The 72,089-nt window shown below is 34.9% G+C and overlaps 1 pseudogene; it reads left to right on the top strand.

Annotated features, from left to right (window-relative positions):
* The first annotated feature begins 13,753 nt into the window (after nt 1-13,753).
* On the top strand, nt 13,754-20,702 carry LOC114187842 (annotated as a pseudogene).
* The last annotated feature ends 51,387 nt before the right edge of the window (nt 20,703-72,089 follow it).

Genomic DNA, 72,089 nt, shown 5'->3' with positions numbered 1-72,089 from the left:
GCTAAACTCAATTGGCTTCCTTAAAGGTGACCTCCTTTATACTTTTGTTGGCAAACCTTTTTATAAACATGTTTAGGGAGAATAAACATGTTTAGAAAAGGAGTTTCTTCAACTTCTTTTGATTTAATTTTATTTTGATTGTCCTAAAGTTGACTTATGTTGACTTGAATTTGGTTGACTTGTTGACCTTAGTTGACATGACTTAAGTTGACGTGTTGACTCTTTGTTTGTTTTTTTTTTGACGGAATAAACTAGACATAAATTGGAGGAGGATACCACTACTTGGAGTAAGGGAGAGGTTTGCACTTGCGACCACATATGCTAGGAGTCTCTTTTGGAGAGCTTGGAGAGCAAGTTTGACCTTTTCTTCTAGAAGGTCAAAGGTTCCACATATGAAGGCTTGGAGACCAAGCTAGGGTTATCTCCTTTTCAAGACACCTCCTTTAGATCTAGTTTCTAGAAGCTTAGTTTTGTGCTATAACATCTTTATCCTTAGCTTTGTATTTTTGCAAGGATGCCTTTTTCCAAAATTATAAAAGGGACTATCGTAGACTATTGTAAGGGTTGAATATTTTGAAGTTATACACTCTATATTTGACCATTTGTGAGAGTGTTTTCTTAGGAGTGTCATCTTCTCTTTATCTCTAATGAGTTATTATTTTCCCTTATTCCATTGCCCTTTTTGTACCCATCTTGATGCTTGTTTAGTGCTTAATTGTCTCTTGTTAGAGCATTTTCCTCAATTGGGCCATTATTCTAAATTTTGAGTAATTTGGCATTAATTGGTCTAATTTTCTTTACTAATTATTTTTAGGTATTTTGTGGAGAAAATGTTGGAGCTTGGACATTAATCTTAAGATGAAGAGAGAGTTTTCACATCATTGACACGTTTGCACCATGTCATCATCTCCTCCATCTCACACATGAAACCCTAACCCTAATTTCAGCCACCATGACCACCCTCCACGGCAGCCGCCACTCTTGCCGGAGCAACCGCAACTCCACCATCTTCAATCTTCTTGCACACCGTGAACGAATCCGCACCTTGCGCCATCATCTCCAGCCATTGATGCATATTTGCACCACCATGGAAGCACAGTTCCGCCATCTTCTCCACTACAATAGCAGTGTCCCTGCGGATTTCGAGCCTCCATTTGCACCACAGTTCCGTCACCACTAGATCCGCGTGTAAGCATGGACTAGAAGCACCACCATGGAATCACCATCTTCATCGCTGCAGCGAGACTGATTTACACCTACATCTCGAAGCAGCAGCCATGGCAGCACCTACACCACCGCATCGTCCACCATTGATGCAGCCTCATCCTTGCCAGAAAACGGAGAGCACAACACCGTTTCTACATCTTCACACTGCCACCACCACGAAATAACAGTGAACACAACTTCCAAACCACCACGCAAACGCCGTGAACCTCCCTGCACCTACAACACACACCGAGCCGAACCACAATATCTGCATTAGCAAGCGTGGCAGCATCACGTCAGCCGCAATCCATGGTGGAGGAAGGAGAAACATGGAGGCGAAAACCCTAATTCTGATATGAGAGAAGGAGAAGGCTGCGACGTGTCATCCTGTCAATGGACAGTCAAATAGTCAACTAGTCAAAAGTTCGTCAAATCTGGTCAAAAAGTCAAAGAATGGTTAAAGAAGAGGGGTTTATTTGCAAATATTGATATCTTTGGATGTCTCTGCAAAATTGGACTACAAAATTGAAAATGGGTTATTTAGAAAATTAATACAAATATTATTTGGTGATAATTTATCAGATATCTTTAACTAATTAATTTATTTAATTATATCATAAATTATTAGCCAACTATATTTGTCAAATAGTTTATATCTCTCCAAATATCTTTGAATATTTATCTTTATCTTTATTTTAAAAGATATTTGAGAGGTTTTAGCAACAGAAAAGCCCAGTCCAATTCATATATAAAGAGAATAAGGGAGAAGCAGAATGGACAAGCTCGGGACTTCGGAGTTTAGGAACCCTTAGGGGGGCCTAATTTCGCTTCCTTTATCTCTCTATTCTTCTTCTATTTTGATTTTGCATTCATGGAGTTCTAAACTTCTTGGGTTGATTCTATTATAATTTCTTAATTGGATTCTGAGGTTAGATCAATTAATTTGTTTGTTCTTTTGATTCTTATTGAGATTTATTTTCATCTGTCTTTTGGTTCTTAATTTAGTAAAAGTAATGATTTCTACATTGTAGCAAGTTAGCACGGTGTTAAATCTATATAACATAACAATCGTATGAGTTTGAGGGTTTTTAATTTTTAATTGAGAAGTTACTTTGATTAATTTTAGAAACTTTCATATGATTGAATGAGCTTTTGCTAATAATTGAGAAGTTACTTTGATTAAAGGTGAAAATTTAGATTAGAATTAATCAAGAAGTTACTTTGGTTAATTAGCTTTTTACTAGATATAAGAGGCAAAAGAATGGAGATGATTAGGATTAGTAATATTTAATTGAGAAGTTACTTTGGTTAAATTTACTAATATTAATCTACAAAGTTCTTGCTTTTGATTGAGAAGTTACTTTGATTGAAAGTAAGGATGCCAACAAATTAATTGAGAAGTTACATTGATTAATTTGAAGTCTTAAACAAGAAATCAATAACAATAATCTTTAGAAAACCAATGATGAATCCTATTTTGAAAAAGTAGTGGAATCGATCTATTTCTTTACTATTGTTTCTATCTTATTTTATCTTTTTATATTTATCTTTCATATATTTTTATTATTTTATTTGACTAACTCTTTTGTATAGTTTTATAAGAACTAATTTGTTAAAAATCAAATCTGTGTTCATTGGGAGACGACTTTGAGTTACTTTACCCTTACTATTTTGTTGACTACTTTCTTAACAATACTGAAGTTGTTATAGATAAGTAGTATTAATTTGATCGCGTCAACGACAGCGTTATCACGTTACATTGCAAGTCTTCCGCAACGAGTTTGTCGGTCTTCCACTACGAGTTCGTCAATCACTGTGAATCGTCGTCCATCAATACTAGTGATATAAACCTCACCAAGAATTCAATCATGCATTCTAGAACTAAGCATATAGAAATTAGATATCACTTCATTAGGAATCATGTAGCTAAGGGGGAGTATAAAATTGAATAAATAAATACTCAAAATCAATTAGCTGACATTTTTACCAAACCATTAACTAGAGATAGATTTTTTGTGATTAGAAATGAGCTAGTCATATTAGACATTACGTGCACATCTTAAAAATCAACATTTTATGTAATTCTGTATATATTAATTATGTTAGTTGCATAGTCAATTAATTCTATGCTTATTTGCTTTAAAACTATCCTGTAATAATTGATTATATTCTATGCCTTAATCGATTACATTATGATTCTAAAATGCCACACATGTCATGATTACATTACACACTACACTGCTTTGAAACTGACTTCACATGATTTTTGACTAGTCAAAGTAACCCTAATTGTTTTTTGGACAATGATATTTTGACTACTAAATTTTGACAACTTTCTCTTACAACATGATGTGTCATTTTATAAGTGGTTTTGAAATATTGAGAATGAGAAAATAGAAAAATAGAAAACTACTTAGAAGATGCCACATAAGGTTGTAAGAGAAAGTTGTCAAAATTTAGTAGTCCAAAAATCATTTTCGTTGTTTTTTTCTTCTAATACATTAACTATGTTTAACTAATAAAATCATATTTTTTAAATACCAAACAAAATTAAAACCTTAAAAGAGATGTGTATCCTATGTCCCCTCCTTCACCAGCTCACTCGTTTCTCCCATTCAAAGCCCTAAGTTTGTCTTCTCTCATCTTTGTGGAAGAAAAGGCTTCATGCTCAAGACTAAGGAGAATGAAATGAAAAGCTACAAAATATGTCTCTCGTTCAGCCAATTTTGAAGGGTAGATAAGTGACGAAGAACATCAAAACACTTATCTATGTTTCTGGAAAATAAGGAAACTAGTGAATCCGAACTGCATTGACATGAAGTTCTTCCAATCCATTGGATTTTTCTTCAAGGATCTTCTTCATCACTAGGGTTTGGAAAATTCTTCAGCTAAAACGTACATATTACCCAAATCTCATTAAAGTTTTCTATGCAAATGCAAGAATGGAAAATTGAGTTATTATCTTTACGGTGAAAGAGGTTGACGTGCTCTAGATGATGTTGTTTCTGTTGTCGGCTTTAGGTTAAGAGCCGGTTAGTCTTATCGAGGTGCTCCAAATATTAGCAAACAAATATATACAAGTCGCTCTTTAGGTACTTGTCGCAACCGAAATCGCGATGGGACGACGAACCAAAAAAGAAAATGAGTTTTAAAAGAGATTTGGAGTCGCCACCATAGTTATTTCTGGAAAACTATGGAAAATCATGAAAATAAAACAAGTCTGCGAAAAACCAGATTTTGGATTCGGGAGTCGATTACGCGTAGGGAAGGTGTTAACACCCTACAGCGCCCGCCGAAGGGCGGTACCTTTAATGAAAAATGCAAAGTCGATGTGATTTTTAAAATGTTAATTTTCCCCAAAAATAATAAGACAAAAATACTAAAAAGAAACAAAAATATTTTTTAATTTTTTGGGCCCGACAAGAATTGACCTTAGTCCTATGTATTCTCATTCAAAATAAGAAATCAGGGATACGTAATTCTTTAAAAAGATATTTGGAAAACAATTGACAAAATGATTTGATTTTTTAGAGGTGAACCTGATAAGGATTGGCCTTGCTCCTACGTATCTCACGGTGGAGAATCAAAGATCACGTAGTTCTTGAAAAAGACTTTTTCCTTGAAAATGTTGATACTTTTGTATTTTTTTGGGTATTTTTGAATTAGTTGAAAATATGTGTCACACGACGCAAGCGGTCGGACACCCACTAAAAGGGAAAGAAAACTATTTTTTGATATTTTTAGAAAATAAGTGTCACGATGCGAGCAACCGAACAGACACTAAAAGGGAAATAAAACTATTTTTTGGTATTTCTAGAAAATAAGTGTCACACGGTGCGAGCGACTGGATAGACACAATAAAATGAAAGAGAACATTTTTTTTATTTTTTCTATATTTGTAATTTTTATAATTTTCAAGTATATTTGTTTTTTTTAAATAAAATAAAATAAAATAAAATAAATAAATAAAAGGATGAAATTATTTAAGAAGGATAAAAGTGGAAAACAACATATGTGGGTACATGAGTGATTAGTGGGGGTGCACAAAGTAAACGCAATAACAGGCCCAAAAACAATAGACAAAGATATGGAGGTGCAGGACTATCACATGTGGGAGGTGCACGAAGTAAACAGGTGGGGTGCATGCAGTATAGGCAGGGGTGTGCGAAGAAAAAGAAAAGACAGGACACTTTCCTTTATTCTCTCAAAGAAAATAAATAGATCCCTAACTAAAGCTAAAGCTCTCCCTGCAACTTCTTCTTTTTGACGCCACCAACACAACTCCAGGCCTTGGGACGCGCGTCTACTCAACCTTAAATGCCGACGACGACGGCGGCCACCGTCGACGGAGCTGCCGGCGCTCGTGTCATTTTCTCGACCTCATTTTTTCCCTTTTCGCGAGCACTTCTTTGTTCTCATGTTCCGCGTACAAGGCTCCTTCGTCGAACCTTCGTAGCCAACCAAAATTTGCCGCCACTGTACCGAACACTGCGATTGGGACACGCGAGCACCATGGAAACTCAACCTTTGACCTTCGCGACCCAGATCGCCTCCGCTGCGCCCTAGGCCTCTCATTCTTCTTCTTGCGCGAGTCACCAAGGTTTGGAATCCACATCACCGAGCCCCACTACAACGCCCCCAACCGTGCCGGAGCTACCATCATTCAGCCCACTCAAAGTCCGACTCACCGATGACAATTTCTTTGTTTCTGATTTGTGCTTGGGTCTGAATGATGAAAGGGTGCATGATAGTGATGATGATGAATGAATGTGATTCTAGTTTTTACGCAGGTGTGAGACGAAGATGATGGTGAGCGAGTAAGCAAGTGAAGACGTGTTCTGCAAAATATAACTGTTTGTGAAGTATGTTTGGGTTATGGTTTAGATATCCTGTAGGTGAAAGGTGTAGGTGATGATAGGGGGAATGTTGCGGGATTGGAATGGGGAATGAGTTAGAGGTTGAAGTGAAGACATGAATGGAGGAGGGGATTTGTAGGTGGGTGCTTTCTTGGGTCTCTGTTTTTTGTTGTCTCTTTTTGCAAGTGGAAGACATGAGTGTGGAGTTTGTAATAGTGGGGGAACTGGTGAATGGATGATAACCGTTAGTGCAAGTGTGTTTTTTTGTTCTAGGGAGGAGAATGGAGTATTGTGTGTTTGTTGTGGTAATCGGTAATGGAGGAAAATGTGAGTTGGAAGGGTGTGACGACATTGAGAGCTTGGTGATGGAAGAGTGTCATGGTGTTTCATTTTCAACCGTTAAAGCAACAACAGTCTCTACATACAAGCATATTTTGAATCATGACCCAATAACAATGAAATATAGCCATCCCCACATGCAACTAATCATACTCACATAAATATTGAAGGTACAATGCTCACTTCTCAGAAGCTCCTGCTGGTGGTGGTCTTGGGTCTGTTCGTTCAAGTATGTTGTCCCCCTTGCCCGAGCTGTTTCCACTCTTTTTTCCTCTTCACCTTGTTCTCTTTTTTCTCTCATGGAATCTTCTCCTCCCTCCCTTTGTTGCTTGTTATTGTTTGTTATCAATTGTATTTTGAAACGTTAAAATCCTCTCATGCGAGTGAGCTCCTGTGCCATTCTCTTCTTCCTTCTCTCTCTTTATGAGATGCCCCTCTTTTGTCTTTTTTCTTTTATTTATGAGATCCCCTCTGTTTGTTCATGGTAAGGTGGGAAGTGGCAGTTGCTTTCTCCTCTTGGTCAATATCCAGTAGAGCCACTTTTTCCCCTTCAATCAATATATGCCTCTCTGATCAGTCACCATAGCATCCTTTATTCACTGATGCAATTTTCTTTTTTGTGTGATGAGTAGCAGCAGTTCAGCTACTGCACGTTAGCTAATGCATGTTTCAGGGACGTTCCAGGCTACCAAATAAGGAAAGGGCTAGCCTACCGTGTGCAGAAAATTAAATGCTTCACACCCCTTTTTTTTCTTTACGTTTTTTCAAATCTGTTTTTCTTTTCACTCTTTTTTTAATTCGTTTTTTTAAATAATAAATAATAATAATAAAATGAAATAAAATAAATATGAAGAAAATTGAAAACAAATAAAAAGATAAAATAAGATAAAAAATAAATAAATAAAAGATAAAAGGACATGATAAAATCAAAGTAAAATAAGATAAGAAAGAAAATAATAATAATAATAATAATAAATAAATATGTAAAAATAATAATAATAAAAAAATAATAAAAATATATATATTATAATCCGGACGAAATTGAGTATTGACAGCTGTTCCTCTTTACTTAGATTTTACCGATAATATGAAAATTGACTTTTCGTAATATCATAGTAAAAAATGAGTAAAGATAGAAACATTAATTTCGATCGGATTTTGATAGGGAAAAGGGTGAATAAAAAAAATGAATTAAAGGGATGTGATGACCAATTCTAAGAAGAGGGTCAAGATTTGGAAAGTGAAATGGGCTCAACTAGGTCTTATTCAGAAAGGAAGAAAGAAATCACTGACCATTCTATCAGAGAGGGTCGTGATGCCAAACAAACTTTTAAAATTTATCTTTTTGTTTTTCAATTTTTTTTGAAATTATGTTGTTTTTTTTTTTAATTTTTTTCTTTGAAAGTATGAATCTTTTTTTTTTAATTTTGCTTCATTTTGAGTTTTTTTTTATGTGCTATCATGTTTTGAAACTTTTTTTTTTGAAATTTTATGTGTGGATTCGACCATTCCTAGGGAGAGGGTTTCTATGTAAAGAAATCGATAACCACTACCTTGCAGAGGGTCTCGATGTAATCAAGACATCAATGACCATTGCTTTGCAGAGGGCCTTGATGTAAAGGAATCGATGACCAGTCCCACGGAGAGGGTCTCAATGTGACAAAGAGAATAAATGACCATTCCAAAGGAAAGGGCCTTGATGTAAGAAATCGATGACCATTGCCTTGCAGAGGGTCTCGATGCAACCAAGAAATCAATGGCCATTGCTTTGCAGAGGGCCTTGATGTAAAGGAATCAATAACCAGTCCCATGGAGAGGGTCTCGATGAAACAAAGAGAATCAATGACCATTCCAAAGGAGAGGGCCTTGATGTAAGAAATCGATGACCATTGCCTTGCAGAGGGTCTCGATGCAACCAAGAAATCAATGACCATTGCTTTGCAGAGGGCCTTGATGTAAAGGAATCGATGACGAGTCCCATGGAGAGGGTCTCGATGCAACAAAGAGAATCAATGACCATTCCAAAGGAGAGGGCCTTGATGTAAGAAATCGATAACCATTGCCTTGCAGAGGGTCTCAATGCAACCAAGAAATCAATGACCATTTCTTTACAAAGGGCCTTGATGTAAAGGAATCGATGACGAGTCCCATGGAGAGGGTCTCGATGCAACAAAGAGAATCAATGACCATTCCAAAGGAGAGGGCCTTGGTGTAAGAAATCAATGACCATTTCCTTGTAAAGGGTCTCGATGCAACCAAGAAATCAATGACCATTGCTTTGCAGAGGGCCTTGATGTAAATGAATCCATGACCAGTCTCATGGAGAGGGTCTCGATGCAATGTTGATTTGATCATTCCAAAGGAAAGGGTCTATATCCAGAAGGATTCGATGACCATTACAAAGTAGAGGGTCTTGATCCAACAAACGATTTGGCCAATCCTAAGGAGAAGGCCTAGGAATCGATGACCATTGTCACGGAGAGGGTCTCGATATGACAAATTGGATTTCACCACTCCCAAGGAAAGGGTCATTGTATGAATGTAGAACATCGACTTCACCATTCCCAAGGAGAGGGTCTTAACCTGGACTTGACCATTCCCAAGGAGAAGGTTGTTGTCTGAAAGGAGAACACAAAGACGTGACCATTCCTAAGGAGAGGGTCGTGAGCAAAGGAGGACCTGGGCTTAACCAATCCTAAGGAGAGGGTCGTTGTCCGAAAGGAGAACACAAGAGTTGACCATTCCTAAGGAGAGGGTCACAATGAAAGGAGGATCTGGACTTGACCAATCCCAAGGAGAGGGTCGTTGTCCGAAGGGAGAAACCTGAGGTTTGATTTTGATGTATCGACAAATAACACATGGATGCGTAACATTGGTGAAGGTTGTGCAAAATAATTGTACTGATTGATTTTTCGCCAATTTTTTCTTTTTGAGCGATTTTCTTTTTTAATCGACTTTCATTAATTCTTATGATGTATGATGTATGATGGATGATGTGATATGATGAAACTGTATGATAGTGGTGAAACATGATGGAATTTTTTTTTTGCATTTTTTATTTTCTCTCATTATTTACTTTTTTTATTTATTATTCATTATTTGTTTTGCTAAAAAACAAGACTTAGGAGACTAGGCGAGCTAGGATTTGTGGGCCAGATATCTTGGGCTTTGATGGTCATGCGAGATAGGCTTAACGGGCCAAGTGAGATGGGTTTTGTGGGTCGTTCGGAATTGGGCTTGTTGGACCAATACGGAATTGGGTTTGGTGGGCCAGTACAGAACTGGGCTTGTTGGGCCAATACAGAATTGGGCTTGGTGGGCCAGGCAAAGTTAGGCTTGGTGGGCCAATACAAAACTGTGCTTGGTGGGCCAATACGAAATTGGGCTTGGTGGGCCAGTATGGAACTGGGCTTAGTGGGCCTGTACAGAACTGGGCTTGTTAGACCAATGCAGAATTGGGCTTGGTGGGCCAGTACGGAACTAGGCTTGGTGGGCCAATACGGGACTAGGCTTGTTGGGCCAATACGGAATTGGGCTTGGTGGGCCAGTACAGGACTGGCTTGTTGGGCCAATACGGAATTGGTCTTGGTGGGCCAATACGAGACTGGGCTTGGTTGGCCAATACGGAATTGGGCTTGGTGGTCTAGGCAAAGCTGGGCTTGGTAGGCCAGTACGAAACTGTGCTTGGTGGATATATAGGTCATTTATATGAATGAAAAGGACCATCAATCTTAGGGATGTCAAGAAGAAGAATTTTGTTGCATTGATTCCTTTTGAGAAAACAAATTGATTGAAGAAGTATGATGCAGGAAAATGCTCACTTTTATCATGATGTCGATATTTTTGCTTTTTGAATCTATTGTCAAAACAAGTCATGATGGTAGGACATGCAAATGGTTATCCATGATATGTTTGCTTAATTCAAGAACAAGGAGTCAAAACATTATTGTACAGATCAAGATCCTGAAATGCATGAATACATGATGAAAAACTTGTTATGCTCTGCCCTTCTAAAAAAAAAATTAGAGTCATTTGTCCTCTTTGCAATCATCAAACTCATAATTATTTTTAATGCTTTCAAAATTGAGGAACGTCACAAACTTCAAGCTTTAATGTTTAAGATGATTATACATGTCACAACCGAAATTGCGATGAGACGACGAACTAAAAATAAAAATTTGCAAAAACAGAGTTTGGAGTCGCCACCATAGTTATTATAGGAAACTATGGAAAACCATAAAAAAGAGTAAGGTCTGCGAAAAATCAGATTTTGGGTCCTGGAGTCGGTTACGCGTGGGGAAGGTATTAACACCCCACAACGTCCGTCCTAAGACGGTACCTTGAATTAAATGTGCAAAAGTTATGTGATTTTTTCAAAATATTTAATTTCCCCCAAAAATATTAATAAAAGAATGTACAAAAAACAACAGAACTATTTTTTTGATTTTTTGGCCCGACGAGGATTAATCCTCGCTCCTACGTATCTCCATGTGAATGGACAATCAGGGTTACGTAGTTCTTTTTGAAAAAAATATTTGGAAAATTATTTGATAAATGATTTAATTTGTTCATAATTTTAAAAACCTTTTTATTTAAATTTTAGTATTATTTTAAAATTGGTGTCACGCGACGCGAGCGACCAAATAGACACTTAAAGAAAGGAGAAAAAATATTTTTTATGATTAAAAACAAAAGAATGAAAATTGAAAAAAAAAGTACTAAATCCAAAGATGAAAGAATTGAGAGTGACATACCTTAAAAAATTTTCAATATCTCCTCACCTTTTCTCTTTTCTTTTTTTTTTTTTGCTTCCTTTTCTAATATTTCTGTGTTTATTTTGCCAATAGAGATAAAGACGAGAGGTGTCTATGTGGGTGGTAATGAGAGTAAGAGAGTGTGTAGAGAATGTTTTTTTTCTACCTCCTTCAGTATGTTTTTTTTTTAAAGAGAGGTAAAAAAGGAGGTGTGTATGTGGGAGTGGTGATGGGAGAGAAGTAGAGAAGTGTAGAGAATCTTTTTCTTTTTCGGTTATGATAGAGTGCGTATTTATACTCGCACCTTGCAATATCAATGCAATCTCAGCTTTAATTGTAATGAACAATATAAGAAAGGAATTGGTTATGATAGCAACACATTATGGGAATCAAATCATAGTAAATCAGAGCACAAAATCAATCCCAAATTAGTAATACTGATTCTAACCATTAACAAATCAGAGCACAAAATCAATCTCAATTAGTAATATTGATTATAACCATTTGAAGAAATATTTCTTCTCATTATTAGAATCATATCACTAATTTCTCTTCCAGGAACAGGGGTACAAAGCAGGTTGAGTTGTTGGGCTCATGAGAAGGAGTGCGATAATTAATAACAAATTGGGCATTTCCCTCTTTTTTCCTTTTTTTTCTTTTTTTTTCATCTCTCCTTTTTTCTTTTTTTTCCTAAAATTAAAGTTTGAAAATCTTTGAAGAAAATAATGTTTCACATTTTTTTTTAATTTTTTTTGAAAATAAATTTATTTACCCGGACGAAATTGGGTGTTGACAGCTGCCCCTCTTTATTTAGATTTTACTAGATAATTGAAAATTTCCATTTTTCATATTATCGTAATAAAAGATAAGTAAAGATAAAAACACTAATTTCGTTCGGGTTTCAAAAGAAGACAAATTTGAAGATAGACTTGACCATTCAAAAGGAGATAGTCTGCATCTAAAAGGAACTAGGTGACCATTACCAACTAGAGGGTCCCAATCCGAAAAACCAAATTCTTTTTGTATTTTGACTTTTTGAAAAAAAGATTAGACCAATCTTGAGGAAAGGGTCTATATCTAAAGGATTCAACGACCATTACCATGTAGAGGGTCCCAATCCGAAAAACCAAATTCTTTTTGTATTTTTACTTTTTGAAAAAAAAAAGATTAGACCAATCTTGAGGAGAGGATCTATATCCAAAAGATTCGGTGACCATTACCATGTAAAGGGCCTCGATTTGAAAATTTTCTTTTTTTTATATTTTTTTGAGAAAAGATTAGACCAATCCCGAGGAGAGGGTCTATATCCAAAAGATTTGGTGACCATTACCTTGTAGAGGGTCACTATTTGACAAACCATATTCTTTTTGTACTTTGACTTTTTGAAAAAGATATTAGACCAATCTCGAGGAGAGGGTCTATATCTGAAGGATTCAATGACCATTACCATGTAGAGGGTCCCGATCCGGAAAAAATTAATGACCATTGCCTCGCAAATGGCCTCGATGTGACATAAGAAATCAATGACCATTGCCTTGCAGAGGGTCTTGATGTAAAGAGATCGATGACCATTGCTCGCAGAGGGCCTCGATGTGACATAAGAAATCAATGACCATTGCCTTGCAAAGGGTCTTAATGTATAAAAAGAGAACCTGAATTTTGCTTTTGAAGTGTCGACAAACATTGCGTGAATGTCTTGAATTTTTTTTAAATGATTTTTAATGATTTTGTGGAGTATGATGGATGATTTGATGATGCATGACATGTTATGGTTTTCTTTTTGAACATATATGATGATGCGTACATGGATGTGTGGATGCATGGGTGGAATTTACTTTTTTCATTTTCTTTTATTTTAATTTGCGAGCAAAGAAAACTAGGCTTACAGGCTAGAAAAAAAAAACTGTGAGGCCAGACAAAACTGGATTTAGGGGCCAATGTGGAAACTGGACTTAGAAACTAGTGTGGGAATTGGACTTGGGGGCCAGTGGAAATTGGGCTTGGGGGCCAGTGTGGAAACTGGGCTTGAGGGCCAGTGTGGAAACTGGACTTGAGGTTAGTGTGAAATCTGGGCTTAGAAACTAATGTGGGAATTGGACTTAGGGGCCAATGGAAATTGGGCTTAGGGTATATTGGTCATTCATATAAATGAAAAAGGACCAAATTGTGTATTTTTTTTTGGAGTCGCCACCATAGTTATTATAGGAAACTATGGGAATTGAATGCTCCACACCCCTTTTCTTTCTTTACTTTTTTTCAAATCTGTTTTTCTTTTCACTCTTTTTTTAATTCGTTTTTTTAAATAATAAAATGAAATAAAATAAATATGAAGAAAATTGAAAACAAAGAAAAAGATAAAATAAGATAAAAATAAATAAATAAAAGATAAAAGGACATAATAAAATCAAAGTAAAATAAGATAAGAATGAAAATAATAATAATAATAATAAATAAATAAATAAGTGAAAATAATAATAATAAAAAAGCAATAAAAATATATATATTATAATCCGGATGAAATTGGATGTTGACAGTACCCAAATGAAATTATGAAGTATTCTTTGTTTAAGACTAGGAATGAAAAGGGATGACTGAGTCATGGCTTTTAATATTGGATGGATTTTAGGTCCTAGGGGGAGTAATCATGCCCAATTAACAATAAAAGATGTCTATCTCATGTTCACCCTTAAGGCTAAAATCCAAACTGATTGGGCTGAGCTTGTTTGTGATACAATTCTGAAAGCCATCGGGCTTCCTATGTATCCACTCCCATATGAGATATTTCTTCCAAAGGTTCTTGAATATTATAATGTTGATCTTACAAATGAAGTGTACATGGATCTAACTTTCTTAAACAAAATTGAAGACAATGGCTTACATCACATGGATATCTTTCTATTGGATAAGGAATGGATGTTCAAGGATAACCTCTTGAGATTGCAGAAGATGTTGATCCCATAAATGTGGATGCTTTGCAGGCTCAACCAATGTCTGGAGTTAAACCTAGAACTGATTTTGAGAGGTGCGTGTTGAAGCACTTAAGTCTTCTTACCATAAATCATCAAACTTACATGGCCAAATTTGACAAGTTGGATAAGCAAATGGCAAGATTGATGAAGAAAAATCAAAATGGTAAAGAAAATGAGTCTAATTTTGACAATATTTAATAAGCTAATATTGTTGACTTTGATGATGTGGTAGAAGATGAAGAAAATGAAGATGCATCTCATGAAGGTTATGATGAGGATGATAATGTTGTGGAAGAGGATGACATGTCTGATGACCTAAACTGATTTGCTTTTATGATTGCTTATGAGAACTTTTGGTATGTACTGCTTAAAATCTTGTCGAATTATCTTTGTTGTTTATGTCTGTATACCTTTGGCATGAAATTTTAGTTTGTTCATTATGTTGCCTATGCTTAAGACCTTTTAACTCTCATTATATCTCATGCTTACCTTATGCTACTACATTATAATTCTCTATGAACATATTTTGTTTCCCTCATTTGCTAATGTCCAAAGGGGGGAAAAGGTCGTAGGTATTATATTGTCATGCTCATTGTAGGTTGGTTTTGGCCATCATTAAAATAAAGGGAGACTATTACTCTTGGCACTCAAATAGGTTGAAGATTCAAGAGCACATTGTATTTTGATTATGTCCAAGCAAACAAAGGTACAATATTGTATGATCACATTAGGCTAGAAGTTGTGTCTAGAAAAGTTGTAAAAAGCAAAGTTAAAAAGCTCTTGAAATCAATATAATCACAATTGATCTATTAAGCACTATAATGGCACAAAATGAGTGTATTTTCAAAATGTACCCACTAAACCAACAAAATAATCAATTAAGTGCATAATATAATGGAATAATATAGTGATAGAGAAAATAATTTCATTTTGTATATATTAATCGATAAATATAATAATATAATCGATTAATCTACTATTGGGAATCAAAAATGAATATATGTAATCGATTACATCACTAATGCAATCAATTAATTCATTCAAAAAAAGCTTTCCACTTTAAAAACTACCTTTTCATTTCAAAACAAACACTACGTGTGTGTGTTCATTTTGTATTAATCGATAAATATAATAATATAATTGATTAATCTACTATTGGGAATCAGAAACGAATATATGTAATCGATTACATCACTAATGCAATTGGTTAATTCTTTCAACCACTTTAAAAACTACCTTTCCATTTCAAAACAAACATTATGTGTGTGTGTATAATATCTATAATATCTACACAAAACAGGTGTATTCCATCTAACTTCTCTATGTATAATCTTGTTTCTTTTATGTTCATATCACCAAGTAGGTGATAGGATTAGTCAATTATGTGCAACATTGTCTTATTTGTAAAATCTTGAAGTGTATTCAAGTGTTCTTGTGTATCTTGAGTGTAGGTATTACATAGGAGAATCTTGTAATATAACTCTTGACGTCTTAGTGAAATTCTAGGTAAGGTTGCGAGAAATTGGATGTAGATTCTTAAAGAATTGAACCGATATAAAATTTGATGTGTTTTGTTTCTTCTTTCATCATCTTGGCATATCTTGTTTTGTGTAAATGCTCTAATCTTTAAGCATTCTACAAACACTTCATAATTCGTCAAAATTGTTTCTGAAAATGGTTTTAAGACAACCATCTCACCCCCTCTTGTTTGTGAAATATTTGCTGCAAGTGTATTAACACAAGTGAGGTAAAAGATATTCACTGGACATAAAAGGGTTTACAACGATTATCTCTTTTCAAGCTTATATATAGACTCTTTTAGAAAAGGATAAGAACTAGAGTGGTCATTGTGCAAGTGCTAAAACACTGTTGAAACCTTTTATGCCCCACAACTTTGTAAGAACATTGTTTGTGTTCATTAAGGGTGATCATTATTGGAGTAAATGAGTCCCTTAAGATAATAGAGTTTTGATGATAACAAAACATTGACTCTACTAGACTAGGAAGTCTATAGTTTGGTGTGAAAAAACATTAGACGGGTAAACGTTTGTAGGTGTGTGTGTGTATGTATATATATATATATATATATATATATATATATATATATATAGAGAGAGAGAGAGAGAGAGAGAGAGATAGAGAGAGAGGGAGGGAGAGAGAGAGAAAGATAGAATTGGTGTGCCTAATGTATGTGTTTCGCAGATAAAAAACATATTCCATAAATGTGTTTTCATATGTTTAATTATGGCTATTAAGTTTTATAAGTATTGATATAAGTTGTAAGTCTTGCATATGCAATAGACCAAGCCATTAGATGAGTCTAAGAAATTGACGAGTTAGAGTAGACAAGTACAACCAAAGAAGATCACTAGGTGAGTGCATTAGATGAAGTCATTAGATGACCTAAGGCATTAAGCGGCCTAAGGCACTAGACGACTTAAGGCATTAGATGAACCAAGACAACTCAAGCCATTAGACGATCAAGGCATTAGACAACTCAAACAATATAGTAAAATTCAGCAGACTTGTGCATTGACCAAACAAGTAAAAGAAATAAGCATCAGTTTCCTACACATATTAGATGAGTCAGAATATGCTATGTTAATTGGCTAAGTGTTTTATTTTCTCTAATCTCTGATTGAGAATTTGAATTAAGATATAAATATGATAATTTAAAATGGATAATTAACTAAATGAGCCACAATGTTCATAGAATTATCTTCTGATAATTATACATTAAAGGAATAATTTTTTCAAAAATAAATGCTCAAGTCATATGAACTTTTGGAAATAATCCATTTGACATAAGATTGAACTACTGATTGATTAAAAAGTATTATTGCTCTAATGATTAAATTGTAGAATTAGATTGGACAGAGTTTCCTAAACAATATAAATGTGAACGTTGAAGAAAGAGAAAACTTCAAACCAAACTCACGCTTAATCAAAAAAGGAAAGATATCACAAAGAGCATCAACAAGTAACAATTGAAGTCTTGAAGAATCAAATTAAAGAATTGATCAAGTCATTCCTTATCAAGAGAAATCATGAAGATTATGATGAAGCAACGACTATCAATGCTACAACTATATAAAGGATGCAAAGTTGTACGTGAAAACCACAATGAAGAATTTCTAAAATAGGAAAGTGTGAAAGCTGTAAAGTTTTTATATCAATAGTGTATATTGAGACATTGGGTTGAACACATATTTGTAAATCCTTAACAAAGTGAAATTGTAACCTCCAGGGGCGGAAGTATTAAGGGACAGGGGGAGCCACGGCTCCCCCAACCGTTTTTGTTTTCACTTTTTTTTCTATATATTTAAAAAATAATATTTAAAAATTATTACTCTATTTATATGAATTATTTTTATTTTATTTTATTTTCTATGTATTTAAAAAAATATATTTATATATTACTACTTTATTTATATATTATTACTTTATTTATATATTATTACTTTATTTATATATTATTACCTTATTTATATTAATTTAGTTTGAAAATTCTGTTTTAAAATTTAAAAATCACGTTTTGTTCTCTATTGTAATTTCTTATACTTTTCTATTTGGTTTCTCTCTTCCGTGCCTCCATCTCTTTCTCCCCTTTTATTTCCATCTTAATTTTCACCATCAATTCCTTATTATTTTCAAAATCAAATTGCACTACGGCAAAATTGAAAAGTTAAGGAACATTTTGGACCGAACAATTTCTTCTTTTGAGTAAGTTCATCTTTTCCTTTTTATTTTTTAAGCAATATGTTTCCCTCTTGTATGTGGCTTTTCTACGCTCTAGGCATATATCTATCTGTTAGAGATCATAAAATCATGCTTTAATTGTTGATCAAACTCTTCTTTGTGTAGATAGAGCTATTTTAAGCTTTGAAGTTGTGTAAGGGAAGAACAAGATTAGGAATCTACTCTAAGGTAAGGGAAGCTAATCATTTAGAAATTATTAGTTTTCTTAAAATATTGAGTCTTGCTTTTAAGATTTAATTTTGGGTATTCATAATTTTATCTTTTTGTAAATAGGTGAGAGGTGAAAAATTTATATTAGAAAAATTATGATAAAGAGTAAAAGAATGGATTCTTTTTTCAAGAGGAAGGCTTGTGATGAAGATGAAAAAAATGCATCTACGTCATCTAAAATTGAGAAACTTCATGAGAATCCAAATATTGAAGAAAATGAAAAACAACTCTCTAAGGTTCCTAAAGTTACACTTAATGAATTTGAAAATACTTTAGAATGTGATCCGGGAAAGCTCTTCAAATTTGGCAATACCCACCAAATCAAATTGATGAAGTATGAAGGGCTTATCTAAAATGGGGTCCATATCAAATGCGTCTAGAAAATTATCCATTTTCTGGTAAAGATGATCATCCAAGAAGATTTCAGTACACATGGTTTAGCTTATTTCCTTCATGGTTAGAGTATTCGTCATTAAAAGATGTTGCATATTGCTTACCGTGCTATCTTTTTAGTAAAAAACCAAGCGGACGACCTGGCTCAGATGTTTTCATTGTTACAGGTAATTGAGTTTATTTTCATTGAATTCTAATTGGCAATAAGTTTATTGTTATCAACATGTTTTAACTTTTTGAATGTTATTTTATAGGTTTTAAAAATTGGAGGAAAGTTAATAATGGAAAAATTTGTGCTTTCCTTAAACACATTGGGAAGGATCCTTGTTCACCACACAATATTGTAGTGTCTGCTTGTCAAGACTTGTTAAATCAAAATTGTCACATTAGGAATGTTTTGGAAGTGCAAAGCTCAGAACAAATTAATCGGTTAAGTCTCAAGACTTCAATCGACACGGTTCGTTTTTTATCACTTCAAGCTTGTGCTTTTAGAGGTCATGGTGAAAGTACTGAATCGAGGAACCAAGGTAATTTTCTTGAGATGATGAAACTCATAGCATCATACAATGATGAAGTTGCAAAAGTTGTGTTGGAAAATGCTCCATTCAATTCCAAATATACTTCATCCAAAATTCAAAAGGAGTTATTGAATATTCTTTCTAGTAAAGTGAAAAATCATATTCGTGAGGAAATTGGGGATTCCAAGTTTTGTATAGTTGTCGATGAAGCTCGTGATGAATCAAAAAAAGAGCAAATGTCTTTTGTTTTGAGATTTGTTGATAAAAATGGTTTTATTCAAGAGCGATTTTTTGATATTGTGCATGTTAAAGACACTGCAGCAATAACTTTGAAGAATGAATTGTGTGTTGTACTATCTCGACATAATCTTAATGTTTCTAATATCCGTGGTCAAGGGTATGATGGTGCTAGCAATATGAGAGGAGAATGGAATGGATTACAAGCATTATTTTTGAATGGTTGTCCTTATGCATATTATGTTCACTGTTTTGCTCATCGGTTACAACTTGCCTTGGTTGCTGCATCAAGAGAAGTTATTCTAATTCACCAATTCTTTTCAAAATTGACTTTCATTGTCAATATTGTTTGCTCTTCTAGTAAATGTCATGATGAGTTACAGGCTGCCAAGTTAGATGAAATTGCATATTTGTTAGAAATTGATGAGCTTGAAAAGGGTAAAGGGGCAAATCAAATTGGTACTTTAAAACGAGCTGGGGATACCCGTTGGAGCTCCCATTTCTCTTCTATTTGTAGCTTGATCAATATGTATGATGCAACTTGTTTAGTTCTAGAAAAAATTACTCTTGATGGATCTACTTATTCACAACGTGGTGATGCTAATAATGCTTACAAAAGCTTGACCTCATTTGAGTTTATACTGATCTTGTATTTGGTGAGAGAAATTATGGGGATAACAGATGTTCTTTGTCAAGCATTACAACAACAATCTCAGGATATAGTTAATGTTATGCGTCTAGTTTGTTCTACAAGAGAACTTATTCAAAACTTGAGAGAAAATGGTTCGGATAAGTTATTAAAAAATGTGACTTCTTTTTGTGAAAAACATGATATTGAGGTGCCTAATTTTGGGGCTTCTTATGTAGCAAGGCAAGGACGCTCTCGTCACCAAAAGGATCATATTACAGTGGAGCATTATTTCAAAGTTGAAATATTCTTTGTTACCATTGATAAGCAATTACAAGAGTTAAATAGTAGATTTAATGACCAAGCAATGGAGTTATTAATTCTAAGCTCTGCTTTGAATCCTAAGGATGCTTATAAAGCTTTTAATATTGATAAAATTTGCACTCTTGTGGAAAAATATTATTCCATGGATTTCAATGAGCAAGAGAAGATTAATTTGAATTTTCAACTTCAACATTTCATTATTGATGCTCGTCAAGATTCAAATTTGAAGAATTTATCAACAATGCAAGAGTTATGTACATGTTTTGCAACAACAAAAAAGTCTGAAAGATCTTCGTCTTATCATGACTCTTCCAGTTTCTACAGCTACAACTGAAAGATCTTTTTCTGCAATGAAAATAATCAAGAACAAGTTGAGAAATAAGATGGAGGCTGAATTTTTAGCAAGCACTATGATAATCTATATTGAAAGGGATATTGCAACTAACTTCAGCTCTAATTCAATTATTGAAGATTTTAAGTCATTGAAAGAGTGTAAAGGAGCACTCTGAATAAAGGTAACTTTTGTTTTATATTATTGTTGATGATAAACTTTATGTTACTCTTTCATATATATTATTATTATATTGTTTAGATTCTATTGTCATGAATGCTTATTTTGAATAAAAAAAATGATGTTAAAAAATTATTTTTTTTTAATTAAAAGAAATTATTATTTTTTAATTAAAAAAAATTATATATAACAAATATAATTTGGCACCCCTACCATTTTTGGTCAAGTTATATATTGTACTCTGAGCTATATTGTACTCTCATGTTATATATGAGACTAATTCTTGTAAATATTCATTGTACTCTCATGTAGTCTCATCGTAGCTACTAAGTTGAAAGTGCTTTAATGAAGAAATACAAAGGATGCTGCTACAAAAGCCTTTCACGTGGGCATTGATTTTTAGAGTGAAGTGGGGGCTGCTTTTAGCCAGCTAACTTTGCTACCTTTGCAACAGGTCAGAAATTAAAGGAGGACATGGCAGAAGGAAGAGATTAACTGTTCCAACCTGTGGCAGCTACTAGAAGACTTTTTACTTAGGTTAAAGGTCAAAATTAGAGTAGTTAGTCTAGATAGTTAGTTTTAGTTTATTAGTTAGGAGTTTAGTGACCTGTAATAGGTTGTGGAAGTTCTGTAAATAGTTATATTCTGTAAGGCTACGACAAGCCAGGATGATCATTCATTCATACACTACACATTCCATTCCAATCCAGAAACATCACACACACAGAACACAATTCTCTCTCACTTTTCTGCATTTTCCTTCTCACCTTTGGAGTGTTCTTGGAGCCATTGATCGCACAGTAGGCTTAGCATTAAGAATTCTTCCTTCTTTGTGTACTTTCATCCATTTCCACCGAACATAATCGTTGTAAGTATGTGTACATTAAATCAAATTGCATTCTCTATTCACTTTCACCGATTGTTCTTCTTATTTTTCTTTTTTCTCTACTAAACCAAGTTTATGATGAAGGATTGATATAGTGAACTTGGTTGATTCACTATATTACTAAATTCAGTTTGGAAACACATTGAATTTCAGAGGATGCACAATCATCTAACTTCTATCAAAGGTTTTTTTATTAGAATCAACAAGATTCAAGCAATTGGATCCTAATTCACGAAATTCGATTTAACTGATCCATTCATGCACTCTTCCGTTCATTCTCATTTTTTATTTTTGTTTTCACATGTTATAAAGTTTTTTGTTTCTTGATTCTAATGTGTTTGTGATGATATGCGTTGCTTGTTTTACATGTTTCCATGTTAATTTCGTGGTCAATTTAGATTAGGAAGTCGAATTCATGTTTAGGTAGTTAAGTTCGTTAATTAGGGTTCTAGATTTTTGAATTTGGGGTTTTACTCAATTGTTTTGATCTGTTTCAGTTTCTATAGCAAATTGAGGTCAATTCAAATTGCATTGCATCATCATTTCATCCAATCATTTACTATATCTTATAATTTTCGAATTTGTCCTACACTTTCACCATGAACACCAATATGCATTGTCCTAATTTTCTGGTTCTTAGGTAAAATAGATAAAATCCAGTTCCAGTAGTTTGAGTCAAGTTTGAATAGCGTAATTGTGTTAGTTTGAGCATAAAGATTAGGTTAACATGCATTGTGAAAGTCTCCATTTTAGTGCATTTAGAATCACGAGTCTTGGAGTAACATTGTTCATAAGTTCAATTAGTTTTCTGATTAGGTTCATTTTAAATTGATTTTAGTTTCTTTAGTTTTATATAGTTAGATTTCCTCCGTTTTCGACATTCACACTCTCAACATCTTCAAAAGCAATTTTGTCGTTCCTAGGATTAATCTTTGGTTTTCAAGCTATACTATATATAAGACGTGGGGAAATCAATGTTGATTAAACTTTTAGAGACAAAAGAGTTTATCAAATGGCGTGGTTGTTGGGGAAATGGCAAAAAAAAAAAAAAATAGCGATTTTTGAGTTAGTAAGTTTGTGCAAGAATGTTAAGGAATTTCATAGATGAAGATTTTTTTTACTGTTGTTATGAATAATTAATGTGAGCTAACAATTCTATTTTGAGATTAAAAGAGTGCATGACAAGTTTGAGTTCAAGTCCATTATTCAGAGTTGATCCTGAGGTTAATAGAACTTTGAAATTGTTGAAGAAGGCTAAGCTAAATCAGATATATCCTGAGTTCACTGCATCCATGGAAGAAACAAAAATTTCATTGTATGCTCAACCATGAAACAAACTAACATTCCTGAAGAAATGGTGCAAATGAAAGCATTTCCTTTCTCTCTATGTGATGCAGTTAAAACCTGGTTGTTCTCTCAACCAAAACCGATAGCAAGATGGGAAGAAATGAAGGGAAAATTTCTGCAGAAGGTTTTTCCAACATCTAAGGCAACATCAATTAGGAAGGAAACTAGCGGAATTAGTATCACAAGGAGAAAACCTCTTAGAGTATTGGGAACGATTTAATGAGTTGTGTGCAACCTGTCCCCATGAGCAAATTAGTGAGCAGCTCTTGATAGAATATTTGCTTGATATTTCTAGTGGAGGGGTGTTTATGGATGAAACACCAATTGCAAGGCGTTATTTGATTTCCAGCATAGCTTAAAATGGCCAATAGTTCAGCATTAGGGGAAGTGCTAACAAGGGAGTTCATGAGGTTGTAGTAAATGTTGTTCAAAGACAGAACCTTCTGACAGAAAATAACCTGAAAGTAGGCAATAAAATTCTGGAATTAATTACAATGATGAGGTAGATGGCCTTAAATCAGCAGGTTGATGGTGTGATCAAACATTATGGATTATGTGTTACAAGTGACCATTGTACAGATCAATGCTCACAACTGCAAGATGTAGCCAGTTTTGATGCACAACTGGTGGCTGGAGTTTTCTAGAACCAGTAAGGGAATCAGTGTGAGCATTAGTTTGACATATTAGAATTGATTAATTGTTGTAGGATATTGAAAATATATAGTTCTGTTTTGCATGATTTAATAATGTATAGAGTAGCATATAGGATACCCAATCAAATAAAACAATTAAATGTAGTCTATTTGTTTATAGTTCAATTTTTTTAATATACGGTTACTACTAATTCGAGTCTTTAGTGTTTTCTTGTTTTGCAAGAGAAGTATATAATGTTTTAGATTACTCAAAATTTTCTCAACGTTAGAGCAAGAAGAAGTAGATATGGCTAGAGAAGGTCACAAATAACGTAATGTGGGAGAATATTCCACATTTGTAGGACCATTTAATTTCAACAGTATAGCTAGACCTATCGTCATTGCAGACAACATGGAAATAAAGCCTGCTCTTATTCATCTGATGCACAATAACCAATTCCATGTGTTATCTCATGATAACCCAAACACTCACTTGACCACATTTTTGGAAATTTGCAACACAGTCAAGATTCACCAAGTACCTGATGAAGCTATTTGTTTAAGTTTGGTTTCTTTTTTATTAGTAGGTAACACAAAGGTGTGGTTGTATTATTTCCTTAAGAATAGCTTGACTGTTTGGGATGACGTTGTTACAAAGTTTCTTCACAAATTTTTCCCTCAATTAAAGGTTAATAAAGAGAAACAAGAGATCTTTTCCTTCTACCAAGATTATGATGAAACATTAAGTCAAGCATGGTACATATTCAAAGGATTGCTTAGAAAGACTCCTATCCATGGATTTGATGAATCAATATCTTCTTAGGAGGACTGAGAGCACAAAAAAATTCTATGTTAGATACCTAAGCTGGAGGCATGATCAAGTCAAAGACACTTGAGGCCGCGAAGACATTAATAGAGAATATGCCATCCAATGAATTTGAAGTGCAAAATGAGAGAATTCAAGTGCAGAAAAGGGATGTATTGGAGCTGCAAACTCAAGATGTGTTATTGGCTCGAAACAAGCAGAAAATGTGTTTTTTATATAGGCTTATATGATTAAGGTGCTTAAAATGTTCTAAATAGACAAGATACGTCCATTATGCACTCCAATAGTTGTGCGGTCGTTAGATGTTGATAAGGGCTCTTCTTAAACCTGAAGAAAATGATGAAGATCTTCTTGGTCCAGAAGTACCATATCTTAGTGTTATAAGAACACTAATGTATCTTGCTAATTATACTTGATGTGATATTGCATTTGCTGTAAATTTGTTAACCAAGATATAGTTCTTCACCTACAAGAAGATAATGGATTGGAGTAAAAAATATACTCTATTACCTTAAAGGTACTACAAATATGAAATTATTTTATCCAAATGATTCAAAATTGGATCTAATGGATTATGCAGACACATGTTATTTATTATATTCTCACAATGTCACAATGGTTGATCACAAACAAGATATTTGTTCACATGTTGTAGCATAATGATTTCATGATAGTATATGAAACAAACCATAACAGCAACATCATCTAATCATACAATTATGATGAGAAAAGTTGTGAATATGTTTGGTTAAGGACTATAATTCAACATGTGTAAGAAACTTGTGGCTATCCCCGACAAAGATGGAATCAACAACCATATATGAAGACAATAGTGTATTGAAAGGATGATATAGATATCCAAAAGATTCAATCATGTGAAAATTTGGCAGGTCTATTTACAAAGTCTTTGCCAAGGAGAACTTTTGAGCAATTGGTTCAAAAGATTGGACTTCGTTATCTTAATGATGTAAGTTTACATGAGGGGGAGAAATAGAAGATGTAAAGAACAATATTATATAGAATGATGTACTATTTTTCCTTCACTAGGTTTTTATCCCAAAGGGTTTTTCTTAGTAAAGTTTTAACAGACACATTCTTTTATCAATGGACACCTAAGGGGGAGTGTTATGAATTAATGGTCATCCATTGATTTGATACAATTACTCATATAATTGATATGATTGATACTATTACTCTTAATGTAATATTTTGTATTAACTATTTGATTTATATCCTTTCTGGGTTATCATGTTGTATGTATAAATAGGACTCTTCCTATCAGTAATAAGACACATAAGTTGCTTCATATTCTCTCATTCTCTATTCTTCCTTTTATTCTTCTATTTGTTATTAGCTTTATTTTATAACAATATATAATAAAAAAACATATACGAATAATGAAAATGTTACCAATAGAAATGTTACCTACGGAAATCATAAGACATGGATATGGAATTAACCAAGCGAAGAGACACTATATTTTGGTTGCTAAACAATCGATGCATTGTTGTAGTAGTTACATTTAATTTTTCTTATAAATAGACTACGTACCATTATTTGTAAATATCAACTTTATTATTTTAGTATACATAAATAAAATCATTCTTTTAATGTTTCATCCCAGTGAGGTTTACATTTACATTTTTGTTGACACGACATCAATTAGAGCCGTCAAAATGGGTTATAACCCACGAGTCAACCCGGCTCATCACGGGTTTGGATCGGATCGAGTTGAAAAAAAATTACAAATTTCAGTACGAGTTAAAAATGAACTCGACTCACTAAAAACCCGGTTCATTCGGATTGAACCCGTGATGAGCCGAATTGGTGGCTCACCAACCCACCAGTAAATTTTAAATATTGAATTAATATATATACATATAATATATAATATATAATATATATACATATAATATATATATATATATATATATATATTATATTATATATTTATATATATATATATAGATATAAATATATAATATAATATATATATATATATATATGTATGCATTATTTATATATATATATATATATATATATATATATATATATTATATGTATATATATTATATATATTATATACGTATATATTCTATATTATATATATATATATATTATATTATATATAACATATATATATATATATTATATATCTATATTATATATATAATATGTATATTATATATATATATATATATATATTTACTTATTTATTTATTGTAGATGGAATAAAGAAGATGCTTCAATAGATGAAAATATTGTGAATTTATCCATTCAAGATTCTAATACTATAGTTTGATAAGTGATAATAGTGATTTGATGTTAGATAGTAATTTATATATTTGTGATTTTGGTTTATATTTGTAGTTTAATATAATTTGGGATTTTATTTGGATTGTATTGAAGTTTATTTAGATTTTAATTGGAATTATAATTTAGTTTCTTTGAGATTGAAGACAAAATATTGTGTTTTTTTTAATTAAGTGAGTCAGTGAGCTAACCTGTTTAACCCGCCAACCCGTGGTGGGTCGGGTCAGGTTCTAATTTTGTTGGCTCGCTAATAAGTGAGCCGGGTTGGGTTTACCTACTAAGTGGCCAACCCGTCGCGAGCCGAGCCGGGTTGGGTTAAATGACCCGTTTTAACAGCTCTAACATTAATACCAGTGTTAACAACAGAGTACAAATTAAAAAAAATTAAAAAATTATGAAAATAAAAAATTAGGAAAAAAATAAAATATTAATAAAAGTAATAATATAAAAATAATAATAAATTATTATAATAATATTGCCATTGATCCATAATTTTAATATTTAAAATAAGAAGAATACAATATACGGAAAGAAATTGTTTGCATTAAATTAATAAAAAATAATGAATATTTTTCATTAACTGTTTTCCTTAAATAATGAACATTTTTTGTTAACTGTTTTCCTTAAATAATAAGAAATAATTAATATTTTTCATTAGGTGTAATTAAATTTTAACTTCATGATTTGGATGTTTTGAATTATTTTTTATTAAATGAAAATGCATATTTAGAATTTAAAATTAAAAATTTTTTAATTAAGTATGTGTAGTTTAATTTTTTTTCATTAGTGTGATGTGTTTTCTTGTTTAAACTATTTGTTTATTTATCTTCGCATATTAAAAATATGAGGTCGCATTATTAATATAAATTAATAATACAGCTAAAAAATACAAGTGACTTTGTTTTAATATTTTATATATATATATATATATATATATATATATATATATATATTATACATTTAGTCATAATTTTTAATTTTTATATTTAATTAAGTAAAAAAAATACCATAGATAAAGTAATACAAGAAGATATCATTTATTTTATATGATATAGTAATATTAAACATTTTTAAAGTGAAAAAGTGAAAGATTCAATTCTCACAAAGTTAACATTAAATAGAATTATTAATACAATGGAATGAAAAATTGAAAATCAATGTTGGGATGAATTGGGCTATGTGTGGTGTGGTGTTTAAATAGGGTGTTTAAATAGTGGTGGTTAGTAATCCATTAATTTTTTGCTTTGAGAGGTAGAGAAGAAAAGAAGAGAAGATGATGAATGTGAAGATTAATAACATAGTTTTGTTGGGAATGATTTGTATTGGTTTAGTTATGTGTTCAAGTAGGGACTTTGAGAGCAAAGGGAAAAGCGATGGAGATGAGGGGTTGCTTTGCTTCATTGACTTGAGGCATTGTGAATAGGGATGGCAACGGGGCGGGGCGGGTACGGGTATCATGATCCCATCCCCATCCCCATAATAAAAATTCATCCCCATCCCCATCCCCAAACCCAACGGGTATACAACTTTTGACCCATCCCCATCCCCACCGGGTAACGGGTATTTTCTTATACCCATACCCATACCCATTTTTTTATTGTTCCATATATCAATTAAATATTTTTTATAAAAAAAATTTAAAAATCACACCAACGGAATCATGATACTATCAAAATATTCAATATTAAAATAACATACTCTTTTTGATTTTCATGATGTCAAATATTAAGAAAAATATTATAATAGTATAAATCTCAAATTAAAGTATCAAATAACAACTAAATAAAATTCAAATAATTATATAAAAGCTAAAAAATTACACATTACTAAAATTTTATAATAACCAAAATATTTATTAATTTTACAAATGATCAGTGGTTTCATTTGCATTCGATCCACCTACACATAGAAAAAAAATGAAAAATTAGATATGATATAATAATTGAAATTGAAAATTTTAATTACTAGAATATAATGTACCTTCTTCATCAGATTCATTATCATAAAGGAGTAAAGATAATTAAATGTGTGACCCAAATTTGAGAATATCCATTTGAACATAACATAACGGAAAAAAAAATGTATAATTAAGATTATGATAAAAGGAAAAGTACCTTGAAGATCTGCTTAAACCTTAAAGAACAAGCCAAACAATTAAAAGAGAGTAAAAAAGTGTATAACCAAAGTAACAAAAAGAAGAGCTACAAAATAAGAGTCAAACATTTTCATGAAAATAAATAAATAAATAAAGATAATCAAATGTGTAACCTAAAAATTATTTCATAGAATGAAATTGAGGAACACCTATTTGAACATAACCATGTACAGAGAGTAAAAATTATGTAATAAGAAGAAGAAAAATTACCTTCAAAATTTAGATCTTGAAAAACAAACCAGACAATTGAGAGAGTAAACAAAGTGTATAACAAAAAACAAAGAGAATGAGAAATATGTTATATATATATATATATATATATATATTATATTATATTATATATTATATATTATATTACTATGTATATATATATTATATGTGTGGATATCTTATGTTTATATATATATAATTATTTATATATATTATATTATATTATATATTATATTATTATTATTATGTATATATATTATATGTGTGGATATCTTATGTTTATATATATATATATATATATATATATATATATATATATTTATAGATATATATTTATTTTAAGTATATATTATATTATATTATATAATAATATAAATATAATAATATATATTATATTATTATGTATATATATTATATGTATATGCGTAGATATTTTATGCTTTTATATATATATATATATATATATATATATATATATATTTCTTTTAAATTTTTATAAATTTGTAATGTTATAAATTTGTTTATAAAAGATCTCACTAGTTAAATGATTAATTTGTTTTATACGTATATATTATATATATTATATTATATTATTATGTATATATATTATATGTATATTATATTATATTATATTATATTATATTATATTATATTATATTACATGTATATGTGTAAATATATATATATATATATATATATATATATATATAAGTATATTTTATTTATATGTATATATACTATATTATATTATATTATATTATATTTTATGTGTAAATATATTATTTATTTATATATATTTTTTAGATTATTTAATAAATTATAAATAGTTTAGTAATTTAAGCGGGGACGGGTATTTGGGCGGGTATATATATATCCCCATCCCCATCCCCAGTTGAAAATTTCGGGTATTACCCATACCCATACCCATACCCAGTCAAAGCGGGGATTCCCCGTCAAAACGGGGACGGGTTCGGGTGATACCCACGGGCACGGGTTTATTTTCCATCTCTAATTGTGAAGAAAACCGTCTTTGTTGTAAGGCCCTTTTATTTCAGCCTCAATATTTAAGGGCTGCCCCAAAATCTAATGGGTCTAAGGGCTGGCCCATAAGGTGTCCAAGGACCCTAAGGCAGCCAAACCCCTCTCACTTCTGCCATTCTTGCAAAAATAGTACCTTACTCTCTACTTTTTCCCGCCAACAAAAGCTCTGCTATGGTTTGGATCTCCTCCATCTTCAAGTTAGCTCAACTCCGTCCTACGTCACGTAAGTCTGTCTCCAACCCGTATCCGCTTCCCTCTAGCTATATTTTCGTGTTTTCAGTTAAAGTTTACCGTAGAGAGCTTGTCCAAAATATGTTCCTCTATTTTTCCAGCTTCTTAGTTCGTTCCTAGAGTTGTTGTGCTCACTGCTTAGCGTCAAAGTATTTTTCTAACTATTTACAGGTAAGGGAAGCTAGGGTTTCGTGCTTTAATATGTAATATTCCTTGATTTAAGTTTTGTTTAGTGCTCTTGGTGATTGTGTAATGTTTAAAATGATATGAACATATACTATGCGTTATTTTGGGTGAATTTTTATGCTGGCCTGTGTGAACAGTGGAGGAGATATGATAATCTCGCCCAAGCGAGTGGGTTTCGCCTGAGCGAGAGTATTAGAAAACCCTCCCAGGTGTTGCGCGAGCTATCGCTCAGGCGACGAGCTTTAGTCTTGAGCGAGAAGCCATCTCGCTCAGGCAAGGAGGTCCTGCTTAAGGGAGAGAACGCGACGACACCAATGTTCCTTTTTCGAGCTCTCGCCTAGGCACAGTTAGTGCCTATAGATTGTACTAACTCAAGTGGTGAGAGTAGCAGAAGGCCTGGAACACTTTAAGGGCTAACCTTGTGTGGGGGGGGATGAAACATTGGAACAACTAGCTTGGTAAAGCAGTAAAGGCCACCACAAGTGCAAGCATCCGCTGAATCCGACTAATTATATGTATCTGGATGAGTCGTGTCTTGAGTCTTAGTGTATTGTTTGCAAATCATAACATGATTGGTTGACATATGCATCTTGGACTATGAAATTGTATGTAACTGTGTGATAAATCATTTTTTGCTCTAGCTTACCCTTTCTGCTTATTGTATGTTCTGTGTGTGTGGTTTTCTCTTTTTGCGATGATCATCAATTTATTGATGCGAGCAGATGCGAGAACTCTTCGTGGTCAACAGGGTAATGGAGATTTCGCTGCGTAGCCTATCTGGGCCGGACCCCGCACATTCGAGTTTTCCTTTTTAGGGCCAAGGCCCATGTATTGTCTTTCCTTTGGGATTTATTTTGAATACAGTAGACCTCTTCCGCTATTCTGTTGTTGGCATCGTGATGTGCCTTAGTTTCCTTAGGGTACTTTTGGATAACTGTATGGAGTGACATTAATACTCTGAAACTTTGTTCTTTATATTATATTTGTGTGATGTTTCATTTAATTAAGTTTATTTATTAAATGGGACGTTACATTTATGGTATCAGAGCAGTCGTTCCTTGAGTCTACGGACTTTGGCGTCCGCTTAGCTTTCTCTGTGTCTTTCTAAGTGTCTTTAGTTAAGTTCATGTCTTCTCAAGTCTAACTAATGGTTTTCTTGTGTGCTAGTGATTATGGCACCTCTGCGTAGAAATCCTCAATCTTCTCAGGACGACGCACCGAATATAGCGTGGGCAATAGAAGCAATGGTGGCAGCCATGACTCAACAGAGTACTGCCATGATGCAACCAGATCGATGCAGCGACAAGCAGCAACGTTGGAACAACAGCAACTGGTGATGCAGCAGATGAAGGCTGCTAGGGTAGTTGCTGAGGATGCCTACAAGCAGCATATGGAGGCCCTCCGCCAAATAGAGGAGAGCATGATAGTTGCCCTGTCTTTAGTCCCAAGCCACGACCTCTAGTCAGGGAGTGGAGTTTGAAGGACTTTTTGAAACATCATTCGATGAAGTTCAATGGCAAAACTAGTTCGGACGCCGCAGATCAATGGCTAAAGCACATGAAGAGAATATTTGATGCGAAGATGTGCCTTATTGAGAGCAACTGGCGTTCACGGTGTACATGCTCACCGGTGAGGCAGAATATTGATGGATTAACATGAAGTCCATCATGGAAGAAAGAGGGGAGCTAGTTACTTGGGAGACCTTCAGGGGAAAGTTCCTCTCTGAATACTTTCCCCATAGCATCAGGTACGCCAAGGAGGTGGAATTCCTCCAACTAACACAGGGAAGCAAGATCGTGGTCGAATATGTTGAGAAGTTCATACTTCTCAGCTGCTTCTATACATTGCCACTTGATGAAGAGTGGAGATGTCAGAAATTTAAAAATGGTCTCCGTGGAGACATTTGCTTGATGGTAGCCCCACTGTCCATCAAATACTTTGCTGCACTAGTGGAGAAGACCAGAGTGATGGAGAAGAAGAAGAATGAGGAAAAGACTCAGCGTCTACAGCAGTAGAGGATTGGCGGACCATCTAGGTCCAAACCGAGGCATGAGGAGTGGAGAAAACCGTATGATAGACCTCATCATCAATCCTAGGGGTCTAGAAACTTCCCCTCGCAGCAGGGCAGGGTCTAGTGCTTCAAGTGTGGAGGCCCTCGTCTAAGGAGTGTTTACCCACATATGGAAGGTTACCGTAGATGTAACCACTATGACAAGGAAGACCACTTTGGCAAGGACTGCCCCTCTCTTGCTAGGGTAGTGGCACGACCTCCAGTATAGACTCCTGCACAGAATCAACAAAGGAGAGGAGGCAACAGGCCTTCGGCGGTAGACAAAGTTTATGTGATGACCAGAGTAGAGGCAGCAGGCTTAGGTAACCTTGTTATGGGATGAAATGTTGTGTGTTATATGATTCTGGAGCGACACACTCCTTTGTGTTAGATGCTTGCGTGAAATGGTTAGGTCTGTTGGTGTGTGAGTTGCAGTGTGAACTTGTGGTATTTACTCCGGCGTTGGGTTTGGTCAGGACATCGTCTTTGTGTGCTAGATGTCCAGTGGAGGTAGAAGGGCGCATATACAAGGTCAATCTGATATGCCTACCTCTAGAAGAGTTGGAGGTGATCTTGGGAATGGATTGGCTCTCTGCCAATCGCATTCTTATAGACCGCCAAGAGAAAAAGTATTTGTTCCCCAACTCAGAGGAGCCTGAGTTGTTATCGTCTCAAGGAGTTATGAAGGAGATTCAAGGTGGTGCACAGTGTTTCATAATCTTCACACATCTATAGGTGGAGAAAGAAGAGGCGACGTCTATTATACCGGTGGTGCATGAATTTGAGGATGTATTCCCGAAGGAAATGCCAAGGTTGCCTCCAAGTAGAGAGGTGAAGTACTCTATTGACTTGGCACCTGAAACTAGTCCAGTGTTGATGGCTCCATATCGAATGGCTCCTGCAGAATTGGTGGAACTCAATAGTTAGATAGAGGAGCTACTGGGGAAGCAATTCATCCACCCAGTACTTCGCCTTGGGGAGCACCAGTGTTGTTGGTGAAAAAGAAGGATGGGAGTTCATGTCTGTGTGTTGACTACAAACAGTTAAACAAGATGATGATAAAAAATAAGTACCCTCTACCGAGAATAGATGATCTAATGGATCAGTTACATGGAGCATCAGTATTCTCGAAGATTGATTTACAGTCGGGATACCATCAGATACTGGTGAAGGCAGATGATATGCAGAAGACAGCCTTCAGGTCTCGATATGGCCACTACGAGTACGTGGTTATGCCTGAGGTTGGTGCTTGGTATTCTGAGAGAGAAGCAATTGTATTCTAAGTTGTCCAAGTGTGAATTTTGGATGGATGAGGTGCAGTTTTTGGGGCATGTGATATCCGCCTAGGGGATAGTAGTGGATCCAACAAAAGTGGGTGCGATGATAAAGTGGGAAAGTCCCAAGTCAGCAACAGAGATTAGAAGCTTTGTGGGTTTAACTGGCTACTATAGGAGGTGTAAGACCCGTGAAATTTAATTAATTAAATAAATAATTAATTAATAAATGTGGGTCGTGGAAGCCTTAAGGAATTTAATAGTGGTTGATGTGACATGGAAAAGTACTAGCTCAAGTGGTTGAGAGTACTCAAATGTGTGAGAGGACTTGAGTTCAAGTCCTATGTATGCCAATTATGTGTTATTTCATTATTATTGTTTTAATAACATGATTGTGCGTGTTAATCAAGAATATAATTTTTGAATTATATTAGTTGGTATGAAATATGAATTGACATGATGGTTTGGTATTGACTTAGTAATTGCATGGTTGTGGGTTCAAGCCTTGGGGAACCTAAGTTAAACTTTATTTTTTGCTAATGTTAGATTTGGATGGAATGGGAAGGGTTAAAGGAAAACCCTAACTGAACTAGCAGCCAAGGGTGGTTGTAAAACAACCATAATGGAACAATGAAGGGTAATTAACCACCAATTAAGTTTCATTTTCGTTTTGCATTATTGACCTAATTTTAAAGCACCATTTAAAAGGTAAAATGGGAGTATTAGAAAAGGTTTTGGCAAGGCTGAAATTATACCCAGAAACCAAGCACGAATTATGAGTGTGGTGAGGTTTGAGTGAGCTTTGGGGGCTAAATTGAGAAGAGGCTAAGGAGGCACTTAGTGTAGGGAGAACTTCTAAATTGGCAAAGCTTTAAGTGAAGCAAAAACCAGATTAGGGGAGTTCCTTATGCATGTTTTCTTTTGAATCGTATGAAAATTGTGTTCTGGGCATGCTTGAACTGTGAAATATCTCAATTCTGATTTGGATCGCGTTTTCTGGATTTTTCTAGAAACCAGCTAGCAGCATATGAACTGCCGCCAGGCGGCACATGCGATTTCACTTGTTTCTGGGTTTTCTCCATGAATCGCCTGGCGGCAGAGGATGAACCACTAGGCGGCACAAGCACTGTGATGATGTTTTTGGTTGTTTTGGACCTGTTTGGGATACCTATGATGTCGTCGTAATGTTTATATGTTGAAAGTGAAATTTTACGAATATAATTGACTGTGTATATTGTGGTTGCATTGGAATGCATGAACTTTATCTGAAATTGGGGGTTAGGATTACGATGGCCTAAGTGATAAACAACATAAATCATGTAAATGCTTGGTGGGGTTGGCTTTGCAGAATTGAGATTAATATATTTGATGTATGAATTTGGGATGATGCTTGGATATAAAATTATGTTTGTATGAAGGGGAAAATTGGATAGGCAGGTTTGGGTGTGGTTCAGTGCGGGAAAAATCTGGAGAGTTTCCAGATGTGTATGCACCGCCAGGCGGTGCATGAACTGCCGCCAGGCGGCCTGCCAACGTAGTGGATTTTATGTAGTTTTGTTTGGGCTTTGTGTCCTTGGGTACTTAATGGGCAAACTAAATGTATATGATTCAGAAATTGAACAGGTAAGGAGAATTTGACTTAAATGAGACTAAGGGAGATTTAATTAAATGAAAGTGGGTGGTGTGAAATAGATAGTAGTGATCTTTGGATATTTGGGTGTATGTGGTAAGTTAGATTCAGAAAGTATGTTAATAGGGTAGAAAGAGTGAGATAGATTTATATGAAATGGTATGCTAATAAATGAGAAGAGTGCCAAGTGCAATGTGTGAAGTGCAATTCAGTTTTATTAACATGAAGGGATATATGAAGATTATGTTTATGGGATGTTGTAGTTAATATGATATATTGTTTGTGTTATTTTGAGAAGTGTGCGACATTGGTAATTACAATTTACGTGATTAAAAAGGCGTGTATGATATTCTAGTGATAGAACTATGCTTGGTGTGTCATAATTGTTCTATAAGTTCGTGTATGGTATGATTTAAGGTCCATCGGGATCTGTTTTAAGTGCCAAAAACCAGTAGCATTGCGCTACTAGTGTGGCGCCTGGCGGCGTGAGGGAGCCGCCAGGCGGATGGAACACAAATCAGTGGCAGTGGCTACTGTTGACGCGTGGCGCCTGGCGGTAGGGAGGGTTCCGCCAGGCGGAAAGGAATAGTAGAGGGGCTGGAAGGAGACTGCCGCCAGGCGGTGCGAGACGGGTGCGCCAGGCGGTGGCGACGAATGGCGCCTGGCGACAGGGCGGAGTTTGCCAGGCGGTGACGGTGCAATGATGATTCTGTAGGCGCGTGGCGCCTGGCAGTACGTGTCCCCCGCCAGGCGGTGACGGTGCAGTGATGATTCTGCGGGCGCGTGGCGCCTGGCGGTGTGTGATGCCCGCCAGGCGGTCTAGACCCAGTGTTTGCCTGGCGACGTGAGATGCGCGCCAAGCGGTTTTGGTTAAGTGATGGTGCGCGAGGAAAGGTTTCTACACAGCTTTAGGTGATGTTCATGATGCGAGGCTTTGGTTGGGGGTCCAGTTACGAGTGTAACCTGTATTGGAGTAACACGTGACCACTCTAGGTTGTAGCCTGGTGGTTTAGGAAGTCCAGTGGAGTGTGCCAGTTGTGGCTCGTACGACGAGGTTCGGATGATTGCCCTCTTCAGAGTATTCTGATAGAGTTTTGGTAGTCTGGAACAGCTACAAACTTTATGTTTGTTTCGGGGAGCTCCACTTGGTGTCACAGTGAGATTTTGTGGCAAGGTTATTCCCACGTGTGGACTATCAAGTGGTGGCCTGTAGTCAGAGGGGCGAGAAGACACTCGTGCATCAAAGATCGATCATTGTTCTCACCTAAAGGGTATAGAAATGATAGACGTCTAATGAAAGTATTGGAGTGGAGGAGTAAGGAAAAAGAGAGAAGAATATTAACCCGGGGTTTAATCGTTTTGTTGTTGTATTTAATATTTTATTGGTTGGTTTATTTAAATGAGCTCACCCTATCTGTGTGTGTCTGGCGATGATTATGTAACTTGTTACATGGGAATAGCTGTTGATGCAGGTGAGCGGACGGATGCATAGAGACAGAGTGGGGAACTCTTGGGGATTTTCTCACTAGTTTATTTTATTGGACTATGGTGTTATTGTAATATTTTTATAGACCATTTTATTTGTATTACAGTACTAATGCAAATTATTGTATCTGTTTTGGCGCGTGGAGGAGATATGATAATCTCGCCCAAGCGAGTGGGTCTCGCCTGAGCGAGAGTATTAGAAAACCCTCCCAGGTGTTGCGCGAGCTATCGCTCAGGCGACGAGCTTTAGTCTTGAGCGAGAAGCCATCTCGCTCAGGCAAGGAGGTCCTGCTTAAGGGAGAGAACGCGACGACACCAATGTTCCTTTTTCGAGCTCTCGCCTAGGCATAGTTAGTGCCTATAGATTGTACTGACTCAAGTGGTGAGAGTAGCAGAAGGCCTGGAACACTTTAAGGGCTAACCTTGTGTGGGGGGGATGAAACATTGGAACAACTAGCTTGGTAGAGCAGTAAAGGCCACCATAAGTGCAAGCATTCGCTGAATTCGACTAATTATATGTATCCGGATGAGTCGTGTCTTGAGTCTTAGTGTATTGTTTGCAAGTCATAACATGACTGGTTGACATATGCATCTTGGACTATGAAACTGTATGTAACTATGTGATAAATCATTTTCTGCTCTAGCTTACCCTTTCTACTTGTTGTATGTTTTATGTGTGTGGTTTTCTCTTTTTGCGATGATCATCAATTTATTGATATGAGCAGATGCGAGAACTCCTCGTGGTCAACAGGGTAATGGAGATTCCGCTGCGTAGCCTATCTTGGCCGGACCCCACACATTCGAGTTTTCCTTTTTGGGGCCAAGGCTCATGTATTGTCTTTCCTTTGGGCTTTATTTTGAATACAGTAGCCCTCTTCCGCTATTCTGTTGTTGGCATCATGGTGTGCCTTAGTTTCCTCTGGGTGCTTGATGAGTACGTATTTTTGCCCTCATTTAATGTTTAATTCTGGGTATTTAATTGAATTTATGTGCCTAAAGAGTGATTTAATTGATAATTTTGATAATTAGGTTGTTTGAGCTTGTGTGATAAAAATGTCTTAAAAAGTGATTTTTAGCTGCATAAATTATTTTTGGATATTTTAACGTTTGTTGATGCAGCTGAAGTTAAGTTTTAAGCTCATTTAGAGGTGTGGAAATAAATTGATTAAAGCTTCATGACACCTTAAAGATAAATCAAAGAATAAGAAATTATCAAAAGCACAAAAATTCAGGCCAAGCATTACATGAAGACGGCAAGAAAAGCTTGAAAAAGTGAAGAAGTTTGGCTAAACCAAGAAGAGAGGAAAGAAAAATTGGACCTTGCGGTTTTCTTTATCTTTATGATAGAAGATAATTTGGGAAAATATATCTTTAGATATTTTATTTGATATTTTTAAATAATTATCTTATTTAATTATATCATAAAATATTAAAAGATAATAACTACCAAATCTTTTTAAATATGACAAGATCTTCTTGAAAATTTTTAGTTCCACAACAAACAAATATATCTTGAAGATATTGGATTATTTAGAAGATAATTTAAGGAGATTGCAAAGGGTTGATTTGGAAAATTAATACAAATATTAATTGGTGATAATTTATCATATATCTTTAAGTAATTAATTAATTTAATTATATTAGATATTGATATTATCAACCAATTATATTTGTCAAATAGTCTATATCTCTCCAAGTATTTTTAAATATTTATATTTATCTTTATTTCAAAAGATATTTGAGAGATTTTAGCAACAGAAAAGCCCAGTCCAATTCCTATATAAAGAGACCAAGGGAGAAGTAGAAAACAAGCTGGGGACTTCGGAGTTTTGGAACCCTTAGGGGTGCCTAATTTCGTTTCCCTTCTCTCTCTTTTCTTCTCTCTATTCTTCTTTTGTATTCCATGGATTGCTAAACTTCTTGGGTTGATTCCATTGTAATTTCATTATGGATTTTGAGGTTAGAATGAATTAATTTCTTTGTTCTTTTTATTATTGTTGAGGTTTTAATTCATCTATGTCTTTTATCTTTTAATCTCGTAAAAAGTAATGATTTTAAATCTATATGCATGTTGATCATATGAGTTCAAGGTTTTTTTAAATTTAATTGAGACTTTACTTTGATTTTATTTAGAAATTTTCATGTGATTAAATGAGTTTTTACCAATAATTGAGACTTTACTTTGGTTAAAGGTATTTACTCTAATGAAAATTAATCGAGACTTTACTTTGATTAATTAAGCTTTTTATTTGGTGAGGAGATAAAAGAATAGACATGATTAGGCATAGTAAAATTTGATTGAGACTGTACTTTGATTGAATTTACTATGGATAATCTAAAAGTTCTCACTTTTAATTGAGACTGTACTTTGGTTAAAAGTGAGAACGCCAACAAATTAATTGAGACTTTACATTGATTAATTTGCAAATCTACAACAATAATTAATTGAGCAATAATCTTTAGATAACCGATGATGAATCTATTTTGAAAAAGTAATGGAATCAATCTATTTTCTTTATTATTGTTTTTATTTCTTTTTATCTTTTAAATTTTATTTCTATCTTTGTTTATCTTAATCTCCTATATTTTTTATTTTATTTGACTAACTCATTTGTATAGTTTTATAAGAACTAATTTGTTAAAAATCAATTCCGTGTTCGTTGGGAGACGACTTAGGGTTACTTTACCCTTTCTAGTTCTTGACTATTATCTTAGCAATACTGAAGTTGCTATAGTTTAGTAGTATTAATTTGATCGCGTCAACGACAGCGTTATCAAATTTGGCTCCGTTGCCGGGGAACACGGTTAGAATTTTTATCATTTTAGTTCTTATTTTTATTTTATTCTTTTGATTTTATTTTTTTTATTTTTATTTTTATTCTTTTGATTTTATTTTTTTTATTTTTATTTTTATTTTTTGTTTATCACTAACATTTTCTTTTCTCAATTTTTGTTATAACATTTTTTTTTATTTTCTTTACTTATTTTATTTTATTTTATTTAGTTATTTTTTTTAAGCATAGTTTTTGTTTGAGGAATTTTGTTGGGAAATTTGTGAAACTAGTTGGGAAAAACTTTGGCTAAGGAAAGACAAGGTACTTAAGTTGTCCATTGAGACGCACCTCTCTTTCCTGGAAGTCTACTCAACAAGCTTTCAACGTATTTCTTTTCAGAAAACCTCTTTCAAAAATGCAAAATAGTTTTTCATATGAAAATAATCAAGAGTGTGATTTTCAAGTGAATTATGATTACTATCCACAGCAACCATGTGATTCATATGATTATCAGCAACAAATTGTCACACCTACTTCTGCACCTGATATAAGTGGGTTAACTTTACGACAATTTAATGATCTATATCCTAGATCATCTTTTTTGGGATATGAGCAACAACCATATTCTGAGTGTCCACCTCAGCAACCATATATTCCCAATAGTTTTCAGCAACAATATGTACCACCACAACAAGTTGAAGCAACCAATGGACCATCCTACAAAGAAGTTATGATACTAATGGGCGAAGTTATAGAGAAATTAGAGTCCATGGATGAAAGGTTGCGAGTTGATCAAAGATGCAGAAATATTGAGCAAGAGTGGTACGAAAATAAGCAAATATTGTTTGATATGTTGAGGGATGCAAGTAAGAACAACTTCATAGAATTACTTGTAACTGTTAATACCACCCCTCAACCCCATCAGAGATTTCCTGAAAATCCAGATTTTAATGCACTTCGTCATGAAATCAAAGATGTGCTTCTGAAGTTGGCCATCAGAGCTGAACAAATGTCTGAAGATTTGAGTCTGCTAATGAATGATACAGTTAGAAAGGTCACTTTGGAAGATATGATGAATATGATGACTGAAATGATGAAGATGAATCACACAGATCAGAAAGAGATGATGAATGCCGCCACACAAAGCTTACACAATCAGTCTGAAAAACCAATAGCGGAATCACATCACATTGATATATCTACTGATGGATATAATGATTTTCATAGTAATATGTCTACTGATGGACATATCAATTTTTCTAAAGATGTTGCTGATGAAGAAATTAAAGATTCTCACAAAAACATATCTACTGATGGATATGTTGACGATGCTCAATGTGAATATAAAGTTGTACCCGTTGATGAGGATATTAGTACAAATGATCATTTTCAAGAGCAAAGTTGTGAGAACAATACAATGGAGGAACCAAGTGCAGTTGAAGAGCCTACACTATTCGAAGATGCAGCTGAAGCATCTACTATTGCAACTGACTTGGTTAATGATGAAGCAGTAGAGTCAACAACACCAAGTGAAAAATTTTGCTCAGAAGATGAAATTATGAGGATTACTGATGATCCGTTTAACCATCCGAATGCACCTGATGATGCTCAAGTTGAGTTGAAGCCACACACTCCACACATCAAGTTTGTTGATGTGAAATATGCAAATAAGTTTTCAGTGGTTATCTTTGTTGACATGGCTATAGAAAAAGAAGAAAGGTTGCTGCAAAAGGTAAAAATCTTAGATTCATATTCTTTTGAAATCATTGTTGATAGAAAAGTTAATTTGCATGCATGTTTATTTTTTGTTTCTATTTTTAATTTTAAAAATATTAAAAAAAATTCAAAAATATGTGTTTTTGTTTTCTTTAATAAAATTGTACAAGCTGACTTATACTTTATAAAATTAAAGAAAATAAATTTTGACATATGGCCAGATTGAACCAATTGTCACAAGATTTTTCGTTTCCTCCCCAAAATAAGTCCATCAAGGACATTTTTTTTTGAAATAAGTGTGGGGGAGACAAACTGTAGGTAGGATTTTTTTTTTTTTTTGTTTTCATTTAAAAAGAAAAAAATTGTGATTTCTTTTTGAGAAAATTGTGAAAGTTAACTGTTTACTAAGTAAAACTTTTAAACAATATGTCTCATAAGAAATCCACCAAAAATATTTCCCTACTTTCAATAAAACATATTGACATTGGATTTTTAGGATTTGATTCAATAATTGGGATGATCATAATTCTGGAAAAATAAAAGTCATGTTGATATGAGTCGTTTGTTTCTATGATTTGCTAATTGAGTTGATTTGAGAATTTCTTGATTAAATCTTTTGTGAAAGAATTTGACCTTGTGAGTCTTGAGCCTTAATGCAAAGGATGGTCTGCCATGTGCCACTCCTATTGTTTTTCTTGAGTGACTTGCTCATGTTTGTTTATATTCAAATATTTAGCTTGATTCTTTTGTTTTGCAACTTAGGTGAATATGCATGATTTGATATGATTGAGACATTTCTTGTTTTTAGCTACTTGGTCAAATAAGCCCACCTTGATATTAATCCATTGGTAACCCCTTTGTGCTTTTAAACCTCTTTTTCTTGTTTTAAGCCTATTGCATAACCTTGAAAAGAAAAAGACCATATTCTACCTTAGGAAGAAAGAAGGAGCTAATGGATTATGTTCAGGAATGGTTGAGGAATAAAGTGTGTGGGTGAGTACCTCACCCACAAATTAATAAAAATGGCAAAAGGAAAAATTGTTGATGAAAAAGTGTTGAAATAATTGCTTTCTAAAAAAAAGAGAGAGCAACAAAGCAATAAACGAAAAAGAGTTGTTTTTGAAATTATGCTCCATTATTCTTTCTATATTTTAATTTCAAAAACCCAAAAATCTTAAAATTTTTCCTACCTTTGCCTTAGCCCCATTATAACCTGTGAAAAGTCCTCATGATCTTTGAATGCATATTTTCTGAAAGTTTGTGAATATTAGAGTCTTGTTAAGTATTATGAGAGTTTACTTACATGAGTATTTTGAGTGAAAACACAAGCCAAAACACTTGAGGGAATTTTGGTGAGAAAATACACATTTAACTTGAGTGCTTTCTTTCATAATTGATTGTCTTGTGAATTCAAAAGATTAACTTATGTGTGAAAAATAGAACATTTCTGTTTGTATATACATGATAATTTGATCTCTAGAGTATTGATTTGTCTCCAGTGATGTTCATTCCTTTGATCCAATGTTGATGTGAAATAAAATACCTCAGATTAAGTTTTGAAATTGTTTGATTTTGCCCAGGAGTGCAAAAGGATAAGTGTGTGGGTATGATGAGTACGTATTTTTGCCCTCATTTAATGTTTAATTCTGGGTATTTAATTGAATTTATGTGCCTAAAGAGTGATTTAATTGATAATTTTGATAATTAGGTTGTTTGAGCTTGTGTGATAAAAATGTCTTAAAAAGTGATTTTTAGCTGCATAAATTATTTTTGGATATTTTAACGTTTGTTGATGCAGCTGAAGTTAAGTTTTAAGCTCATTTAGAGGTGTGGAAATAAATTGATTAAAGCTTCATGACACCTTAAAGATAAATCAAAGAATAAGAAATTATCAAAAGCACAAAAATTCAGGCCAAGCATTACATGAAGACGGCAAGAAAAGCTTGAAAAAGTGAAGAAGTTTGGCTAAACCAAGAAGAGAGGAAAGAAAAATTGGACCTTGCGGTTTTCTTTATCTTTATGATAGAAGATAATTTGGGAAAATATATCTTTAGATATTTTATTTGATATTTTTAAATAATTATCTTATTTAATTATATCATAAAATATTAAAAGATAATAACTACCAAATCTTTTTAAATATGACAAGATCTTCTTGAAAATTTTTAGTTCCACAACAAACAAATATATCTTGAAGATATTGGATTATTTAGAAGATAATTTAAGGAGATTGCAAAGGGTTGATTTGGAAAATTAATACAAATATTAATTGGTGATAATTTATCATATATCTTTAAGTAATTAATTAATTTAATTATATTAGATATTGATATTATCAACCAATTATATTTGTCAAATAGTCTATATCTCTCCAAGTATTTTTAAATATTTATATTTATCTTTATTTCAAAAGATATTTGAGAGATTTTAGCAACAGAAAAGCCCAGTCCAATTCCTATATAAAGAGACCAAGGGAGAAGTAGAAAACAAGCTGGGGACTTCGGAGTTTTGGAACCCTTAGGGGTGCCTAATTTCGTTTCCTTTCTCTCTCTTTTCTTCTCTCTATTCTTCTTTTGTATTCCATGGATTGCTAAACTTCTTGGGTTGATTCCATTGTAATTTCATTATGGATTTTGAGGTTAGAATGAATTAATTTCTTTGTTCTTTTTATTATTGTTGAGGTTTTAATTCATCTATGTCTTTTATCTTTTAATCTCGTAAAAAGTAATGATTTTAAATCTATATGCATGTTGATCATATGAGTTCAAGGTTTTTTTAAATTTAATTGAGACTTTACTTTGATTTTATTTAGAAATTTTCATGTGATTAAATGAGTTTTTACCAATAATTGAGACTTTACTTTGGTTAAAGGTATTTACTCTAATGAAAATTAATCGAGACTTTACTTTGATTAATTAAGCTTTTTATTTGGTGAGGAGATAAAAGAATAGACATGATTAGGCATAGTAAAATTTGATTGAGACTGTACTTTGATTGAATTTACTATGGATAATCTAAAAGTTCTCACTTTTAATTGAGACTGTACTTTGGTTAAAAGTGAGAACGCCAACAAATTAATTGAGACTTTACATTGATTAATTTGCAAATCTACAACAATAATTAATTGAGCAATAATCTTTAGATAACCGATGATGAATCTATTTTGAAAAAGTAATGGAATCAATCTATTTTCTTTATTATTGTTTTTATTTCTTTTTATCTTTTAAATTTTATTTCTATCTTTGTTTATCTTAATCTCCTATATTTTTTATTTTATTTGACTAACTCATTTGTATAGTTTTATAAGAACTAATTTGTTAAAAATCAATTCCGTGTTCGTTGGGAGACGACTTAGGGTTACTTTACCCTTTCTAGTTCTTGACTATTATCTTAGCAATACTGAAGTTGCTATAGTTTAGTAGTATTAATTTGATCGCGTCAACGACAGCGTTATCAAATTTGGCTCCGTTGCCGGGGAACACGGTTAGAATTTTTATCATTTTAGTTCTTATTTTTATTTTATTCTTTTGATTTTATTTTTTTTATTTTTATTTTTATTCTTTTGATTTTATTTTTTTTATTTTTATTTTTATTTTTTGTTTATCACTAACATTTTCTTTTCTCAATTTTTGTTATAACATTTTTTTTTATTTTCTTTACTTATTTTATTTTATTTTATTTAGTTATTTTTTTAAGCATAGTTTTTGTTTGAGGAATTTTGTTGGGAAATTTGTGAAACTAGTTGGGAAAAACTTTGGCTAAGGAAAGACAAGGTACTTAAGTTGTCCATTGAGACGCACCTCTCTTTCCTGGAAGTCTACTCAACAAGCTTTCAACGTATTTCTTTTCAGAAAACCTCTTTCAAAAATGCAAAATAGTTTTTCATATGAAAATAATCAAGAGTGTGATTTTCAAGTGAATTATGATTACTATCCACAGCAACCATGTGATTCATATGATTATCAGCAACAAATTGTCACACCTACTTCTGCACCTGATATAAGTGGGTTAACTTTACGACAATTTAATGATCTATATCCTAGATCATCTTTTTTGGGATATGAGCAACAACCATATTCTGAGTGTCCACCTCAGCAACCATATATTCCCAATAGTTTTCAGCAACAATATGTACCACCACAACAAGTTGAAGCAACCAATGGACCATCCTACAAAGAAGTTATGATACTAATGGGCGAAGTTATAGAGAAATTAGAGTCCATGGATGAAAGGTTGCGAGTTGATCAAAGATGCAGAAATATTGAGCAAGAGTGGTACGAAAATAAGCAAATATTGTTTGATATGTTGAGGGATGCAAGTAAGAACAACTTCATAGAATTACTTGTAACTGTTAATACCACCCCTCAACCCCATCAGAGATTTCCTGAAAATCCAGATTTTAATGCACTTCGTCATGAAATCAAAGATGTGCTTCTGAAGTTGGCCATCAGAGCTGAACAAATGTCTGAAGATTTGAGTCTGCTAATGAATGATACAGTTAGAAAGGTCACTTTGGAAGATATGATGAATATGATGACTGAAATGATGAAGATGAATCACACAGATCAGAAAGAGATGATGAATGCCGCCACACAAAGCTTACACAATCAGTCTGAAAAACCAATAGCGGAATCACATCACATTGATATATCTACTGATGGATATAATGATTTTCATAGTAATATGTCTACTGATGGACATATCAATTTTTCTAAAGATGTTGCTGATGAAGAAATTAAAGATTCTCACAAAAACATATCTACTGATGGATATGTTGACGATGCTCAATGTGAATATAAAGTTGTACCCGTTGATGAGGATATTAGTACAAATGATCATTTTCAAGAGCAAAGTTGTGAGAACAATACAATGGAGGAACCAAGTGCAGTTGAAGAGCCTACACTATTCGAAGATGCAGCTGAAGCATCTACTATTGCAACTGACTTGGTTAATGATGAAGCAGTAGAGTCAACAACACCAAGTGAAAAATTTTGCTCAGAAGATGAAATTATGAGGATTACTGATGATCCGTTTAACCATCCGAATGCACCTGATGATGCTCAAGTTGAGTTGAAGCCACACACTCCACACATCAAGTTTGTTGATGTGAAATATGCAAATAAGTTTTCAGTGGTTATCTTTGTTGACATGGCTATAGAAAAAGAAGAAAGGTTGCTGCAAAAGGTAAAAATCTTAGATTCATATTCTTTTGAAATCATTGTTGATAGAAAAGTTAATTTGCATGCATGTTTATTTTTTGTTTCTATTTTTAATTTTAAAAATATTAAAAAAAATTCAAAAATATGTGTTTTTGTTTTCTTTAATAAAATTGTACAAGCTGACTTATACTTTATAAAATTAAAGAAAATAAATTTTGACATATGGCCAGATTGAACCAATTGTCACAAGATTTTTCGTTTCCTCCCCAAAATAAGTCCATCAAGGACATTTTTTTTGAAATAAGTGTGGGGGAGACAAACTGTAGGTAGGATTTTTTTTTTTTTTGTTTTCATTTAAAAAGAAAAAAATTGTGATTTCTTTTTGAGAAAATTGTGAAAGTTAACTGTTTACTAAGTAAAACTTTTAAACAATATGTCTCATAAGAAATCCACCAAAATATTTCCCTACTTTCAATAAAACATATTGACATTGGATTTTTAGGATTTGATTCAATAATTGGGATGATCATAATTCTGGAAAAATAAAAGTCATGTTGATATGAGTCGTTTGTTTCTATGATTTGCTAATTGAGTTGATTTGAGAATTTCTTGATTAAATCTTTTGTGAAAGAATTTGACCTTGTGAGTCTTGAGCCTTAATGCAAAGGATGGTCTGCCATGTGCCACTCCTATTGTTTTTCTTGAGTGACTTGCTCATGTTTGTTTATATTCAAATATTTAGCTTGATTCTTTTGTTTTGCAACTTAGGTGAATATGCATGATTTGATATGATTGAGACATTTCTTGTTTTTAGCTACTTGGTCAAATAAGCCCACCTTGATATTAATCCATTGGTAACCCCTTTGTGCTTTTAAACCTCTTTTTCTTGTTTTAAGCCTATTGCATAACCTTGAAAAGAAAAAGACCATATTCTACCTTAGGAAGAAAGAAGGAGCTAATGGATTATGTTCAGGAATGGTTGAGGAATAAAGTGTGTGGGTGAGTACCTCACCCACAAATTAATAAAAATGGCAAAAGGAAAAATTGTTGATGAAAAAGTGTTGAAATAATTGCTTTCTAAAAAAAAGAGAGAGCAACAAAGCAATAAACGAAAAAGAGTTGTTTTTGAAATTATGCTCCATTATTCTTTCTATATTTTAATTTCAAAAACCCAAAAATCTTAAAATTTTTCCTACCTTTGCCTTAGCCCCATTATAACCTGTGAAAAGTCCTCATGATCTTTGAATGCATATTTTCTGAAAGTTTGTGAATATTAGAGTCTTGTTAAGTATTATGAGAGTTTACTTACATGAGTATTTTGAGTGAAAACACAAGCCAAAACACTTGAGGGAATTTTGGTGAGAAAATACACATTTAACTTGAGTGCTTTCTTTCATAATTGATTGTCTTGTGAATTCAAAAGATTAACTTATGTGTGAAAAATAGAACATTTCTGTTTGTATATACATGATAATTTGATCTCTAGAGTATTGATTTGTCTCCAGTGATGTTCATTCCTTTGATCCAATGTTGATGTGAAATAAAATACCTCAGATTAAGTTTTGAAATTGTTTGATTTTGCCCAGGAGTGCAAAAGGATAAGTGTGTGGGTATGATGAGTACGTATTTTTGCCCTCATTTAATGTTTAATTCTGGGTATTTAATTGAATTTATGTGCCTAAAGAGTGATTTAATTGATAATTTTGATAATTAGGTTGTTTGAGCTTGTGTGATAAAAATGTCTTAAAAAGTGATTTTTAGCTGCATAAATTATTTTTGGATATTTTAACGTTTGTTGATGCAGCTGAAGTTAAGTTTTAAGCTCATTTAGAGGTGTGGAAATAAATTGATTAAAGCTTCATGACACCTTAAAGATAAATCAAAGAATAAGAAATTATCAAAAGCACAAAAATTCAGGCCAAGCATTACATGAAGACGGCAAGAAAAGCTTGAAAAAGTGAAGAAGTTTGGCTAAACCAAGAAGAGAGGAAAGAAAAATTGGACCTTGCGGTTTTCTTTATCTTTATGATAGAAGATAATTTGGGAAAATATATCTTTAGATATTTTATTTGATATTTTTAAATAATTATCTTATTTAATTATATCATAAAATATTAAAAGATAATAACTACCAAATCTTTTTAAATATGACAAGATCTTCTTGAAAATTTTTAGTTCCACAACAAACAAATATATCTTGAAGATATTGGATTATTTAGAAGATAATTTAAGGAGATTGCAAAGGGTTGATTTGGAAAATTAATACAAATATTAATTGGTGATAATTTATCATATATCTTTAAGTAATTAATTAATTTAATTATATTAGATATTGATATTATCAACCAATTATATTTGTCAAATAGTCTATATCTCTCCAAGTATTTTTAAATATTTATATTTATCTTTATTTCAAAAGATATTTGAGAGATTTTAGCAACAGAAAAGCCCAGTCCAATTCCTATATAAAGAGACCAAGGGAGAAGTAGAAAACAAGCTGGGGACTTCGGAGTTTTGGAACCCTTAGGGGTGCCTAATTTCGTTTCCCTTCTCTCTCTTTTCTTCTCTCTATTCTTCTTTTGTATTCCATGGATTGCTAAACTTCTTGGGTTGATTCCATTGTAATTTCATTATGGATTTTGAGGTTAGAATGAATTAATTTCTTTGTTCTTTTTATTATTGTTGAGGTTTTAATTCATCTATGTCTTTTATCTTTTAATCTCGTAAAAAGTAATGATTTTAAATCTATATGCATGTTGATCATATGAGTTCAAGGTTTTTTTAAATTTAATTGAGACTTTACTTTGATTTTATTTAGAAATTTTCATGTGATTAAATGAGTTTTTACCAATAATTGAGACTTTACTTTGGTTAAAGGTATTTACTCTAATGAAAATTAATCGAGACTTTACTTTGATTAATTAAGCTTTTTATTTGGTGAGGAGATAAAAGAATAGACATGATTAGGCATAGTAAAATTTGATTGAGACTGTACTTTGATTGAATTTACTATGGATAATCTAAAAGTTCTCACTTTTAATTGAGACTGTACTTTGGTTAAAAGTGAGAACGCCAACAAATTAATTGAGACTTTACATTGATTAATTTGCAAATCTACAACAATAATTAATTGAGCAATAATCTTTAGATAACCGATGATGAATCTATTTTGAAAAAGTAATGGAATCAATCTATTTTCTTTATTATTGTTTTTATTTCTTTTTATCTTTTAAATTTTATTTCTATCTTTGTTTATCTTAATCTCCTATATTTTTTATTTTATTTGACTAACTCATTTGTATAGTTTTATAAGAACTAATTTGTTAAAAATCAATTCCGTGTTCGTTGGGAGACGACTTAGGGTTACTTTACCCTTTCTAGTTCTTGACTATTATCTTAGCAATACTGAAGTTGCTATAGTTTAGTAGTATTAATTTGATCGCGTCAACGACAGCGTTATCAGTGCTTTTGGATAACTGTATGGAGTGACATTAATACTCCGAAACTTTGCTCTTTATATTATATTTGTGTGATGTTTCATTTAATTAAGTTTATTTATTATATGGGACGTTACATTTGTGACCAAAAGTGCAAGAGTGCTAACTATCTTCGTGGTGGCAGATGCAAGTATAAGACTTGTTATGATAGGAAACATCTTTCTTTTTCTTCTCCATTTATAATACATAAATACATAAACATCTCTTATTATTTCATTGTGTTATTTCTTTTCTCTCGCATTCCCTTTATTTTATTTTATCAAAAACTAAACACAATATTTCATGTGATTTATGTGAATTCTAACAAATCCCTATGTTATTCTTCAATATTTTTTGTGGGAAATAAACTCTTACAAGTTTAAAATTTAAGTTTATTGTTTGAGTTATAAACGTTTTCACGAATTTACATAAAATTTAGAATAATGAAAAAAGTGATTGAGGACCTAATTGATTTTCTTCACCATTAACGGACAGTGCCCATATTTCTAACAAATTCTACTTGAGTGTTCCCTATTCTAGTTGTGACTCTTGTGTTATTCATGATTATTGTTACAAAGCATAAAACATCTCTTTTTGTTTATTTTTCATTAATAACACAAACATTTCTCATTGTCTCATTCTTTTTTTCTTTTTTTCTTTTTTTCTTTTTTTCTTTTTCTTTTTTTCTTTTTCTTTATTTTATTTTATAAAAAGCCTATATTTAAGTTTAAGTCAATCTCATCAAACGAGTTTGTATGGTAAGGTTTGCACTTGTAGATGCTAATGGGGATAAAATAGCACTCTCTATCAAATTGTTTTTATCACACACATTTAATAATTTTTTTAATATTTTTATTTGTTGATATTTTTTCATGTAAAATATTGTTTTGATATTTGAAATCTTTTGTTTCTAAGTGTAATTTTATCACTATAATTGTATAAATAAATTTTATTACTATGATATAATAATTTAAAGTACTTTTCGTGAATCTTTTTTATCACCATCTAACATATATTGAAGTTCAAAAGATGAGAAATCTATGTTAAATTTTAGTTATTATTAGTCTAATTTTTGTTCTATTTCTAGTTGTGAATTATTATTTTTATTAGTGTCTAAAAAAAGAGATTTCATTAGAATTTAAAAAATTGTATTAAAGAGACATTTAAAATACTTTTTAATTTGAATATTTGTTTATTTGTTTATCTTTCATATTTTTAAAAAATATTTTTTGTTCCTGTAGAGAACAAACAAGATAAGTTAGGCACAAGCGTCACCTTACCCATGTAGTCCGCTATCTCCTCAGTTGGCCTCTTCCCGATTGGTACATGTCGGTTTGGACCCAGGAGGGGTTACCTACAGAAGGGACTCCGAAGCTCAAGTGAGTCAAAACTCTCAAAAAGGTCAAATCTGTGATTAATGAATGTGTACCTTTAATTATTGGGGTCCACGTGTATTTATAGAGCATTAATTATGTCTGGTTATCCCATGGGTCGGGCCTTGGCTTGGGCTCTAACTTGGGCTGTAAGTGGGCTTGGGCCCTAACCCAAGCCCTTAGGACCTATTGAACACAGGGGCTTCCATTTTGCTAAGTATATTGAAGTTGTCGGCCTAAACTAACTACTTTCCTTGGCGGTTTGTGTTGCTCATGTGCCGTCTTAGGCAGGTCGTTCCTCTAGACGCCTAGGTTACCGGTTTTGGCCGGTTAGGCCAGCCTAGGTCGGTTACTCGAATGCTTTGGTATGGTGATCGTTTTATCATTATTTTGTTAAGTTGGCTTGGTGTGGCACACCAGTCCCCAGCCTTTAAGTGTGATGAACAGTGTTAAGGCTAAAAAGTGGTAACCGTTTGAAGGTAGGTGAAGGGGTGTCAGGGGTCAAATCAGGAAGTTATGGCGCCGTCGTTTTTAAGAGTCACGTCTCTTGTAATGATGGTGTCGATTGGTATAAGTTGTTGTTTTGGCGGGAAGGGGTTTTCGCCGTTTGGGATTCTGGGCTATAAATATGGATTTCAAAACGAGTGAGGGGTTACTTGGTTCATTTGCGAGAGTTTTGTATTCAGAGGTTTTGTGTGCATTTTACTGTCCGACTAGTTCCTAATTTCAGCCGACATCTTTCCGTAAACACGAAAAAAGGTATGTCTAGTAGCGATAGTATGTCGTTGTCCACATCTAGTAGTGAGAGTATGGGGTCGGAGAGTAGTAGAGGTAGGCAAGTTGATGAAGAGGGTACCAGTTCTGAAGGTATGGTAAGTGGGATCCCCATGGAAACGGTTAGGGAGGTCCGAGAAGATCCCCTTGAGAAGTTGGCCGAGAGTGACTGGCCGGCCAAAGGCGGTTATGGGTGGGTGGCTGCCGATGTCCGCAATCAATCATCTTTGTTCTGGTGGTCTCGCTTATTGAACTCCTGGCTGAACTGTACGCTTGTCATCTCAAACGGAGGGGGCTACGGAGAAGTTCTTCTACATGTACATGTGTCATTTTTCTCAGCTACATGTACGGTTACCGTTAGATGATTTCACTATGGGTGTGTTGCGTACGGTGAACATGGCACCTACACAGTTGTACCCGAATTGTTGGGCTTACTTGCAAGCCTTTCGCATCTTGTGCCAATCTCTATACCTGGAGCCTTCTCCTTACGCTTTCCTGTACTTCTATGACACCAGACCCCGTCGGCCGACTACTTGGCTGTCTCTGATAAGTCGTCCTAGTATCAGCAGACTGGACGCATTTTCCCAGTCTTTCAAGCACTTTAAGGACGGGTACTTCAAAGTTGTTGTGAAGGAAGAAGGCAAGCCTTATTTCTTGAACGTTGATGGGAGTACAAAATTCCCATTTAGCTGGACGGGTACCCCTTCTCGGTACAAGAATATGGGGACGGATGAGTTGTCGGCGGGGCATAAGGAGGTGGTGAAGATCTTAATGAAGTTTGTTGATAAGTTGCCCGCTAAGGGCTTAGTTAGAGTTTATAATTCGGTGCATCCGATTATAGATATTGAAGGTATTTGTTTGTTACTTAAACTGTGTTAATGATTCTAAGTTATTTTAATCTGGGGTTTACTGTGTTATTGTAGGGCACATGGCGTAATCAGGGAAGAAGAATTTGGCGCTCTTCCAGTCGCTGAGGAAGGAGATGGCCGTTAAGGCTAAAGCAGCTGGGAAAGTTGACGTTCCCAATTTGCAAGAGTCCGTGGTGGAAGTTCATGTACATGGTGGAACGAAGAGGAAAGCCGAGTTGCCACCTTGCGCCTGCAAGGGGAAGGATGTGAAGAAAGTGAGGGCGGTCTTGCTTGGGGCGGGGTCGGCCAGTGGGGCGGGGTCGGCTAGTTGCGAGAAAGGACTGGAATCTAGCTTAATTGAGTTGCCGAAAATATCTGTGAGAAAGGATATCGCGATCAACCTCCCGGATACCATTATAAACTCAATCGACGGTATGGAGGCGGATCATATCGTAAGGACAATGGTGGAATTTGGGAGCAAGGCCCTTATATTAAGTCACCGTGTAGGGTCTTTATATCGGCGGGAGGTGAAAGAGGGAGGTCGGGAGAAGGTGGAAGAGCTGCAGGGGAAAGTCGACAAGTTTGAGGAAGAAAGAGCTGCGTGGAAGAAGGAGAAGGAGGGTTGGGAGGCAGAGAGAAAGAGGTTAGCAACGTGGAGGGTTCGTTGTTTGAATTCTGAGGAAAATTTGAACAAGAGAATAGGGGAGTTGGAGGAGGACTATGACGAACTGCAGGACAAGTATGACGGTGTTGTCGGTAAGCTTGATGACCAGAAGAACTGTATCATACAACACATCAACGACTTTGAGAAAGGACTATGTCAAGTAGCCTTTTTCCATGAAGAGGTTGATATTACGGACACAAAGTTTGATGTTAACAAGGATGTTATTGATGAGAGGCTTGTGAAGGAAGATAACAGCAGTACGGGTAAGGAGGCGGAGGAGAAAGCGGCTGAAGAGGTGAAGGAAGCGGGTGATGCCGAGGAGGTGGCCCTGATGCAGCAGAATAGGACCTCGACTTTTATTGATTTGAAAATATTATTTGAGCCTATGTCTGTAATAGGTTGTACATTGCGTTACATTGATACACTCTTGCACTTTTGTTCAATGCGATTATGGTTATGTATATTATTGTGTATGATGGGTTTTGATGATTTGTGGTGCATGTATGGCGCGTTCTGTTGCATGTTAAGGGTGTTCGACCCAGGCCGCTTACTTGTGGTAAGGGTGGGGAACTTAAACGAATTAAGCACAAGTTAAGGGTGTTCGACCCAGGCCGCTTACTTGTGGTAAGGGTGGGGAACTTAAACGAATTTAGCACAAGTTAAGGGTGATCGACCCAGGCCGCTTACTTGTGGTAAGGGTGAGGAACTTAAACGAATTTAGCACAAGTTAAGGGTGATCGACCCAGGCTGCTTACTTGTGGTAAGGGTGGGGAACTTAAACGAATTAAGCACAAGTTAAGGGTGTTCGACCCAGGCCGCTTACTTGTGGTAAGGGTGGGGAACTTAAACGAATTAAGCACAAGTTAAGGGTGTTCGACCCAGACCGCTTACTTGTGGTAAGGGTGAGGAACTTAAACGAATTAAGCACAAGTTAAGGGTGTTCGACCCAGGCCGCTTACTTGTGGTAAGGGTGGGGAACTTAAATGAATTAAGCACAAGTTAAGGGTGTTCGACCCAGACCGCTTACTTGTGGTAAGGGTGAGGAACTTAAACGAATTAAGCACATGTTAAGGGTGTTCGACCCAGGCCGCTTACTTGTGGTAAGGGTGGGGAACTTAAACGAATTAAGCACAAGTTAAGGGTGTTCGACCCAGACCGCTTACTTGTGGTAAGGGTGAGGAACTTAAACGAATTAAGCACAAGTTAAGGGTGTTCGACCCAGGCCGCTTACTTGTGGTAAGGGTGGGGAACTTAAACGAATTAAGCACAAGTTAAGGGTGTTCGACCCAGACCGCTTACTTGTGGTAAGGGTGAGGAACTTAAACGAATTAAGCACAAGTTAAGGGTGTTCGACCCAGGCCACTTACTTATGGTAAGGGTGTAGAACTTAAACGAATTAAGCACAAGTTAAGGGTGTTTGACCCAGGCCGCTTACTTGTGCTAAGGGTGGGGAACTTAAATGAATTAAGCACAAGTTAAGGGAGTTCGACCCAAACCGCTTACTTGTGGTAAGGGTGGGGAACTTAAACGAATTAAGCACAAGGGTGTTCGACCCAGGCCGCTTACTTGTGGTAAGGGTGGGGAACTTAAACGAATTAAGCACAAGTTAAGGGTGTTCGACCCAGGCCGCTTACTTGTGGTAAAGGTGGGGAACTTAAACGAATTAAGCACAAGTTAAGGGTGTTCGACCCAGGCCGCCTATTTGTGGTAAGGGTGGGGAATTTAAACGAATTAAGCATAAGTTAAGGGTGTTCGACCCAGACCGCTTACTTATGGTAAGAGTGGGGAACTTAAACGAATTAAGCACAAGTTAAGGGTGTTCGACCCAGGCCGCTTACTTGTGGTAAGGGTGGGGAACTTAAACGAATATTAGAGTAAAAACGTGGGAAAGTTGTATAGTAGAGAACCCTTCGTTTTATTTATTGAATATGGGGTGCCTCGTTAAAACCTCCCTGGCCAAAAACCCACCTTAGGGAAAAAAGACCAGGTGAGGAAAAAGAGTACACCCGGGGTTACAAGTGTTCGGCTTATTGCAGCGTACATTTAACTGAAATAAAGTTTGAGGTGGGATACATTCCAAGTGTTAGGTATTTCTTCCCCGGATAAATGTTCAAGGCGATAAGCTCCTCCTCCAGTATCTTCACGTATGCGGTATGGGCCGTCCCAATTGGCGGAGAATTTGCCATCCTTCTTTCTTACACTGTTGGCCATTCTCCATACTAAGTCCCCGATTGCGAACGATAGTTGACATAAGTTTGTGTTATACTTTCTGGCAGCTCTTTGTTTGGCAGCTAAATTGCGTATCTGGGCTTTTTCTCTGAGTTCGGGTAGGAGGTCGAGATACATAGCCATGTTTTGGTGGTTGTGGGTTGGGTTGTATAGTTCTTGGCGCAGGGATGGTTCGCCAATCTCAATCGGTATCATGGCGTCTGCACCGTAAACTAGGCTGAATGGGGATTCGTTTGTTGATGATTGAGGGGTGCACCTGTAAGCCCATAGCACTTCTACTAACTCTTCGGGCCATCGGCCTTTGGCGGTATCTAATCTCTTGCGTAGCTCTACTAGGATAACTTTATTTGCCGCCTCTGCTTGTCCATTGGTTTGTGGATGTTCTACAAAACTTGTGATGTGTTTGATGCCCAGGCCAGTGTAGAACTTAGCTAGCTCCTTCTCTATAAATTGTCGGTCATTGTCTGTGATGATGGTATGTGGGACGCCATATTTGCATATAATATCTTTCCAAACAAATTGTTGAACTTGTTGGGCCGTGATGGTGGTTAGCGGCTTGGCTTCTATCCATTTGGTGAAGTAGTCGACGGCTACAATTAAGAATTTCACCTGCCCTTTGCCGGGTGAGAAAGGGCCGAGGATATCCATTCCCCACTTAGCGAATGGCCATGGGGATAGTATGTGTAGTTGTTCTTATTTTTGGTGGATAAGGTTGCCATGTTTTTTGCATGGTTTGCACTTTCGGACATAATCCTGGCAGTCTGCTTCTATGGTCGGCCAGAAGTACCCGGCTCTAAGAACTCTGCTAGCCATAGTACGCGCGTCGGAATGGTAGCCACAAATGCCTTCGTGTAGTTCTTTAATAATATAATGTGCTTGCTCTGTTGTGACACATTTAAGGAAGTTGGCCGTACCCACGTTTGTACAGATCATCGCCTATCATGGTATACCTAGTGACCTTAGCCAGCCAAGTTTTGTCCGCATCTTGAGAGGGGTTACCGGTTTTTAGGTAATGGATATAGGGGGTGGTCCAATTATGGCTTTGGGATGGGGTGATGTTGTCAGCTGGGGCGTTGGCTAGGTTTTGACATGTATGTGTGATGGAGGGCGTAGATAACTTTTGTTGTAACTGGGATCGGTGGCGGCTCTTTAACTTGGTGCTGGCCAATTTAGAGAGGATGTCAGCTCTAATGTTGTCGGTCCTTAGGATGTGTTCGATGCGGACTCGTTCGTAGGCGGACTGCACGAACCAGATGGTAATACTGTAGAAGGATGGGGTCTTTAATCTCGAACTCGTCATTTAGGTGCCCTACAGTGAGCTTGGAGTAGGTTTTGCACGTTAGCGTCTTGACACCTACCTCACGGGCAAGGGAAAGGCCGGCGAGGATAGCTTCGTATTCGGCTTGGTTATTTGATGTTTTGAAGGCAAAATGAAGGGATTTTTCGATGAGGATGTCGTTAGGGCCTTCTAACACGATGCCAGCGCTAGCACCTTTGGGATTTGAGGAACCATCTACATGAAGCGTCCACTGGTCCTCCGTGGGCGTGTGCTGGAGGTCGTTGACGAAGTCTAAGAGACACTAGGCTTTAATGGGGCCATGGGGTTCATAGCGAATGTTGAATTCTGACAGCTCGATGGCCCATGATGACATTCGTCCGGCTAGATCTGGTTTTTGCAATATTTTTTGGATTGGGTAGTCAGTTTTGACGATGATGTTGTGGTTTTGGAAGTACGGACGTAGGCGGCGGGCTGTGTGGACCAAGGATAGGGCCAACTTCTCCACCATTTGATATCTGGTTTCAGGATTCTGCAGCATTCTGCTAACAAAATAGACAGGATGCTGCGTGCCTTCTATTTCTTGGACGAGCGCGGTGCTAACGGCGTTGTCAATGGCTGTAATGTATACGAGGAGGGATTGACGGGTGTCCGGCTTGTGGAGGATAGGTGGCGAGGTTAGGGTTGTTTTCAGTTTTTGGAAGATTTGTTCACAATCATCAGTCCACGTGAACCGGTGGATTTCTTTAGGAGTTGGACTATGGATTGGGTTTGTTCGGCCAGTTTGGGTAGGAAGCGGGAAATGGCTGTGAGGCGGCCTATGAGACGTTGGACCTCTTTGATGGTAGTGGGACTGCGCATCTCGATAATTGCCTTGCATTTTTTAGGATTGGCTTCTATGTCGCGCTGGGTTAACATAAAACCAAGGAATTTACCTCGGTCGACACCGAATACACACTTGTCTGGATTGAGGCGGAGGTTGTACTGGCGTACCGTAGAGAAGACTGTCGAGAGATCCTTGGCATGTTGGTGATGGCTTGGAGACTTGACAACCATGTCGTCAACATATACTTCGACACATTGTCCCATTAGATGACTGAAAACATGTCCATTAGCCATTGGTAGATCGCTCCGGCGTTCTTGAGACCAAAAGGCATAACCTTATAGAAGTAGTTGGCATCGTCCGTGATGAAGGCGGTTTTGTTCATGTCAGATACGGCCATGGGGATTTGGTTTTACCTGGAATATACATCCAAAAAACTAAGCACCTTATTCCCTGCCACGCCGTCAACAAGTCGATCGATATTGGGTAAGGGGTAGGCATCGCGAGGGCAGACTTTGTTCAGATCTATGTAGTCTACACACATTCGCCATTTGCCATTGGCTTTCTTCACCAAGACTACATTAGAAAACCAAGTGGTGTACTGAGCTTCTTCTATGAATCCTGCGTTCAGTAACTTGTCGGCTTCAACCTTAGCTGCTAGTCGGTGCTCTTCGCCAAGTTTACATTTTTTCTAGGATACGTAGCGGGCTTCTTTGTAGATGGATAGCTTGTGGGATGCCACTAGAGGGTCCACCCCAGGTAGATCAGCGGCTGACCAAGCGAAAAGGTCTGTGTTGCTCGTGAGGATGGGTGTGATGATGGCACGCTCGTCAGAGTTCAAACCGGTGCCTAGGTTGATAGAGTGACCGTTGGGAAGCTCTAGAGGGGAGGTCTCCTCAACTGGTTCGAGACGAACATCTCGGCCTACTCTGGGATCTAGATCTTCGCCTGACAGGGCGATGCCGGAGCCAGAAGGTCGCTCAATGTGGTTGGTTTGTTGAATTGGGAGTTGTGGGCGTAGGCTGGCCATGTAGCATTCGCGTGCCAAGCACTGGTCGCAATGGATAGTGAGGATGTCACCGAAAGGGGAAGGGAACTTCATGGCCAAGTGGGGGGTGGAGACGACAGCGCCAAGGGTGTTGAGGGAAGGACGGCCCAGGAGGACATTGTAGGATGTTGGCGCATGATCACGCTGTCGTTGACGCGATCAAATTAATACTACTTATCTTATAACAACTTCAGTATTGTTAAGAAAGTAGTCAACAAAATAGTAAGGGTAAAGTAACCCAAAGTCGTCTCCCAACGAACACGGAATTGATTTTTAACAAATTAGTTCTTATAAAACTATACAAATGAGTTAGTCAAATAAAATAAAAAAATATAGGGGATTAAGATAAACAAAGATAGAAATAAAATTTAAATGATAAAAAGAAATAAAAACAATGGTAAAGAAAATAGATTGATTCCATTGCTTTTTCAAAATAGATTCATCATCGGTTATCTAAAGATTATTGCTCAATTAATTATTGTTATAGATTTGCAAATTAATCAATGTAAAGTCTCAATTAATTTGTTGGCGTTCTCACTTTTAACCAAAGTACAGTCTTAATTAAAAGTGAGAACTTTTAGATTATCCATAGTAAATTCAATCAAAGTACAGTCTCAATCAAATTTACTATGCCTAATCATGTCTAGTCTTTTATCTCCTCACCAAATAAAAAGCTTAATTAATCAAAGTAAAGTCTCGATTAATTTTCATTAGAGTAAATACCTTTAACCAAAGTAAAGTCTCAATTATTGGTAAAAACTCATTTAATCACATGAAAATTTCTAAATAAAATCAAAGTAAAGTCTCAATTAAATTTAAAAAAACCTTGAACTCATATGATCAACATGCATATAGATTTAAAATCATTACTTTTTACGAGATTAAAAGATAAAAGACATAGATGAATTAAAACCTCAACAATAATAAAAAGAACAAAGAAATTAATTCATTCTAACCTCAAAATCCATAATGAAATTACAATGGAATCAACCCAAGAAGTTTAGAACTCCATGAATGCAAAATAAAGATAAAAGAAGAATAGAGAGAAGAAAAGAGAGAGAAAGAAATTAGGCCCCCCTAAGGGTTCCTAAATTCCGACGTGCCGAGCTTGTCTTTTTTACTTCTCCCTTGGTCTCTTTATATAGGAATTGGACTGGGCTTTTCTGTTGCTAAAATCTCTCAAATATCTTTTAAAATAAAGATAAATATAAATATTTAAAAATATTTGGAGAGATTTAGAGTATTTGACAAATATAGTTGGTTGATAATATCAATATCTAATATAATTAAATAAATTAATTACTTAAAGATATATGATAAATTATCACCAATTAATATTTGTATTAATTTTCCAAATCAACACTTTGCAATCTCCTCAAATTATCTTCTAAATAATCCAATATCTTCAAGATATATTTGTTTGTTGTGGATCTAAAAAGATTCCAGAAGATCTTGTCATATTTAAAAAGATTTGGTAGTTTTTATCTTTTAATATTTTATGATATAATTAAATAAGATAATTATTTAAAAATATCAAATAAAATATCTAAGATATATTTTCCCCAAATTATCTTCTATCATAAAGATAAAGAAAATCGCAAGGTCCAATTTTTTGTTGCTCTCTTCTTAGCTTAACCAAACTTCTTCACATTTTCAAGCTTCTCTTGCCGTCTTCATGGAATGCTTGGCTTGGATTTTTGTGATTTCCTATTCTTGGATTTATCTTTAAGGTGTCATGAAGCTTTGAGCAATTTATTTCCACACCTCCATGAGCTCAACTTAGCTGTAGCTGCACTAACACACCTCAAAATATCCAAAGAAAATTTATGCAACTAAAAAGCTATTTTTAACATGCTTTTGTACCTCATGCTCAATAAACCCAATTATAGGAAATTCCAATTAAATCAATCTTTAAACACACAAATTCAATTAAATACCCATAATTAAACACTGAATGAGGGCAAAAATACGCACTCATCATACCCACATTCTTATTCTTTTGCACTCCTGGGCAAAATTGAGAAATTCTAAAACTTCTTCTGAGGTATTTTATTTCACATCAACACTGGATCAAAGGAATGAATCTTACTTGAGACAAATCAATCTTCTAGAGATCAAATTATCATGTATATCCAAACGGAAAGGTTCTATTTTTCACACATGACTTAATCTTTTGAATTCACAAGACAATCAATTATGAAAGAAAGTACTCAAGTTAAATGTGTATTTTCTCACAAAAATTCTCTCAAGTGTTTTGGCTTGTGTTTTCACTCAAAATACCCATGCAAGTAAAGACTCCTAATACTTAACAAGACTCTCATATTCACAAACTTTTAGAAAACATGCTTTCAAAGATCATGAGGACTTTTCACAGGTTATAACAGGGCCAAGGCAAAGGTAGGAAAATTTTTAAGACTCTTGGGTTTTTGAAATAGTAATGTAGGAAGAATAATGGAGCATAATTTCAAAAACAAGTCTTTTTCGTTTATTGCTTTGTTGCTCTCTTTTTTTTATAGAAAGCAATTATTTCAACACTTTTTCATCAACAATTTTTCCTTTTTCCATTTTTATTAATTTGTGGGTGAGGTACTCACCCACACACTTTATTCCTCAACCATTCTTGAACACAATCCATTAGCTCTTCTTTCTTCCTAAGGTAAAACATGGTCTTTTCTTTTCAAGGTTATGCAATAGGCTTAAAACAAGAAAAAAATGTTTAAAGCTCAAAGGGGCTACCAATGGATTAATATCAAGGTGGGCTTATTTGGCCAAATAGCTAAAAACAAGGATTGCCTCAATCATATCAAATCATGCATATTCACCTAAAATGCAAAACAAAAGAGTCAAGCTAAACATTTGAGTATAAACAAACATGAGCAAGTCACTCAAGAAAAAATAGGAATGACATATGATAGTTCATCCTTTACATTAAGGCTCAAGACTCACAAGGTCAAATTCTTTCACAAAAGATTTAATCAAGAAATTCTCAAATCAACTCAATTAGCAAATCATAGAAACAATTCATTCATATCAACATGACTTTTATTTTTCCAGAATTATGATCATCCCAATTACTGAATCAAATCCCAAAATCCAATGTCAATATGTTTTATTGAAAGCAGAGAAATATTTTTTTGGATTTCTTATGAGACATATTGTTTAAAAGTTTCACTTAGTAAAAAGTTAATACTTTCACAATTTTCTCAAAAAGAAATCACAATTTTTTTTTCTTTTTAAATGAAAACAAAAACAAAAAATTGAAAAACAAAAAAAAAGAAAAATTCTACCTACAGTTTGTTTCCCCCACACTTATTTCAAAAAAAATGTCCTTCATGGACTTATTTTGGGGAGGAAACGAAAAATCTTGTGACTATTGGCTCAATCTGGCCATATGTCAAAATTTATTTTCTTTAATTTTATAAAGTACAAGTCAGCTTGTACAATTTTATTAAAGAAAACAAAAACACATATTTTTGAAATTTTTTTAATATTTTTAAAATTAAAAACAGAAACAAAAAATAAACATGCATGCAAATTAACTTTTCTATCAACAATGATTTCAAAAGAATATGAATCTAAGATTTTTACCTTTTGCAGCAACCTTTCTTCTTTTTCTGCAGCCATGTCAACAAAGATAACCACTGAAAACTTATTTGCATCATTCACATCAACAAACTTGATGTGTGGAGTATGTGGTTTCAACTCAACTTGAGCATCATCAGGTGCATTTAGATGGTTAAGCGGATCATCAGTAATCCTCATAATTTCATCTTCTGAGCAAAATTTTTCACTTGGTGTTGTTGACTCTACTGCTTCATCATTAACCAAGTCAGTTGCAATAGTAGATGCTTCAGCTGCATCTTCGAATAGTGTAGGCTCTTCAACTGCACTTGGTTCCTCCATTGTATTGTTCTCACAACTTTGCTCTTGAAAATGATCATTTGTACTAATATCCTCATCAACGGGTACAACTTTATATTCACATTGAGCATCGTCAACATATCCATCAGTAGATATGTTTTTGTGAGAATCTTTAATTTCTTCATCAGCAACATCTTTAGAAAAATTGATATGTCCATCAGTAGACATATTACTATGAAAATCATTATATCCATCAGTAGATATATCAATGTGATGTGATTCCGCTATTGATTTTTCAGACTGACTCTGCAAGCTTTGTGTGGCGGCATTCATCATCTCTTTCTGATCTGTCTGATTCATCTTCATCATTTCAGTCATCATTTTCATCATATCTTCCAAAGTGACCTTTCTCACTGCATCATTCATTAGCTGACTCAAATCTTCAGACATTTGTTTAGCTCTGATGGCCAACTTCAGAAGCACATCTTTGATTTCATGACGAAGTGTATTAAAATCTGGATTTTCAGGAAATCTCTGATGGGGTTGAGGGGTGGTATTAACAGTTACAAGTAATTCTATGAAGTTGTTCTTACTTGCATCCCTCAACATATCAGACAATATTTGCTTATTTTCGTACCACTCTTGCTCAATATTTCTGCATCTTTGATCAACTCTCAACCTTTCATCCATGGACTCTAATTTCTCTATAACTTCGCCCATTAGTATCATAACTTCTTTGTAGGATGGTCCATTGGTTGCTTCAACTTGCTGTGGTGGTACATATTGTTGCTGAAAACTATTGGGAATATATGGTTGCTGAGGTGGACACTCAGAATATGGTTGTTGCTCATATCCCAAAAAAGATGATCTAGGATATAGATCATTAAATTGTCGTAAAGTTAACCCACTTATATCAGGTGCAGAAGTAGGTGTGACAATTTGTTGCTGATAATCATATGAATCACGTGGTTGCTGTGGATAGTAATCATAATTCACTTCAAAATCACACTGTTGATTAATTTCATATGAAAAACTATTTTGCATTTTTGAAAGAGGTTTTCTGAAAAGAAATAAGTTGAAAGCTTGTTGAGTAGACTTCCAGGAAAGAGAGGTGCGTCTCAATGGACAACTTAAGTACCTTATCTTTCCTTAGCCAAAGTTTTTCCCAACTAGTTTCACAAATTTCCCAACAAAATTCCTCAAACAAAAATTATGCTTAAAAAAAATAACTAAATAAAATAAAATAAAATAACTAAAGAAAATAAAAAAAAAATGTTAGAACAAAAATTGAGAAAAGAAAATGTTAGTGATAAACAAAAAAATAATAATAAAAAAATAAAATCAAATAAAATCAAATAAAATCAAAAGAATAAAAATAAAAATAAAAAAATAAAATCAAAAGAATAAAATAAAAATAAGAACTAAAATGATAAAAATTCTAACCGTGTTCCCCGGCAACGGCGCCAAATTTGATAACGTTGTCGTTGACGCGATCAAATTAATACTACTTATCTTATAACAACTTCAGTATTGTTAAGAAAGTAGTCAACAAAATAGTAAGGGTAAAGTAACCCAAAGTCGTCTCCCAACGAACACGGAATTGATTTTTAACAAATTAGTTCTTATAAAACTATACAAATGAGTTAGTCAAATAAAATAAAAAAAATATAGGGGATTAAGATAAACAAAGATAGAAATAAAATTTAAATGATAAAAAGAAATAAAAACAATAGTAAAGAAAATAGATTGATTCCATTGCTTTTTCAAAATAGATTCATCATCGGTTATCTAAAGATTATTGCTCAATTAATTATTGTTATAGATTTGCAAATTAATCAATGTAAAGTCTCAATTAATTTGTTGGCGTTCTCACTTTTAACCAAAGTACAGTCTTAATTAAAAGTGAGAACTTTTAGATTATCCATAGTAAATTCAATCAAAGTACAGTCTCAATCAAATTTACTATGCCTAATCATGTCTAGTCTTTTATCTCCTCACCAAATAAAAAGCTTAATTAATCAAAGTAAAGTCTTAATTAATTTTAGTTAGAGTAAATACCTTTAATCAAAGTAAAGTCTCAATTATTGGTAAAAACTCATTCAATCACATGAAAGTTTCTAAATAAAATCAAAGTAAAGTCTCAATTAAATTTAAAAACCCTTGAACTCATATGATCAACATGCATATAGATTTAAAATCATTACTTTTTACGAGATTCAAAGATAAAAGACATAGATGAATTAAAACCTCAACAATAATAAAAAGAACAAAGAAATTAATTCATTCTAACCTCAAAATCCATAATGAAATTACAATGGAATCAACCCAAGAAGTTTAGAACTCCATGAATGCAAAATAAAGATAAAAGAAGAATAGAGAGAAGAAAAGAGAGAGAAAGAAATTAGGCCCCCCTAAGGGTTCCTAAATTCTGACGTGCCGAGCTTGTCTTTTTTACTTCTCCCTTGGTCTCTTTATATAGGAATTGGACTGGGCTTTTCTGTTGCTAAAATCTCTCAAATATCTTTTAAAATAAAGATAAATATAAATATATAAAAATATTTGGAGAGATTTAGAGTATTTGACAAATATAGTTGGTTGATAATATCAATATCTAATATAATTAAATAAATTAATTACTTAAAGATATATGATAAATTATCACCAATTAATATTTGTATTAATTTTCCAAATCAACACTTTGCAATCTCCTCAAATTATCTTCTAAATAATCCAATATCTTCAAGATATATTTGTTTGTTGTGGATCTAAAAAGATTCCAGAAGATCTTGTCATATTTAAAAAGATTTGGTAGTTATTATCTTTTAATATTTTATGATATAATTAAATAAGATAATTATTTAAAAATATCAAATAAAATATCTAAGATATATTTTCCCCAAATTATCTTCTATCATAAAGATAAAGAAAATCGCAAGGTCCAATTTTTTGTTGCTCTCTTCTTGGCTTAACCAAACTTCTTCACTTTTTCAAGCTTCTCTTGCCGTCTTCATGGAATGCTTGGCTTGGATTTTTGTGATTTCCTATTCTTGGATTTATCTTTAAGGTGTCATGAAGCTTTGAGCAATTTATTTCCACACCTCCATGAGCTCAACTTAGCTGTAGCTGCACTAACACACCTCAAAATATCCAAAGAAAATTTATGCAACTAAAAAGCTATTTTTAACATGCTTTTGTACCTCATGCTCAATAAACCCAATTATAGGAAATTCCAATTAAATCAATCTTTAAACACACAAATTCAATTAAATACCCATAATTAAACACTGAATGAGGGCAAAAATACGCACTCATCAGCGCATCGACAAGGAAGCGGATTGGGATGGTTTTGGTTTGGGTCCCCTCACGAAAGACGGTGTGGAGGTTGATGTAGCCACGGGTGGATACTTGTTCGCCAGAGAAGCCATAGATCGACTCGTCATACGGGACCATGGTGGTGTCCGGAAGTTGGAGTTTTTGGTAGGTGGCCCAGCAGAGGATGTCAACGGAGCTACCTTGATCGACAAGGACTTTCTTAACGGCGTAGTTTTCGATTTCAACAGTGATGACCATGGGGTCATCTTGTTGATGGTTGAGGCCATAAAATTCGTCATCTGTGAAGATGATGGGAGGCATGCGGCGTTTGTGATGGGAATGGGTGATATGGTTGATGGATTGGATATGGCGGAGGTGTCTCTTTCTGGCAGAAGAAGTGGATCCTCCACTAGCAAAGCCACCAGAGATGGTGTTGATGGTGCCGCGTAAGGGAGGGTCGACAGGGGTGATGTCGGTGTTGGCCGGTTCGGGTTCTTGGTTGGTGGGTTGGGCGGGGCGTCTGTCGTGACGGGAGTCATGTGGAGGGTGTCTATCGTGACGGGAGTCATGTGGAGGGTGTCTGTCGTGACGGGAGTTATGTGGAGTGCGTCTGTGGTCGAATCGAGAGGGATGGTCATCTCTACGGATGAAACGGCGGAAGTGACCAGCACGGACCAGTTCTTCTATTTTATCTTGGAGTGTTTTGCATTCTTCTGTAGTGTGGCCATGGTTGCAGTGGTAGCGGCAATATTTGGTCATATCAGCGTGAGAAGGTGTTGTTGTCTTGCGTGGTGGAGGGATTAGATCAGCTTATAGGGCCTTATCAAGGATGCGGGAGCGGACTAAGGTAAGAGGGGCATATATGGTGAAGCAAGTTTGCGGGGCTCGCGTGGGAGGGCATTAGGGCGGGGCGGTTGCGGGGTAGGGTTGGTGGTGGTGGCTGCATAGTCACTGCAGAATTTGGTATGGAGGGTTTGCATCTCATTCATGCGGACATAGTCGGCTGCACGCAATTTGAGTTCGTGCATAGAGGCAGGTGAGTGGAGGTAGACGTTGTTGGTGAAGGGGCCAAGTTGTAGGGTAAGTGCCATGCACTGGAGGATCATCTCCTGGTTGAGGTGTGGGGTGCGAAGAGCTGCCTTACTAAAGCGATCTATGAACGCTCTGAGTGGTTCACCTTGTTCCTGCCTAATGCCCAGGAGGGAGATTGTAGTAGTTTGGTGTGGACGGCTGCCAGCAAAATGGGTGGAGAACATGTGGGAAAGAATGTTGAAGCTAACGATGGAGTAAGGCGGAAGGGTTTTGAACCATTCCAAGGCAGGGCCCTTGAGGGTGGTGGGGAAGGCTTTGCAGAAGACTGCGTCTTGGGACGTGTACAGGGCGACATGGGTGATGTAGACTTTGAGGTGCTCATCAGAGTCGGTTTTGCCAGTATAGCTGTCCAGGGTGAAGGGTTCCCACTAGGCAGGAAGAGGGGTGTTGGCGATAAAGTCGGTGAAGGGGTGACGATGTCTAGGCTGGTGGAGAGGGAGCAGATGGGGTGGGATGGGATGATTGATCATAGCGGGGAAGGTAGAGGTAAGGTTGTGAGGGGGGATGTGGGTTGTTGGAAGGTATTGCAGGTTGTAGGGTGGAACATGTGTGGTGTGTAGGGTGGTGGGTATGTTGTAGGGGATCTGGGTGGTAGGGAGGGTAGCGATAGGGGTTGGGGCTGCGGTATGCCCTGGTTGAGTGGATGGGAAGTGAGTGGGATGGGTGGAAGGAATGGGTGTTTGTTGGGTGGTGGTGAAGGTGTGAGGGGTGGGGTTGTATTCGCTTTCCTCCTTTGTGGGCTGGAAGGCCGGGGACCTTGCAGCTTCAGAGGCTTCCTTGGCCTTTCCCTTTAGGGTGGGATCAGCTTCGATCTTTCGCCTAAGGCGAAAATTCTCTTGTCGCAGCGCCTCTATCTCATCAGCGCTACGTTTCTTCAGATCTGCCAGTTCTTGTTGCATCTTCGTTTGGCTGTCCAGGATGGCGGCTAGGTCAGGGGTGATGCCAGCAGATCCTGAGGGACCAGCATCCGCCTACTTGTTCACTCCAGCTTTGCTACGGGTGGAAACCATCTTCGAAGAAAAATGGGTACTAAAGGTGTTCGTCTCGTGCCCCACGGTGGGCGCCAATTGTTCCTGCAGAGAATAAACAAGATAAGTTAGGCACAAGCGTCACCTTACCCATGTAGTCCGTTATCTCCTCAATTGGCCTCTTCCCGATTGGTACATGTCGGTTTGGACCTAGGAGGGGTTACCTGCAGAAGGGACTCCGAAGCTCAAGTGAGTCAAAACTCTCAAAAAGGTCAAATCTGTGATTAATGAATGTGTACCTTTAATTACTGGGTCCACGTGTATTTATAGAGCATTAATTATGTCTGGTTATCCCATGGGCCGGGCCTTGGCTTGGGCTCTAGCTTGGGCTGTAAGTGGGCCTAGGCCCTAACTCAGGCCCTTAGGACCTATTGAACACGGGGGGGCTTCCATTTTACTAAGTATATTGAAGTTGTCGGCCTAAACTGACTACTTTCCTTGGCAGTTTGTGTTGCTCATGTGCCGTCTTAGGCAGGTCGTTCCTTTAGACGTCTAGGTTACCGGTTTTGGTCGGTTAGGCCAGCCTAGGCTGGTTACTCGAATGTTTTGGTATGGTGATCGTTTTGTTAAGTTGGCTTGGTGTGGTACATTTTTAAATTTTATTAAATAGGTTTTATTAATGTTAGAAAATTTAATCAATGCTTTGGTTCTATTGAAATTTTATTAGGTACTCTAATTTGAAATGTATACAATTATAATATGTTTTCTTTGTCGTAATTTTTTATTATTTTACTAAAATTAATTAATTGATATTGATGTAGCTAGTAAGGAAGCATATACGAGTACGTATACGAGTATATACCGATGGAGATGGGAATGAGAAAAAAATTTGATACCGTTGGGTTTAGATATAGGGATGAAGATGATTTTTATCTTTAGGGATTAGTATAACATAGTGAAACTCGTTCCCGCTTTTCCCCGTTACCATCTCTACCTCTAGCTCACACAAAACAATGAATACATTTTTATATTTTTCTTACTTTTATAATATAGAGTAGAGTCTTAATTACAATCGATGCTAAAATAGCATCGACTAGACCACACAATTAACTAATATATTTTTACATTTTTCTATGCAATGTGGAGTTAGCGTCGTCCGATCGACTCTAATAATGTCTTTAAGTGAGAGGGTACTATATTTTGGTTGCTAATCCATGCATTCTTGTAGTGATTACATTTATTTTTCTTTATAACTACATTCTATATTTCTCTTTGTAACTAATATATTGGATAGAAAAACACTTCCATCAATTATGGTTACAAAGAGAGTCATTAGTAGAGACACGTAGTGATGTAATTTACATTTTAGGTCAACCTCATTATTCCTTTATTATACATTTAGTCTTAATTTTTATATGTAATCAAATAAGAAGACTATACCACACAAATAAAATAGTATAGGAAGAGATCATTTATTTTTATATGATATAACCATATTAACCATTTTTAAAGTGAAAAATTTGATTCTCATGAAGTTAGCATTAAGTAGAATTACTAATAGAGTGGAATAAAAACTGAAAATCAAAGTTTGGATGAATTGAGCTATGTGTGGTATGGTGTTTAAATAGGGTGGAAGAGTGGTGGTTAGTAATCCATTATTGATTTTTGCTTTACGAGGTAGAGAAGAAAAGAGGAGAAGGCAAAAGCAAAATCAGTTTGAAGATGACCCGTCTTTATCGTCGGGCTTGTATGTCATCGGGCTGGCCCGACTCGTCTGGTCATATGGGTCATCTAAGCCAAATTGACACCTCTAATCTTGAACAATGAAGAATTTCACAAATTGTGGAATTTCAATTTCCTTCCTTTTTGAGTGAATTTCAAATTCTACTATTTTAGTGATTTGAAATACCTTTTTAAAATTACTCAATTTCAATTCCCTTCTAATTTCTTCATCCAAACAAGTCATTTTTCTTAGAAGAAATTCAAATTCTCCAAATAAATGAATTACCCTCTTAAATTGCCTCATCCAAACACACCCTAAAGGTTAATAACATAGTTTTGTTGGGAATGATTTGCATTGGTTTGGGGTTGTGTTCAAGTAGAGATATTGATAACAATGTGAAAAGTGATGGAGATGAGGGGTTGCTATGTGATGAAGGATTGACCCCAACCAAGGATGGAGGCACATGCTTAAGAAGACTAAGCATGTTTAGAAAGGAAGTTCACTAATCCTTCATCCCTTTCATTTGTATTTGTTATTTTTGATTCCCAAAGTTGACTTAGTTGAATCAACTTTAAATGACTTGTTGACCTTTGACTAGGTTTGACTTGTTGACTATAGTTGACTTGACTTAAGCCAACATGCTAATCTATCTTTATTTGCTTTGTAGGTTAATTAGGAGTAAGAAAGTAATGCTAGGTGGTGCATGGTGATTGGGGAGCATAAATAATGTGGAGGAGAGAGTAAAGCAAAGACATAAAGCATAAAGTAAAAGGCATGAAGCAAGTGTACCTATGTACCTTTGGTCTCTTTTGTATTTAGCACACTTTGGCCACTTTTTGGAGACATATGAGACACATTCTTTGTCTCCTTTTGTGCAAGAACAAAATTAGCCTTGCACACACCAAAGTTAGGTCTTTTGTCTCTCATTTTTGTAACCTTATTTGACCTAGTTTCTAGAAGCTAGGGTTAGGTTTTTGTAGAGACATCCTTAGGTATCTTTTATATGCTTAGAGGCCCCTAAACTCTTCTATATAAGGGGTGCTCCTAGACATGTAAAAGGGTTGAACATTTTGAAGTAAAAACACTCTTGTGTCTCAACCATTTATGAGAGTTTCCTCCCTTGGGAGTGAATGCTTTTAAGCCTTATCTTGCATAGCAAGTGGCGGCACACATCCACTCATCTTCAAGGTTGCCATGGCTTCTAGCCTAGCCTTGTAGTGGCGTGCTTCTCACATTTTTTACCATTTCTTTCCTTTCCATTTTATGTTTTCTTCATCCTTTAATTATTCTTGGTTTTCTATGGTTTATGTGCTTTCCATTTCCTTTTTGTTTTGAATCAATCCATCATCTTCTTCTCTTGAGCTTTGTGAAAGGAACCTTCACATCTAGATAGCTTGCTATCTTAATGTCCAATGGGGATTTCACTTAGCTTTCTTAATCAACTCACACCATATTCAATAATCTTAAAAAGGAACAAGATAATCCTTCATCACTATGCTCCATTGACTTGAGGCATAGTGAAGATAACGATCTTTGTAACGAAAAGTGCTTGAGTGCTTCCTATCTTTGTGGTGGAAAATGCATGTATAAGACTTGTTATTGTAGAATATAAAACATGTTTTTTTTTCTTGCCATTTATAACATAAGCATCTCTTATTATATCAATTTTTTTTTCTTTTCTCTCTCACTCTCTTTATTTTATTTTATCAAAAACTAAACCCAATGTTTAATATGATTTATGTTCATTCCAACAAATCCCTTGGTTATAAACTCTTGCAAGTTTAAAATTCGAGTTTAATGTATGAGTTACAAAAGCTTTCACGAATTTACATAAAATTAAGAAGAATGGGAAATATGATTGAGGATCGTTGTTGATTTGCTCCAACAACGAGGGGCATTGCCCAGATCATAATGCTCGTAACAAGTTATGCTTCAGTGTTCCCCATCCTAGTTGTGGCTCCTGTGTTAATAATAGTTGTTGTTATAAAGCATAAAACATCTCT

The sequence above is a fragment of the Vigna unguiculata genome, chromosome 1 (genome assembly GCF_004118075.2).
Source record: "Vigna unguiculata cultivar IT97K-499-35 chromosome 1, ASM411807v1, whole genome shotgun sequence".
Lineage (NCBI taxonomy): Eukaryota > Viridiplantae > Streptophyta > Magnoliopsida > Fabales > Fabaceae > Vigna > Vigna unguiculata.
Note: the sequence above shows the minus strand (reverse complement) of the source record. Positions and strands in the feature narration are given on the sequence as shown.